This window comes from Dicentrarchus labrax, unplaced genomic scaffold, assembly GCF_905237075.1.
Source record: "Dicentrarchus labrax unplaced genomic scaffold, dlabrax2021, whole genome shotgun sequence".
NCBI lineage: Eukaryota > Metazoa > Chordata > Actinopteri > Moronidae > Dicentrarchus > Dicentrarchus labrax.
This window is the reverse complement of record NW_026136718.1, coordinates 28,531,659-28,603,747: the sequence shown is the minus strand read 5'-3', so window position 1 is coordinate 28,603,747 and position 72,089 is coordinate 28,531,659. Positions and strand designations below refer to the sequence as shown.

The following is a 72,089-nucleotide window of genomic DNA, read 5'->3' as shown; positions in this document are numbered from 1 at the left end:
ACAACTTCCTTCAAAAGTCTGAACATGGACACTGCCAACAACCGCTGGCAACACAAGTCCCAGTGTGTGGCCGAGGGCAGGATGCAGCAGAGCAGCTTTAGAAAATCCAGGGGGATCTGCAAAGAGGCGTACTCAAAACAGGAACAGCTGTTACTGTATAAAGACATGGATGGCATCGCCCTCTCTGATGTGTTTCTGCATGAGTTCTACTCACAGGTGAGACCAGGTCTAGGTCTTTTTCATTTTTTAATATTAAAAATTTTAAAGTGATGAGTTAGAACTAAGCCTTTTTTTAGTGAATGCAGTTACTGTATTCGGTTCCAACGTGTGTGTTAACGGTTTCTAAGACAGCTGGTCCTTGGTCTGAGGCAGTTTTAAATTTGTTATCAGAGTACTGTGTGTTGGCACTGTTTGTGAATGAGGGTTTGTATCAAGCTATGTCACAGGCAGCTCTCAAACATTAATTCAAACTGTGTAAATGTTGCTTTGGGCACATTGGTGCTGGTAATTAGAGTTTCATTATGCAGATTGTTAACAGTGTGTTGGATGTAATCATTCGTGAATTTTTATACAAGGACTTGGCAGAGACAATGGCAGTAACATGCCTTTAATTTTTTCTTTGTATTAATGTTGATGTCTGTACAGAAGGCGAGCTGTGCAGCAGCAAGGCAGGCAACAAGGGACAATCTGTTGGAGTATGACTATGAGGGTCAGGGCTCCCCTGCTGGCTCAGTGGGCTGCTGCAGCATCCTGGAGTCTGACAACGACCTGCAGTTCCTTGATGACCTCGGGCTGAAGTTCAAGACCCTGGCTGAGATCTGTTCGCCGCCGAGACCTCCAACACCTCCAACACCTCTGAGTGTTTGTCAAAGTATTGTCACTCCAGAGGTGGATGACCACATTGCAAGGCTCTCATTGGACACTAAACCACCAGGCATCCATGGCATGAGCCCAGAGCCAAACCAGAATGTCAGCATCAGCCAGTCATCCACCAGAGTCATTAATGGATTTAATGGAGCAGCTTGCAGCAGCATGCATGTGCAGTCTGCAGACAGCACCAGTAACAAGGCTCTTTCATCTCATGTTAGTCCTGTTACCACAGCCATGCAGCCCTCTCCTGGACAAATGCTTGTACTACAGCAACAGCAGCCTGTCTACTACACCACCACCCCTGTGCTCCAGCCGATGCACTATGTAGTCCAGCCACAGCTTCAGAGCAATGTGCTGCTGGCTGAAGCTCCTGTTACCAACCTGCAGGGCATGATTCTGCTCAACGGGACGCCTCAACACACTAAGCACATCCTGCATGGGGGAAACACCGCCAGGACTTTAACTCTCGGTAGGCAAAGAGGCCAGAGAGTGGTCAAGGAGACCCAGGGAGCAGGGATATGGGTTAGGTCTGACGGTGCAGGAGAGGTGATGGGTGTCAGGAGGAGTGGTCGCAGGATTAAGTCAGAGGGCGGAGATATGGCGGAGCATCGTAGCATAGGGACGCTGGTAGGTGGACACATGAGTGTGGAAGCAGCAGGGTCTGAAGAGGGGCAGTTAGTGAAAGCCAGAGGAAACAAGACCAGAAGAAGGTCAACAACGTCAGCAGAGACAGGTTTCATTTAATAGAATTCATTCAGAAAACACAGAACCAGCAGACCAAATACCTTCTCATATAAAAATCAAAAGATTCCTTTATCTAACTTGTGTACTGACAACGGAAAGCTGTGCATTTAATTACCGTCAATTATTACCTGCTACTTAAAAACATGTGAACCTCCTGAGCACTGTTTTCCCATTATTTTCTTATTTCATCAGTATTTTTTTATATGAAATAACAAGTGCATGTTTATCAATCCCATATTCTTTTTTTTGTTGTTGAGAAAATCAATTGCGTAGTCAAAAGACTAAATTATTTTGTAAAAATCGTTTGTGAACCCTGATTTTTTGTTTAAAACAAGCAGGTAAATACAAACAGGAGGCACAACATTGTTGGCTAAATGAACTAATGAAATGAGCGACCTTTAGAGCGGTAGTTTAGTAATCCACGGTAGTACTGTTGTGTAGGAAGCGTGACGTTTTGGCACCGCGAGTACCATGCAATGTTTCAATCACAGCCCTACGTTGTATACGCCTCCCTGTAATTCACTCACTCATTAGGCTACTCTGCTCAGGCCGTGACGAGCAGAGACAACCATGTTGCTGCTGATCAGTGTGCTAGCAGCAGCAGGGCATTATAATTCATTACTTGTGTTGTTGTTGTTGTTATTGTGAATGTACGGCAGGCTGTAGCCAACGATATATAGCGCAATTCATTACTTATGGGAAACGTTTCAAGAGCAACAGGCTACCTCCAAGCAGCACAGCACAGGGAGAAGTGGGTGTAATGCGGAAGACGTAGCCAGTCAAACCAACCAATAGAAACTCTTCTCTCGTCCACCAGCGTAGGCCCCGCCCATCAAGTGCAGTTGAATTCGCAAGCAAAACTTTTGAATTTGCAAGCAAAGAGGACTGATTTATAAGCAAAATGGTCGTATGTTTTTACTTACAAACATTAGTTTTGATTGAAGTTGAAGAAATATGTTCTCTCATATTTTTTTTTCAATTGCAACCTGTTCTGTTTTGATCTCAAAAAAATGTTTTTGATTGCCACTTACTCTTTTTTGCTCTCAAATCTCGTTTTTGGTTTCAAATCTATTCTATTTGATTGAATAATAAAGGAACAAAATTCTCTCCATATCTGTCCTCCTGTCTGTCCTCCCGCCTGTCCTACCGACTCTTCCGTTACATTTTTGCCCGAAAAACAGCGTCTGTCACCGGCGAAAAACTTGCGGAGTGTTAAAACATTCTCCGCCTTGCAAGTGAGGGAGTCAGTTTACTGCTGGTGATTATTATGTAATAATTGTGTAATTTAGAGTGAAAAACGTAACTATGTCACTTTCCAGGATGTTTGGTGGGTCAGGATCTCAATCACTACACATTATAACAGCATCCATATGATTATAAAGTGTCAGCGGGTTTAGATTGACGGGGGAGACAACTGGGAAACACCTTCAACACGAGCTCTGCAGTGATTGGCTCTGCTGCGCACGTGGCTACGGTGGCTGTAGTTGACAATACTAGCGGAATTCGTAAATAATTTATGAAATAATAATTTATTAACGGTCTCTTTATAGTCCAAACAAAGCCGATGTTACACACCCTCAAACCACACAGCAGCCATGTTGAAACTCTCAGGTCAGTCTGATCCTGATCTGCAGAGATATTTGAGCCACACACACACACACACACACAGACAGAGATTCCTTGCTTTATAGATAGATAGATGAGCGGCAGGTGTACGGAGGCGGTACATAAAGAGACTGGAGATGGAAGGCATGGCAGAGACGGACAGAACGGGTGAACAGAACGGGTCGACACCTCCTGGGACAGCAGCAGCAGCTACAAGTACAGAGCAGCCCCCGGACGACGAGCGGCAGTGAACCAGCGCTCCTCAGAGAGAAAACGCCAGAGAATGCCAGGGAGGCGCAGCCGGAAGGGACGCCGTAGCACGCCAAGAGGACCGACGGAGGAGGCCCAGACACTGGTGCAAAGCAGGCGGATCAAAGGTTGCTGGCGACTGTGGACTGTGCACGAGGGGATGCAGTATAGTATGGACAATTATGGACATTAATTTTTAGTATTGTTTTAGGTGGCACCATCTTTTTATTATAATAAACCCTTTTAAATGACTTTTATTCTCCTGATGGTTTTTTAACTCTGCTCAAACCTGATTTTAAAAGAACTTGGCTTTTTAGGAGTCCTAGGCTCCATATTAATCCTAGGTGGCGTTGTCGGCTTTACATACATTTTATTGACTCGGAGCAGGTCTAGAAATAGAGTTTTGGCGGCTAACACTAGCATGACACCTGATCCGGGTCTGACAAAAGCCCTGGAAGCGATGACAGCGAATATTGCCACTATAAAAAATGGCTGTGAAATCTACAGTTATTTACTGCAGTAAACACAGTAACATCACTGTGTATGATTTTTACAGTAGAATACTGTAAATCTTACAATAAAACCTTGTTCACGTGACAAAATCACAGTAGTTTAAGGGTTACTGTAAAGAAAATCACAATAGCCAGTATAGTACTGTAAATAGTAAAGTAAACTACTGTATTTTTTCTTTATTGTGTGTATTAGATTTTTAAAAAAGTATATCATAACAAAAACAATGATTAACTCATAGTTTTGATCTAAGGTTTTTTTTTTTATCATAAGTTTGACCCTTTATATCTTATATATGTCTTCTTATCTCATCTCATCATATCTCTCTAACAGTTCTTCCAGACATTTGTTGTAATTTCCTTTGGAATATCTCTTATTGATATCACTGAAAACTTTATATTTCCAAAGAATGTCTAATAAGGATCCGTAGAGGCGCTCTGATATTTCTTATGGTAGGAGAAAGTTTGACAGACATAGCAACAGTAACTAAGGGGGCGGGGCTTATCGAAGGGTCAAATTGACTTATTATGGGACTTTTATTTTCTATCAAAGTTTTTTCCCGCCTCACTTTCAATTTATCCAATGAGGATCAAGAGAGGTCAACGGTCGTGCTTCTAATGGGCCAGTCACGTCATTTCAAAACCGGACTAACCGCGAACACCGCAGGAAGTTTGCGGTTCTGACTCCGCAACAAAGCTCCGTGTCTGCTCGCTCCTGGAGACTTTTATTGCTTCGCTGCGCGGGAGAAGTTTTTTCCACCCTTGGCCTCCGCGGGTCCGCCACCAAACGTCCAGAAAATCGGTAAGTACCATCACTAGCAGCGAAAGAAATAGTTCCACACTCTGCCTCCTGCTCAGGCTGTGATGAACCACTGTACCCAGCTAGGTTAGCAGTTAGCTTGCTATCACAATGAATTACTCATGCAAGCTCTGTCATTTCACAACACTGGACACATAGCTACAATCTGTTAGCCCCTTTTTTTTTACTTTTAGTGGCTTCACATATGTTAGTTTATTTGTGTGCACAGCACCAAGCTCCTGGGTGTTTCTGCTGGCGAATATTATAAGATAATGAATCCAACATTGTGGATTATCTTGAGCAGGCTGGCTGTAGAATGAAGAGACATATGGAGAGTAGTAAGTACTGCTGATCCTACTACATGCATTGCGTGTGCCTGATAAATATATATACTGAACTTTATTCCCACTGGCATTGTTTAATTAATGTGACATTATGCCCCATACATGTATTACTTGTTACATAACTGCGCTTGTGTCAACACTTGGAGTAACAAGTGTTTTTCAGACAGTATTATCACCTCTAAAAGGGGGGGAAAGAATTCTGAGAAATAAGTTAATGCATGTCCAAGATACTGTATTTTCTTTATTTTTATCTATTTAATAAAAGTTTGTTTTGTTTTTCTCTGCAAACAGTTATTTGTAACCGGTTACTCGTTAACATGTACATATTGTCCCACCCTTAACTCCTATACTCATTTTCATAGGTTTTTAGTCAGGATTAATCCGGACTCCACCAAGTGCAGTGCCAAGGAGCAGATGAGCCGGAAGACTGGGAGAGTGGTGAAGCGGAAGACTTCATACATGAACCCCCAATCTCCTTCATCAGGGACTTCACTGAGTTCGATTGGCAAACTGACTAGATGCAGGTGAGGTTCTGATGATAGCTTTTGCATTGAAAGTTCAAGATGGTTTATTCAAAGATGTTCTCTCAGATATCTTATTAAATAATGTGTGTTAAGCTACTGCTGTGTCAGTGACTGAATGCTGATGGAGACTATGGTCCACTGATGAAGGCTCTTGAGTCGACTTCAGCAGGAAAAATCAAACATGCTGTAATTCATGATCAATCAAAAACATGTTAATCACAGTTAATTCAACATCTCTTTAAGCATTTTAACACATTGCTAAACTCAATTGCATCTTGAATCAAAATGTCGGCTACCTTAAACTGAATGCAGCACTGTCATCTTTGGATATTTGATACACTTTCTATCAGGAATAAGTACCTTGACACGACATCGCCATCTTAGACCTTCATACGTGGTGCATTACAAAGTGACTGTAATAAATGTAATTGTTTGTGTTTTCTTCTTTAATTTCAGGGCTCCAACTGGGATCTGGGTCTCCAAGTTCAGGGCAAGCAAGAGGCCATAGACTTTTATTTCAAGTGTGAGGGGAATGAGAGGACTTTACAGTGTCCTGATGCATTGTTCATGCAAATGTTCAGTATTTTAAAGTAAATGTATAATTGTGAAGCTCGGCTGACTGCTTTTTTTTTTTTTTTTTTTTTTGATTTCTTGTTTCTAATGTTTCAGGCGTGCCTGGGTAGTTGCAGTAGTCAGACAAAGTAGAGGTGTCTCTTTCATTGTTGTGTTGGTTCTGAAGTGGTACTTGATCTGAAAAGTTTGGTAACCTGTGCTTTATCATGTTCCTGTTCACCAAATGTCTTCAATGAATAATTGTGTCAACAATTTTCTTGTTTTCTGTAGTAAATTGAAATATTTTAGAATATGGGTCATTCTATTAATGTTGGATAATAAGTCAAAGTGATGCAGTATTTAAATTGTACAGTGAGTAACTGAATTTACAATGATCAACAGTTACCCACTGTTAACAGTACAGTATTGCCATTTACAATACCATTTTAAAAAATCACAGTATTTAATTGGTATTTATTTTACAGTAAATACACCAATACTGTAAATGGAAGTACAGTATGGCTACTGTAAAACATTTACAGTAACTTGCTGGTTAATTGTTGCCAGTAAGTTACTGTAAATTTTAAGGTAATTTTGTTACAGGGTGGATGAAAAATTAGAAAAGATGCTGCACGACATCACCACAAATATCTCTCAGAGTTTGAAAGAAGTCACGACCGTGTCAGTGAGGTGGAACAGAGAATTTTAGTGGTGGAAAATGTGTCTACTGAACAGCATTTGCTAGTCTTACAGGTAAAACAGGGAAGTAGCTGACAGAACGGATCCAAGATTATGAGAATAGAGGTCGACGCAAAAACCTGAGGATTATTGGCCTGCAAGAGAAGCTGGAGGGAACAAACCCAACAGAGTTTATGGAGTCCTGGATTCCCCAGCTCCTACAACTAGACACCAAAGCGGGCCATATCAAGTTGTGATGGACCACAACAGTTTGTGAAGGACCAAGTGTTAGTCTTTGTAATGGCCACTGTTTTGTTACATGTTATCAGCACGCTCAGTCCCGTTAGTATGCTATTCATGCCTCCCAAAGACAGGCTGGATGTGGGCTGTGGATAATGATAAACGTGTGACAGTGATGAGTGGCAACAACTTAAGATATGCTAAGTACTTAATTTAACTGAACATAGCTAGTATTAAACTCTGTACTTGGAATGTACGGGGCATTCATCACCCAGTGAAGAGAAAAAAGATTCTCACCTCTCAAAAAGGAAGGAGTGGACATCGCCCTCCTACAGGAAACCCGTCTGAAGGATCAAGGACATCTTAAACTGAAGCGGGACAGGGTTGGTCAGACTTTTTTCTCATCCCACACAAACAGCAGAGGGGTATGTATCCTGATAAATAAGAAATTGCCCTTTAAACTTCTTGTGTTAAGGACAGTAGTGGGTGATATATTATAATTAAGGGTCTGCTGTATGGGAAATACATCTCAATTCTTAATGTTTATGCGCCACCAAATCACCCTACTGACTTTGTCACAAAGGCATTCTTGGAGTTTGCAGAACTTGAAACTGAATGTTGTATTGTAGGTGGGGACTTAAAAATGCCACCTGAACCCGCTTATGGACAGAATGCCTGCAGATCCTAGGGTCCTATCAAAAACTGCCAGGGCACTAATAGACACATGTGAGGAGTTTGGGTTTATTGATGTTTGGAGAACTGTGCATCCTACTTCTAAAGAGTTCACTTTTTTTCCAATGCTTATAAGAGCAGTTCTAGAATAGATTATTTTTTCATCCCTAAGTTAATGCTTTCCTCTGTGTCTTGCGATCATTGTTGGGCAAGTTACTTTTAAAAAGTAATTAGTTACAGTTACTAGTTACTTCTTCCAAAAAGTAACTAAATTAGTTACTCAGTTACAAATTATAAAAGTAACTAGTTACTTCAGAAAGTAACTATTGCGTTACTTTAGAGTACATTTTTAAATGCTCAAATGTGACCCCACCTCCACCCCTCTTTAACAGAACTTAAAATACATGTGCATGTTCAATTATTTATGATAAATCTGAATATTATAATGAGATTGACACTTAATACAATCCATTATTAACAGAAACAATGTACGCAAATCTAAACTATTTTAATGTTGCTGTGGGACAAAGTGAAACTAGCCTCCAATCAAATGCCATGTATGTAGATATTATGTTCATATAGTGGATCCATACAAATAACACAATAGATGTTTTGGAACTTTTGATATTTATTGCCCCTCAACAGGCCACAACTGGGCAAAATTAAATTATGCTTGTTAAGCACTATACCAAAAATAAATAACAAATATATACACTCTTTGTAGTGCAAATAAAACAAAAAAAACTTCAGACAATTGGTAGATATACTGTACTTCAAGTATTTTCTTCCTTGAAAAAGTAGAACAGTGTAACAATATGAGGTGCTTTCAATCTAACTGAAAAGTACAATGTATAGCAAAACTAAGGAATCCAAATATAAACAGGTAATACATAAGAAATAAAAAATACATCTCCATAAAAATAAATCTCTTTCTCTGGCCATTGCCAATCTCACTTCTAGAGGCTGCAGCCAGCCAACAAATAAATCTAAATTAAATGATGCTCTTTAAGCAATGTACCAAAAATGTATTCAAACAATATATACACTCTTTTTAGTGCACATGTAATAAGATGCAACACAATTCGCCATACCTGTCTCTCGTTGACTGACTCGCTTGTGTTGTTCGTTGTGTGTCCGACTATGCGTGCTTTCGAACACCTGCCCAACTCTACCTCTGATTGGCTTACCATGAAATTTTACTCAACCTCAGCCAATCGTCAGCATTTATGTGCTTGTCTCGTGCACTGCCCACTAACCAAGGAAGAACAGTAAAAAGTCTTTGCCTCTCGGCTCAGAGATCTAGTTGGTCTGATGACAAAAACAGCTTCAATTATAGTAACGCACCGCATTTTTTGGCAGTAATGGTAACAGTGTTATTAAGATGGGAAGAGTAATCAATTAGATTACTCGTTACTGAAAAAAGTAACGCCATTAGTAACGCCGTTATTTATAACCCCGTTATTCCCATCACTACTTGCATATAGGAACTATTTCTATTTCTGATCACAGCCCAATATTCTTATAGTTTGCTCTTTACCGAGAAACAGTGCTCTTCTAATTCCTGGAGGTTCAATCCACACTTACTTAGTGATCCCAATTTCATTTCTTACTTTATATCAGAATTTAACATATTTTATACAATAAATAAAACCCCAGATATAACCCCATCAATATTATGGGAAACCTGTAAGGTTTATGCCAGAGGCCTTATTATCTCCTATGTTAGACGTAAGCAACGTAAATCTTTAGAAGCCCAAAGGAAATTAGAAGGCAAACTTGCGGATTTGGAGAAGACATATGCGAAATACACCTCTGATATTAATATGAAAGCAATGTTGGCTACAAGAGCATCTCTAAATTCTCTTCTTAATCAGAGCTGAGCAGAGTATTCCATTTGCTTAACAAAGACTATATGAGTATGGTAATAAACCAAGTAAGTATCTTGCAAGACTAGTGAACAAGAGGACTGACTCTCAGACAATTTCATCTATTAAAGACACAAATGGACACAGTAAATCTGATAAAGTTAATATTTGTAAGGTTTTTAGGGAATTTTATAGCCAGTTATATAGTAGTGAAGAGCAGGACTTGATTGATAGATTTATGTCGAAGCTTACTTTACCTAAACTGACGGAGGAACAAACACAGGGGCTAAATGGACCAATTGCAAAGCAGGAGGTTTTCGAGGCATTGCAGACTTTACAATCAGGGATCTCTCCAGGCCCAGACGGCCTTAGCAGTGAATTCTATAAAGATTTTAAATCAGAGCTTATGGGACCTTTTTTGGAGATGCTAAATGAATCATTTAATAAATGCTCTTTACCTATATCACTTACAGAGGCCAATATTAGTCTTATACTTTAAAAAGGGAAACGTCCCAAACATTAGGCTTTATCAGCTGGCTGCACAGCTTCGATACATAGCTGAATGGATTAATAATGACCCAGAATCGGTGTGGCTAGATCTGGAATCTGTGAATGCAGGTAATGCCCTCTCAAGTCTTTTATTTGCCTTAGACTCAAGGAAAACCAAGAATGTTGGGGACAATAACATTTTAATTACAACAAGTCTGCAAGCTTGGCTAGCAATAAGAAAGTTAGAGGGTTGTTCTAAAACATTGTCCTCGCTAGCTCCGATATATGGTAACATGGATTTTGCCCCAGCCCGCTCAGACATGGGATTTAAGATGTGGGAGGAGAGGGGGATTTTAACTCTGGGACATTTATTTGATAAAGGAGTGATGCTTACATTTGAACAAATCCGACAGAAATATGGTCTCCCGAGAAACCACTTCCTCAGATATCTGCAAATTCGCAGCTTCATTCAGAATCAAAGCAGGTATGACTTTGACTGTCAGACTTCACTGATGGAACGTTTACTTCTTGGTAGAGGCAAGAAAGCAGTTCTCGGTCGGGGGTATGCTGAGCTCAACTCTGCTAGCAATATGAACTATCTTCGATGCAAATGGAATGCTGACTTCAATCTTACAATAGATGAGTCAACGTGGCTGGAAATATGACGGTTAGCTAGAGAGATCTCCATATGTAATAGAACCAGAGTCTCAGTTTAGAATATTGCATCGCTTGCAGACCACACCACAGCTCAGACACAGGATGAACTCAAGTTTGTCTGAAAAGTGTTCCAAATGTCAAGTAGAAGTGAGAAGCTATAGGCACTGTATGTGGAAATGTTTCCATATTGAGGAATACTGGGGTAAAATTGTTAGTAAACTTGATTTGATTTTTAATGTCCAGCTGGATGCTGATCCTCAGGTACTGCTTCTTGGCTTGCCCAGTCCTCATATTAAAGGGTCTCATCAAAGAAGGCTGCTCAGTATTCTCACATTTGCTGCTCCGAAAAAAATATTTCTCAGATGGATTGATAATGCACCACCTACAATTGGGGGTTGGCACAAAGTGATATTTGACTAACATACAGATTCAAATGTAGGGTGGATGATTTTTTTAGGATCTGGACCCCTTTCTTTAAATATGCTGGTAAAAGACTTACAACTATTGTATTAAAAGGGATGATAGATGGCAATGAGGAAAACTGGCTAACTGATGTTTTTGGGTCGTAAGGTTGGACATTAATTTAATTATAATAATTTTTTCATTTATTCATTTATTTTATTTTTTATTTTTTAAAAACATAGCATTTTCTCTCAAATTGATATCATAGTTATTTTCTTTATTACTCTTCTTTCTTTCCAGATATGTATTTGCTGCATCGCTGTCAATTGTAATGGGTCTGAGCGTTTCCTTATGTCTGTGTGTAAATGTGTATATATGTGTATGTACATATACTTAGATCCCATGTCTTCCCAGTTATATTCTCACAGTTTATTAAGGTAGGGAGACGATTTTCTCTGAGTGTATTGTACTGTGTATATCACATAACAAGTAGTCGGAGATGGTTTTTTTGTGGCCATGTTGTTTTGTTGTTAGTTGTCTGTGTTTATATCAGAAAATGTAATACAAATATTTTTGCAATATGGCCAAGTGCAGTATGCAAACAGCAGAACCTACGCTTTTCTTTGATGATATGTGATAACAACATTATAATGAGGTACTGTAGTTCTGCAGAGATTCCCTGGCCTACAAATATTGTTCTCCACATTTAAGGTAACATTTACTTTTTTTTCCATTTATAATTTACACAATAAGCGTGAATCATATCACAATATCTGTCAAAATCACTGCAATATGATGTTTTTACCATATCATGCAGCCCTAGTCGAGCATCAGAAAAAACCTGAGTGGACATATAATATCTCAAAATATTAAAAGCAAGTGGCCCATCATGGATATTTACCAGGTTTAAGTTGAAATATCAAAAATCTGCTAAATGAGTTCTGCCATATTTCATTTATGTCTCCTCATTTACAAAAAAATCAGCTTTAAGGATCTCTTGAACATCAATGTTCCCGTCTGGGTGGTTCAGCCATAGCAGGTGGACGTGGCAAAATACAAGCCCATCTCTCTCAGGCTACTTCCCGCCTTTCTGGCTGGGGCAATATGTGGGTCAAATATGCGCAGCACAACCCACAAGAGCTGAAGTTTTGGAGATGCTCTGACCCAGTCATCTAGCCATCACAATGTGGCCCTTGTCAAAGTCGCTCAAATCCTCACGCTGCCCATTTTTCCTGCTTCTAAAGCATCAACTCTGAGGACAAAATGTTCACTTGCTGCCTGATATAATCCCACCCACTGACAGGAGCCATGATAACCAGATAATCAGTGTTATTCACTTCACCTGTCAGTGCTCATGATGTTAAGGCTGATGGGTGTATAACAAAACCATGTGCAGCTTTTGTGCAACATCTCACTGTGTGCAGTTCAGTACTACCCACTACTACACTACTAAGTAATCAAGCATTAGATGATGTGAGGTAAGAGTCTCAGCAGACTCACCTTTAGTCCTTCTATAATCAAGATCTGTAATATATTGCAAGGAATGGGACTTTTAATCTGAAAATCATGAAGTTTGGAGAATGTGTTTGCTTGTAGTGAGTGAGACAGAACAAGGAAGGGTTATCCTCAGATTTCAAACCATCTGGTGCCAGTTGATTTTTATAACACTAGATGGCAGTGCAAAGCAGGGAGACAGCAGAGTCATAAACTCAAGCACTAAATGACAGCAGAATGAAGCTTTTAAAGTAGCATGGACTAATAGCATTCCTAGGGAATACATATGGCCACATTGGAAACATTTAGCTTTTAAAGGCTCATTGTTTACGGTCTCTTTAGAGCCCACATGGTCTGGTGGAGGGTATGAAAAGGTAGTCGGTTGTAGGACAGCTCATGTATCCCAACATTGTAAGTTTTGCAGCAGGCTGTTGTTGTATAGCTGTGCACATTCTGTACATTTTGGTTGATTTAACTCATTTCTGTGGTGTCAAATTTACATAACTTTTATACAGCAGCAGTTTTGGCCTCTATTACCTCCTACCTGCCCAAGCTGCTTCATCTTGCCTTTGGAAACATTTTAAACAATTATGACAGCTACAACTTAAGATGCCTTGTGTTAAGATCTTTCTATAACCAAAATGCCAATAAAAAATAATTGGTATCAATGTGGAATTACTGACTTGTTAGAAATGCTCATTTGAATTTTGATGGTTATGTTTGACTGGTAAATGTAAATAAATACCAGAAATAACCAACTATATTTATGTCTATACAGGCCTTTCTGCCAGCAGACATTTTGACTTGTCAGAGCAGCCTGAAAGCTGTCTGAAAATCAAACAAACCCCTCACATAAGCTGCTGTCCATTATTCAGTGTAAATAAACCAATATTTAATGCATAGGGGTGTTATATTATAATACAATATATAGGCAGAGGCTAGCTCACACAGACACAGAGGGGAGCAGATATAAACAATTATCATTGAACTGGAAATTAACCTTAAAACAATCAGAATTTGAACAGAGAAAGTCTTTACTGCAAAACCATTATTCTTCCATGGTATGGTACACCTGGCGTTTTTACCCCAACGCTCTCTGCCAAGGTGTTTCTGAAGCGCTCACGCCTGTAGCGATATGTGATAGGCCCCTAAGTTCCAAAATGATTTGATACCCCCTCAGTTGGTCTTTTCCACTTCCTGCTTGTCCCATCTTAACCTACATACATGATCTTCACCACCACCGTCACCAGTTAATTCCAGTAAAGGACAAATATAGCAGAAGGTATATTAACAGACATGCCTTACATGCTGTATGGAAACAGCCGACTGTGTCATGTCCATACTTGGTATGTGTGTATCTTAACTGCTATAAAGAATGAAAAACAGCCCATGCAGTTCCATCACAGTGTTATTCATATTTTTTCAGGAGCATCCTAGTTTGAAACACAGGGCCACTGAAGGGCCACTGAAGTACCGGGGTCATTTTGATTCACATTCTCAGCGCTCCTCAAAGCCGGAATGGACAGATGGAGATCAGATCCTTCCTTTCAATGCATTTTAACCAGCTCATGAATCAATGAGTAATCTCCATGGTTTCAGCTGTCAGAGATACACACACATATGCACACACACACAGACCTCTCTAGAGTCATACACATCCCGAAAGGCAGAGTCTGAAAAGAATAATGTCTATGTACCAGCATAATTAGCAACAACAAGATGAATGTATGATTCATTTCCTTCACTAAATTAAATACCTGTGGTTAGCGTACAGCAGGTGCAATGATTGGTGAAGCCCATGGGGAATTACAATAAATGGACAATGTAGTAGTGTTTCATGTATCTTAATGAATGTCACTGGTTGTGGAGTTTGTAATCACTATGGTGTATTGGTTAGAATACACTAGAAGACGCTGGAAATGTGGCCACTGCTCATTAAGCCTAATATTTCCCGGTGCTCTCTGAATGGCATGTTGTTTGTAGCCAAAGTGATTGTCACTTAACTTGCTAGTATACTCTTCCCTGTGGATTTTGCTACGCATATTTTGATTATATTTGAACATAACATCGCCCGTTATTCCTTATTTAAACTTAATTGTAACATAGTTGTCGCTGTGTGTACTACAATGTCTCATATTATAAAATTATACTACCTACAAAGAAGAAGATGTTTTTCTTCCAGTGTCTCTGCTGCGGAGCAGAAGGTTAGCGGTTCGATCCCCAGCTGCGGAAAAGCTGTGAGAAGCGCTTCAACAGACACACATCTGTTAATGCGCAGCCATTCTTCTTAAGCAAACAAGGGACTATCAGTTTTGTTATTTCAATTAAATTAAATTTTATTTGTATTTGTATAGAAAGTATTTACTGCAAAACCATTATTTTCTCATCGTATGGTACGCCTGGCGTTTTTTCCGACACGTAGCTGTTGTTGTATAGCGCCAATTCATAACAGAAGTTATCTCAGGGTACTTTTCAAATAGAGCAGGTCAAGATCTCTTTCCCTACTTCCTGTCAGTACTTGTGCTGCAGCGTTCTGAAATAACTGGAGCGTTTTCAGGCTGGTTTGACCACATTACACTCCCAGAAGCATGATAGAGTGTTCCTTTAGCACTGTTTAAAGCATGTGTCTGGCATATTGAGATTAAAGTGATTTTGATAGTGTAATGTATGTTCTTAAAATCAATTCATATTGTAGAAGTTTGGGCCGCATTTAGAACGTTTGTGTTTGAACCCTCAGGCATACCTTGGACCACTCCTCTTCCGTGATATCTTTCTGTAAATCTAGCCTCCAGCTTTTAAGTTTTATATGTACAACGTTGCATTATTTATATGTTGTACATATAAAGAAACAGTAACAGAAAATAAATAAGTTTAATATGTATTATATACAGTGTAATACTTGTACATATACGTACATAGCCTAGAGTTTATTTTACTGTATAAACACTGTAAACAGTAAGATGACGGCGGTTAACTGGTAATGAAAGTGGGGACTGGGGCCCCCTTTGGGTGTCAGAAAAGTTGAGGGAAAATGCTAAAAATGTTAAGATTTAATCATTATCGTTTATTATGTGTATTATTTAAAAATACAATTTATAAGAATATATAACATAATAAAATCTTATCGTACACAGTACTGTAAATGGGGGACATCCTGCAAAAAGGGTTAGGGTTAGGGTGTGTGCATAACATAGATGTGACATTGCATTGTTATCCTATAAGCTCAGTCAGACCTCGACACAGTACATCCATCTGTGCATCACCCTTTAACAGCTTTAATTTCAACCAACATGTTAAACTGAAGACATGAAAATACCTATTTTCTTCTTAACTTGTTTGTTTTTGGAGTTTCTGTTAGACCTATAGCTTGTATTGTTGAGAAAGATCACAAATATCTTTATTATGACATTGCTTGAAAAGTGTTTTAATATCAGCTGCCAAATGTCTGAATTGCTATGTAAATCAACATGGACCACTCCCACAATCCACAAAGCCTCCTGTACATGATCACAGCAGGAAACTGTCGTCTCCTGTTGTTTGTCAGTCCGTCCGAGGATCTGAGATGTGGTGTTGACTCACTCTCCGAAGTATCACTTGAAGTCGGTTTCTAATGAAGCTGCCAGTCAGAGCAAATAATCACAGAGTAGAAGCATTATGCTCATATGTTGTTAGGATGGTTTTTTATCTGCACATGCATCAAAACATGTTTGTTTCCTTTCCTTGGAAATGTAAGTATTAGCATGGGATTTTAAAGAGATTTAAAGTAGGTAATGGTTGGTTGTTTTCGTTCAGGCCAGGTGGATTTTTGCAAATGCCTTTAGGGGCACTAGGAGGAGGAACCTGATTTTTTTTTTTACAGATTATCTGTCTCATGTTCCACTGCTTTAAGACAATAAGCAACTATTAATGCTGAACCCTCATAGGTATTAGCATTTAGCTTATTCCCAGTTCTACATTTGGATTTTTTTCATAATGGAATAACATCTTTTCTCTGAAAACTCTGTATGTTCGGTCAAAAATGTGCAGACACTGAGGAATGTTGCAGGCGCAAGAATATACAGATTCTTTGGCAAATGGTTTAAAAGAGTTTTCAGAAGAACCGGTCCTGTATTGGTCATAAAAAAACAGGTGTTCAGATGTTGCTGTCAGTAATAACTTACAGAGAGACAAAAAAATCTGAAGTGTTGTAAGTCATAACCTCTTTTTAAAAAAAAAACCTTTCATACAACAATGTTAAAACCAACAGTTTGTTGAGAAGTTACTTTTTTAACAGATGTAGCCTACTTCCTGTGTATTAGGCTACGTCCACACTGCAGGTAGAATTCCCCTGAATCGGATTTTTTGCTCATGTGTGACTTGCTCTATGTATATTGGTCACAGTTCTGCTCTGGAACATAAACATAGAAGACAGCTGTGATGGCGGTAGACAGTAAAGGGATGGTGAGATCTCACAAGCATTTGGAGTGACACTTCTGTACAAGGAAAACTTGGGGGCTCTAAATGTAATCGATAAATGTCGTCATAAAAAGTGCAGGGATTGGATTAAGCGCAGTGGACCTTGAGAAAAATGTTAGCATCTTCACCAGCTGGGCCACAACTGGATCTCCAAGCGAGCCAGAAAGAAATCAGCCTTTTATGGATATTTCATAGTATATTCATGTATAACAATAAAAGTAGAGAACAACTGATAAACTGTACAACGAACAGTGAACACAATAACTGCAGCTTGCTTGTGTAAAATGGATTTGAATGAGTTTTGAGCAGATTATTCCTTGTGAATATTGATCAGAGATGAGTTTTCCTGATATTTTTAGTCTGTACGGTGTTTTTATTTTTTGTAATCATTTTTAACAATCATACATACTGATTAGGTTTATTTTTGTTTTCTTCTCATTGTTCTATTTGCACAGTTTAGATCTTAAATCCAAACTTTAAAAATAACAATTTAATTTTGTTTGTTTTTCTCACAACCCCCTGTGAAGCTTTGGCCCTGGTGAGGGTCCCGAACCCGCAGTTTGGGAGACACTGACTGGAAGGACCAGTGAGTAGAATTTAGTGCCGTCTGGCAGCAAAGTCGCAGATTGCAACCAACTGAACACCACTCGCGTCTGTATTTGATGATTTGGGCATGAAAATGGGCTGTGAGTAGGAGAAACTACAGTGGCCACTTAACTCACAAAAGGCCCTATACAGAGCCAGTGTTTAGTTTGTCCATTCTGGGCTACTGTAGAAACATGGCAGTTCAACATGGCGGACTCCAGGGAAGGCGACCCACAAACAGCTCATTCTAAGGTAACAAAAACACAGTGATTCCTATATTCAGGTGATTATACACTAATGAAAACATACCTATGAATATTATATTCCATTTCTGACAATAGATCCTCCTCAATGTTACACACTGGACCTTTAATATGCTATAATATGGTAGAACCTATTCTTCCTGCAGTACAGTTTTCTCTATAGAAGCACAAAGATATTGTCAGAAAAACAGTAGTAAATCATGTCCTCAATGCTTTAAGAGTTTAAGAAAGTTTTTTTAGAGTGTGCTTTCTGATCTTATCAGCCTGATGAGGTGTGCTACCCTGAAGGCCTAGTGTAGCAGACACACCTTAGAGAAACATGCATACATATGACAGCTGAGGACAGCATACGTAAAGCAGGGAAGGGCGATGGGGAGTGGGGGCAGCATATCCAGGAGTGGTTGTATGTGTGATGGGAGGAGGGGGGAAGAGGCTGATATAGGTGTGTCTTTAACAGGACCTATTTAAGGCTGGACCACCTGAGTTGGGGACAGGACAGGCTGGTATATGCTGCAGCTCCCCCGTGATCATGGCGCGGCTCTCCCTTGCAGAAGTGGGGCTGCTGCTTCTGTTAGCGCTGGCCTTGGTGAGTAAACCACCCTGAAGCTACACTCATAACTTCACCTTGACACACAGGGACATGCTGCAGGCCAGGAGGGAACCTGCTGTTACAGGAGAGGGATCTGACCTTCAAGTGGCGTGGATTGTGCTTTATCAAATGTAATAACTGATCATGACAAATGTTTAAGTAGATACAAGCAGTCATCAAGCAGTAGTAAGTCATCAAGCAGTGCACTGATGAATAGAGTTCACCTTTTTGAGTTCTAGATACAGTGTGTGCACAGCCAGAGATCGGTAAAAAGCTGCTCAACAACTTGTGTCAGCTTGTTTCAGATTGCTGAAATACACTAATAACAGAGGTGCTATTTTGAGACCTGCCTGAATGTTGAGTTGGAAAGAGTTAGCTGCAGTAAAAGCTGAGTGCTGTGCTCAAAAACTAAACACATTTCCTGTGTATTATATTTGATCTTATATCAGTTTGTTTTTTAAGTACACAAAATCGTTTCACTTAGTTTTTGTGTTTTTCTAGTTTCTAGTTTTTATTTTTATTTTAAAATGGTTTTTCACACCAAGTTTTAGTTAACTGTAATTACCTTAAAGAAGCAGAACATTACATGGTTTTTATTCTGCCCTTCTGGCCAGGTCTTTGTTAAAAATCAATCTACATGAAACTTTTACCTGATTAAATAAATACAGGGTAAATCCACATAAAAACTAAATAAGATACATTGGATGAATAAACTTACATTTCCTAATGGATCTCTCAACAAGAAAAAAACATGATGGTATAATTGCCATAGCCTAAAATATTTCATTTGGCGCTTAAAAATAATCACATTCTTTTACTAACGCAGTTACACATACACTGCACTCCGTCTCTTCACACTCTTTTCACAATCTGTCTTTATGTGCATTCCTCTTTACCAATGTTTGGCAGCAGCAAGGTCATTGTTTAGTATAGGCGGCAGTGACAGGGAGGGGCTTGGGGGTGCTGTAGCTACCCCTAGGAGTGCCATAATACAGTTTAATTCAATTAAATTGAAGGAGCAGGTTTAGACCGTACTCCTTCTAAAATTATTTAAAGAGACTCAGTTTCCACCATCAGCAAGCACCTGGTGAGAGTGGCAAGGAAAAAAGGTGGTAAAGAGAGAAGGACAGAGACACAGACAAAGATGCACAACAACAACAATAGCAACAACTATACTAGTAGGAATGACTAATGATGATGATGATGATGATGAAGATGATGATGACGACAACAGCCATAATAATGGGGAATGATAAATAATAATGAATAATAATATCACCCACAAGAAATATCTGTGGCTTATTTATGTTTTTTTCACTTGTTAAAGTGTGAATGCACAAGATCTGACTCCTTATAGTTCTCTCCCCGTGATGCTCATTCATATGACATGAGGTCTATGGTGCTGAGTACTGTTGATTCATTAGTGATGTGTGTAACTGTGATCTCAGAATCTGAATGTGTACTTTCTGCTTGTGTGCAAGCGCTGTCTGTGGCATAACTGTGTGAACTTTTATTCAGAGGTGTGTTTGCATAGGCAGGCTCGTGAATATACATCTATTGTTTGAGCTGAATATCTTGCCTTGTATTTAACTCTAATGTCTAACTGTTACGGAGCTCCACGTACTGCATATGTGACTGCGGCGACCGTCTCTGGCGCCGCTGCTGGAGTTTAGCCTAGATGTATGTAGAGGCAGAAATACCATGGTTTTTTTGTCTTGGAAAAAAAAAATGGAAAAAAACAGGGATTTTAACACAGAGGTTTTTATAAGGACTGACAGCCTCAAGTGGCAGCAGTTTTTAGCCATTCTGCACTGGCTTCATTTGTCAGTCCAGGAGATTGCCGCTTGGCTGTACCACATCGCTACTGGCGAGAATTAGCTGGGTTATTGTCTGCTGGTACATTTTAGCCAGTGCCTTTCTCACTGACATGATTGTGCAATAATGATCATGCTGGTTCCTTGGTAAGATTCAAAAATATCAGAGAACACAAGGGTTGATAGTGATGTTGAAAAGGACCCTTCCCAGCGCCTGCAGGCTATAAGTGTTAACGCTAACCGTAACGCAAATTCCATTGGAGCACACAGAGTCTCATCAGTACATGATAATGCCGTTGCCACCAATGTAGTTACAGTTTGAAGTACATTTGTACATTTTTTCACTGTTTTGTATAGCGTATCCTCCTTGCTTTAGTTGCACTTTATTCAGTTTATTCTCCAGGTATACAGGGTTATTTGACAGTCCTCAGTCTTCCACACTACCAACTTCATCCACATCCAATCACCACACCCATGCAGTGGTTAAATGAAGCAACTAATAAAACATTTACTACCTGGTTGAACATATTGTATTTGGCCATTATCCACTGATTGCACCATTTTACTGCTGTCAATAGAGACTCCGACTGTTGAACATGACAGCATAAGCAGCTCCAACAACAACAACAGCTTAAAGATGTCAGGGTTCTAGTGATATGAGCGCGCGCACACACACACACACACACACACACACACATCAAACTGTCACCACACAGCCAAGGAATCGTGCCAAGGGGCCCAGCTCTCACCTGTTCCTTGTGCTGGCACAGGAACACAGTTTTATTATCACAGTGTGTACAGGTGCTGAATGCCAGTCATTTTTCACAGTCTGTGTCTGCTACTAATTCATGTCATCGTTCGGGAGTCGGACCACACCTCACACTGGCCCCTTTTTCTCTTTTCCTTAAAGAGCACACACACTCTTCAACAAGACCACACAAGATTACACTTTATTGTATGTACACTCATGATTAGTCTACTTAAAGGCTAAAGATATTTTCGATATAGTAATATTGTACTTAAAGCTGCAGTAAGTAACTTAAAAATAACCTTTTGTCATTAGCGCTGGAATTTGTGTTCTGACAGTAGTATATGAGACACTGTGTGAAAAAAATCAGGTTCCTCTGGTTGTTTTCGTTCAGGTGCCATTGTCAGTGGTAGAACAAGCCAATCAGAGCTGAGAAAGATAGAAAGACGCTTTGGGTTGGAGGCTTGAAGAAAGTCTCATTCTCAGAGTCCCATTTGACCCATTAGGAATGAGACTCAACAATCCCCCCTCTTTTTCACCTCTGATTGGTGGTTTCTGTTCAGGCCCGGTGGATTCTTGCAAATGCCATTAGGAACACTAGGAGGAGCCAGAGGAACCAGATTTTTTCACAGATTATCCATATGTTCTACTGTCAGGATATAGTGAAAGATTCAGCAGATATGAAAGTTATTCTTTAATACCTACTGCAGCTTTAATGTGTTCATGATATATATTTGAAACTTTGCGTGTACATGATATGCTATAAAAACCAAACAATGGCTCTAGATAGGACCGTTCATGTTTTCTAAGTACAGTACAATGCAGGATTACACTGGGTGTTAGGTGGGGCCAGATAAGATGCTCATTTTGGGCCCATACCCACTTGGTTCCCATGTAGCCCAGCATAACCCATGTGGGGCCCACATATATATGTTGGCTGAGAAATACCTATATTTTAAAGGGGTACTTCCTAGAATATGCTTCTATTCGACTCTCTCTATGGTTGATGAGTAACACCACAGCATGTATTCTAATCCATAGATTGACTTCCATCTAATCAGTGACACTAATTCAGTAATAGTATATTTACATACATTTCAGGAACCTACTAGTTTTTCCTTTATTTCAGTGTGGAACATGTTTTCCGGAGACTATGCTGGCATTTGGTCTCTAAAGTACATATAGAGTACACATACTCCACACTGTACTGCTTATTACAGGCTCCATTAAAGCTAACTCAAGTGTACGTCTGCTGTTTCAGATGCTCAGTGCTGAGGCAAAGCAGAAGAGGCTAAAGACCCTGAGGAGGAAGAAGAGAGAGTGGATCCTTCCACCTGCCAAGATTGAAGAAAATGTTGACTACACAAAGAGGGAATTCATTGCCAAGGTGATTTAAGTAAATGTTATTTCCCACTATAAGCATATGATGGCATCATAGTATGATAAGAAAACTGTACCTGGATGGATGAGCTTCCAAGTAAATGTCAAACAACAAACTTGTTTCTGCCTGATCATTGGCTGGTCTTCCACCAAGCCTGCATTGACAAACCCATTTCCACTTGTTGGAGAAAGACCGCTTCAGTTCCACACCTCAGTTGCGCAATTATAGGAAATTTGGCCCTGGGATAAAGGCTGACATACACTGCGAGAGAAGTGCTGTTTTAACTTTGTGAACGTTCCAAATAAAACTCATTTTAGCCTGGTAAGAAAATATGAAGATTGAGATAAGAAGTTGGGTGTACCATGAACACAGTGCACTGCACCCCTCCCCCAGCCCTTAAGTAGGAGCCTGTTAATAACATTTCTTAAGAACTCAGGATGTCACAATTAGGTTTTGATTATAAGGCTCAAATAAGCTCCAGACAGATGGGGTTTTTGGGTCAAAAATGGCTATTTTAAATATAAAGGCTGCTGACCCCTGAAGTCCTAAGTAGGTATGTTATTAGAAAGGCAGCCCCCTTCCACAATTCCAACGCAGTGGTCTTGGTTTTGTTTACCCAGGCCATAGACACATAACCACATCTTGAGAATATTTAACCATTTCCTAGTGTAGAGTTTGTGGGGTGGCAGCCGTTCTGCTGTAGTCAGGCCAGCGAGCCATAACCTTTGTTGTTTTAAAGAAGAAACTAATAATTTGATGTTTTTAAGAGTTAGATGAGAAGACTGAGACATTGTCTTTGGAGGGAAATCGGGTTGTCAATTAGCTGTCTTGTCACTACAAATGTCAGTGAGCTAAAACTTCCTGTACTGCTGAAAGTGGACTGAATTTCAAGGTTTCATAGGACACTTTGTATTTTAGTCAAGATTCAAGAAGCTTTATTTACCCCGAGGGAAATTGCTGTGCAACAATTGCGATACAAAAGTGGAGAAGTAATACAAGAGTAAGAATCAAGCTAGCATAAAAATAAAGCAAGTAACAATCAAGATCAGTTTTTGCTTTCCTGGGTTTCATCCTGAGTGGAATAATGAAGGATTTTTGCTGCAGTTGGCGTCTGCTCCATAGCAACGACTGAAGAGGTTTTTATGGTGCTAATTGAGCAGTAGCCATAACATATTAATACGTGTGTGGTATGTGGAAATACATTATGTGGTTGGGAATAAATGGCATATATAGCATTTCCATGAAAAGAAACATAACTCAATCATTAAAATAACAATAACAGTGTTCACAAATTTAATTCTCTGCCTGTGTTTTGTTCTCAGATTCGCTCTGATAAAGACCAATACGCAAAGGTTGAGTATTATCTCACTGGACCAGGAGCTGACAAGCCACCCTTCAATCTGTTTATGGTGGACCATAACACTGGGTTCGTACGCATCACTGATAAAGTGGACCGGGAGACATATCCATCATTCAATGTAAGTCTTTCAATATGTTACATTCTTTACACTGTACTGTATGGACTGAAACCTGCTCAAGACTATTGGAAAAATGGGTTCAGTTCAGTAACACAGCTATGTTTCCTTCAGTCACAAGGCTTTATTGAAAGTCACTAAGCTTCCGCTCACACATATTTTGCAGATCTTACAACCCGGTATCATGCCAAAGCGTGTAATACACATGTTGGTCCACAGTTGCAGTGTCATGTTATGCCTCACCTGGGCGTGGCAGTGTCACATTTATAACATGTTCTCATTCTGCAGGCAAGCAACATCCAGTTACACTTTCAAAGCAAAGCTTGCTTAGGGTGCAACTTTTGGTTACACATTCTGGCAATGAAAATGATCTAGGTTTAATCTCTGTTGAGACTCCAGATTCAGTGGTAACTGACCTAAACTTACAACTATACCTGCTCATATGCTAACCCCCTAGAAGAGTTTAGAGGAGTCTCATGTGGCTGAAAGTTTTGGCGAAAATCTAGTAAGGGGACACTCAATTGAGATGAGTCAAAATTCCATTAATGCATAACTGGGTTGCTGTATTACTTCTTTACATTGTAAAGGTCAATAGTAAACTGTCTAACCCTGTCCAATCTCGTCATGTAATTCATACAGATAACAGGGGTCGCCAAATACTTGAATGGGACCACAGCTGAGTACGACATCCCGCTCACTGTCACAATCCTGGACCAGAATGACAATGCTCCTTATTTTGAACTGCATACTGGCAACGTCACAGAGGCAAGCAAAGAAGGTACTGCCAGACTTGAAATATTTTCTCAATCAGACTGCTACAGTAGTGTGCTCTCTGAAGGCCAGGGACAAAAACAACAGGCAACCTTTCCACAGAAAGTTGTGACGCATTTATGATAAAACAGTTCCAAACCCTAAAGGGATCCAAGATGGTTGATTTACAAAGCATATGATCTAAGTTATGGGTGTGTTCCACTAGGGCTAACCCTTACCCTAACCCTAACTGTCTTACTTGATGGATTTTAATGAGACACTCTTGTCCTGTTGTGGTCCACTGCAGGAACCTTTGTCATGCAGATTGTGGGGAAAGATGATGACCAAGATGGCACAAAAAATTCAGAGATATCCTACAGCATCATCAGTCAAGAGCCAGCAGGCACAGGTCACATGTTCACTTTAGACCAAAAGACAGGCAAAATGTACGTCAAGGAGGCCACCCTGGACAGAGAGGTGCACACTTTTTACACAATTTGAACTATGACTTTGTTTTGGAGCAAAATGTTCTTTTAAACTCAAATTCAAAGTTGTTGAAATTGACTGACACCTCACCTAATGAGCCTTTGTCAACACATTTTGGTTTGTTGTGTTTTTCGTCCGACAGACTCATGACTTCTACAAACTGGTTATACGGGGGGTTGATCTGGGAGGGGCAGCACAGGGGCTATCAGGGACAGGAACTGTGGAGATCAAGGTCGTGGACATCAATGACAACATCCCCACTCTGGAACAGGCTGAGGTGGGGAATATAGCATATACACACACACACACACTGCAGTCACAGTTCAGGAACCTAAATCAGGAAATAAGACAGGGAAGAGTGGAAACATAAATCAACTTGTGCTTATTTCCTTTATCTCGCAGCAGGGTAATTGTTTCAGGATAGTGATTTTAGATAATGAGACTCCAATCTGACTTCTTTTCAAATATCTTCTCATGGTCCGTGCACCCACTGATAAAAAATCTGGTGGTTGCACACAGCCCTGGCTCAGTAAATGGGAAACAAACAAACTAGATTGTAGCAAACCACACAAGTTATTATACCAGCCAAGGAATGTGTGTCAGGTAATGTTAAATCACATGTCCACAGACATTCAAGACTACTCTCTAGTTTGCCAAGATGTGCTTAAATGGTCTAATCTTCTTTGCATGTTCACAGTTGCAACTTTAGTGACAGTATGTAAAGCCACAACATAGCTAACATTAGGGCGCCCGATTAGCTCAGTCAGTAGAGCTGTTGACCCATATACGCAGCGGCCCGGGTCCAACCTGCGGCCCTTTGCTGCATGTCATCCCCTCTCTCTCTGCCCCCCTTTCCTGTCTCTCTCCAGCTGTCTCTGTCAAATAAAGGCCAAAAAAATTATATTTAAAAAAAAACATTACTTACATTGTTTGCACTATATTATGGTTATTTGTCATGCTATCGGATTTCTCCAGAATCACTTACCCCATCTTCAATATACCTATTATCAATAATGGGACCTGTAAATAGATGACAAAGGTCCATTAACTAACTGTCTGAGCTTTCCACTGCTTCTCTAATGGCCATGTAAATGAAGCCAGCTCAGGTGTTATCATGTGACTTAGATCACATGATAATTAGTACAAATTCATTGTATGAGTACACACACCTGGGCAATAAAAAAGTGATTCTGGTAACAGGTGGTCGTATAGGGGGAGAAATCATAATCATCATCTGGCCTCCTTAAAACTCTCTCCAACCATCCACTAAGTCCTGCTCTATGACCTTTGACCTCTTCCACTGGATGTTATGTTGTTTATTTCCATCTTTGATAAGTTGTATTTACAGAAGAATGTAGAACCGATGCAGACAACTGGCAGTAGGACTTTTTAACTATGGGCATTCTTGTTCTGTTTACAGTACACTGGCTCAGTGGATGAAAATGTTGACAATGTAGTTGTGATGAGGATCAAAGCTCTGGACAAAGACCTCATACACACAGACAACTGGCTCACTGTCTTTACAATCGCCAAAGGAAATGAGGATAATGTCTTCTCGATTGAGACAGACAAAGACACCAATGAGGGCATCCTGAAGCTGATTAAGGTATTTAGACTTGTGATTTGGCTTTAAATATGATAGTATTGCAACCTGTATCAGGTAGGTCCCTAACATTTGTTTGCTGCTTGTCTCTTGCTGTCCCCTCTCTCAACTTCTTACCTTCGATCCCGTACCAAACAGCCTCTGGATTTTGAAGAGGTTCAGAATCTTCAGCTTGGCCTGCTCATTGAGAATGTAGCTCCTTTTGAGGAGGGTGGTCCTATACTCATGGATGTGGACCTTCTGGTTGGAGAGGGTAATCCTCTGGCTACTGGAGCTGCTGCAGGAGCTGCTGCGGGAGCCGGAGCCGGAGCCGGAGCCGGAGCTGGAGCTGGAGCTGGAGCAGGAGTGGATTTAGGTGTAGATGTAGGGTTGGATACAGGAGTGGATTTAGGTGTAGATGTGGGGTTGGATGCCGGACTTAAGCCTGAGGCAGGGCTCGGCCCTGGCCCTGGAGTTGGGGTTGGCCTTAAACCAAGTGTCAAACCAGGACCAGGGACAAAGCCAAAGCCAGGGGCACCGAAGAAAAGCTATCCCATTAAGATAGCAGTGAATAATATGCCTGAAGGTCCAGCATTTATTCCTGACATCAAGCATGTTCCAGTATCAGAGGATCCAAAGGAACAACCTGAGGATGGTGTGATCACAGTGTTTGCTGCCGTCGATCCAGACACAGGGAAACAAGCGGAAGATGTCAGGTTAGTCAAGCTGCATTTAACAGAACTTTAAACAATCATGACAGTTGATTTAATAGTTGCAGAGATATTAGTCTGGACCAAAGTGGTTGACTTACCAAATGATCTTGCTATACCTAGAGCAATGCCAACAGTGTGACAAATATGGCAACAATAAAATATTGAATAGTTCAACAATTTGTAAAATATATGTATATATGTCTGCGATTAAGCGATAAGCTTAGCATTAAGACTGGAAGGTGGGGAAATAAGATACATTGTGTTAATTACTGAGCATTAACTACTGACAGAATATAATAAGTGAACAGAGCTTCTGGGTCTGTGAAGCCCACACAAAAATATCTTAAACCTGCATTCTTTCTAAGGGTCAGCAAGGGGCAGCTTCATGGACTGCAAAAAAGAAGTCTGATAGTATTGAGTCTTATAGAGAAATTACTTATTTTTTGATACTTAAACAGTTTCCTAATGAGTTTATGGTCTCAATCTCTAGTTTCAATCTTCTTCCAAACAGCATGACGTTCATTTAGTAATTATGGTCCCATTTAGAGTAAAATAGACCATAAAGCAGGGTATGCTTCAGGGCGGGGCTACCTTGTGATTGACAAGTTATTCTCAGTGAGCCCCTCCAGCTCCACACACCAAACTCAGATCAAACTGTCAAACTAGACAGTGCTGATCAACTACATTGATAATTTCTCACCTAAAAACGTAAAAAACACAGAACGTGTGAGGCCAGGTCAGCCATTGTTTCCTGTTATATGGGGAGTCGAAACTAAGCGCAGTATATCACTACTGCTGGCACAAAAGAATGACAAACTTCAGCTATATACTTACACAGACATTAAAGTACTAACAATATTCTCACTGGGGAAGTGTTTCTCTCTCCAGACGTTGAACTATTACTTCAACCAAATCACTACTTTTGGTTAAACACCTTTCTCTCACTTATTACTTTTCTTAATGTTTTTGCGCCTTTTCTTACATATCTATTGTTGTCTAGTTATGCCAAAGCCTATGATCCAGATAACTGGTTTACCATCGATGAAGAGACAGCTGAGATTAAACTCAACAAGAAACCAGACAGAGAGTCAACGTTCTTGGTGAACGGCACCTACATTGCCAAGATTCTGGCCATAACCAAAGGTAATACCTTTTGTACTTTCTAATCTGTATAATTTGACTTAATAATTGTTACTTTATAATAGTGTACCATATAATCTGCATAGCAAGTCTCGCTACTACTGAGGACTACTACACTCAGCACACAATCCAACAACAGATATCAATGAACAGATAACTTTATTCCTTTGTCAGCTGCACACACTATTATTACAAAACGTAGCCTGCTTCAAAAGTCCACGACAGTCTGCTCCGGTTGTGTCTCCTGTTGTGTGTCTGGCCTCCCAGGTCCAGCACACTAGTGCATGAAGAGAGGTGAGTGTGAATGAGTAGCAGCTGAGATAATCAACTCACCTGGCGCTGCTCTCACAAGCCTTCCCCACACCTCTCTCTCCTGCAGCTGATTGTAAACCACACCCACCTCCACCATCTTGTAAACCCATTCTCAATAATAGGGCTTAATTTCTTCCCTCTTGATAAAGTTCTATTTGAACAGCCATCGCCTTTGCTGCTGAAAGATGCTCTAATTAATTAACATTTTTCTTCTCTGAAGCACACTGATCTCTGTGACTCAAGGTGTGTCAGCCAAATAACGAGAAGAAGCCCAGGCGTCAAATAATGTACATCCATGCTGGTTTTCACAGACCTCCAGATAAACTATGAGGAGAAAACACTTTCACATTTTTACCAAAAAAATATTTATAGAGGATTATTAGATGTGTACAGCAATGTTCTCAGAAAAGAAACGTCATATACATTTGCTTCAAACGCATAAAGAGCAGTTAGTTTAGGCAACGTTCAAGACTTATGTTCGAGTCAAATCATTTTGTGTAAAGTTTAATTTGTGGTGATGCCATACAGTCTGTGTGCTGTTTGACTATCTAAGCTGTTGTCATCCTCAGACGTGCCATCAAAGACAGCCACAGGAACAATAGCCATTCAAGTGGCTGACTCCAACGACCATTGTCCCACCTTGACCAGCACTCACAGCAGCCTGTGCTCTGATGGAAAAACTGTTTATGTTACTGGCTTTGATGAAGATGTTAACCCCAATGCTGCACCATTCACATTCAAAATCATACCTGATGGAACGCGAGGCAGCTGGGACGTAGAACCCATCAATGGTAGGAAAATGTGCTAAGTGGTTAGGTTTAAAAACAAACTATTTTCTTTCCTCTTGCATTAGTGACATGATAATTTCCTTTTCAGCAAGTGTAAATGTTGCAGTGTAAATGATCACTGCCTATACTGAGAAACATTAAGTGCTAGAAAAACTCAAGTAAGTAAGCTATGTTAAGGTATGAGCAACTAATAGTGTTACCAATTCCAAATTCAGATCTTCAAATTCAAGTTAAATAGAAGTAGTTACTTAACTCCCATAAAATTACCAGTGTGTCGAGAGCTAGTGTTTAGTTTGTCTGCTCTGGGCTATACTGTAGAAATTTAGGCAGACACTGTAGAAGAGTACCCACTAAAAACAGCTTATTCAAATGTAACAAAAACACAATGATTCTTATTTTCAGTTGATTGTTTACAAATGAAAACATACCTCTTAATATTATATTCAGTTTCTGCCAACAGGACCTTTAAATCAGAGTTTGAGTTTAAAGATTTTGGATTTGAATATACAAAGAAAATTGGAAAAGTGTGCCACTAAAATTTGACTCAATTAACTTTAAAACATGACATATACATTCAATATAAGGACTTCATGTTCTACTTGATGTGCCATGGTAGCATACATTAGTGGAATTAGTAGTAGTGTTGCAGTAATACTAACATTACTGCTAAAGTTACAACTAATAGCAATAATGATAATGCAGTGTGAGTTTGACAGCCATCTATCCTTTATTGTCCTCAGACACGAGTGCTGCTCTTCACTCACGTGAGACGCTGTGGCCTGGCTCGTACAAGCTGCAGGTGGAGGTGTTGGATGTCCAGGGTCTGTCCTGCCCAGTCAATGAGGTTTTTACTGTGGATGTTTGTACCTGTGTGGAAACAGAGGACTGTGGCTCGAGGGCAGCCAAACTAGTAACTACTTCAACGGAGCTCTCTGCCCCAGCCATTGGCCTGCTGCTAATGGCAATGTGCTTGCTGCTGTGTGAGTTGAGCTTTAACACATTGGTACACATTATTATCTCATGATATGGACATAAACTTTCTTTTAAATCAAATATATGTTTGTTTTTCAATTGATTAATTTCTAAGTTGAGTTGCTACCAGTGTTAATTTTGACAGCAAATTCTGATTTAGTCTTAGTCTTTTGAATAACACACCATTTAGTTTTAGTCATATTTTAGTCATCTGAAATCTTTTGTTTTGTTGTTTTAGTCGCTAAATATCATAAGAGTTTTTTTTCTTTCTTTAGTCTTAGTCTAGTTTTAGTTGACCAAATATTAGCAGATTTTAGTCGACTAAATCACGGTGGTTTATCTGATAAAATAACCTTAGTGTATATGCTAACCTTCGCATGTATTTCTGGATGAGTCGTCTATAAATGTCACCTAAAGTTGGTGGTGTTTTTCCCAGCGATTTTTGCTCCACACAGTTTACAGACGGTCTTGTTGTCCTTGTTGTCAGATGTGAAGTGTGACCAGATGTCAATTCTTCGTTTTCGTCCTAGACCTAGCTCTGACATTCCTGTTTATCATGAGACATTGCCCTCGGACCGGGTGCACTGCAGCGTGTTGTTAATGAGCGAAGTCAACTGAAATCAGCCAAAGCTGTGTAACTAAGACTGTGCAACTAAACACAACTAAATATAATGTAAACAACCTAACTGTTGTGAAAACGTCCTCGAAACTGTGCGAAGTTCTGCAAACTCGTTTAGCTGTTGCACCTGCATTTGCCGTGGCTTTTTAAAATCCCTCCCTAACATTTCCGTCTCATTTTTTTTCGTTGACTTAAGTGTCAGTTATATTTCGTCACAGTCTTTGTCATCAAATCTGACTTTTATTTAGTTTTTCGTCCGTGAAAAAGGTTTGTTGACGAATATTTTTCGTCATAGTCTTCGTCAACGGAATTAACACTGGTTGCTACTGGCCTACACAAAAGTTGCTAAAGGTATACTACATTTCCAACTATACTGTGTATGACAGAGACCTCTTTGCATTAGGCAAGAAAGCCTTTTCATTAATACATATTCATGGTGGTTTTAATTCAGTATAGCAATTATCAGTTGTATGCATTTAAGTATAATGGTAGATTTTAGCAGGCCAAGAAGTGAACTGAAAATGAAACCATTGCGTACTACATTACAGTGTTATTGTGAAAAATAACTGACACCCGATTAACAGTCATAAATGGGACAGGATATCAGTGGTGGTGTGTTGGGCTTAATCATATTAAGAAGTGCCTCTAATAAGAATAGCTTATTAGTCATTACCTCTCTGACTCAACACAAATGTAGCATTAGAGGATTCTTAAAGGTAGTATTCATTCTCGTCACTGTTAAAACACTAACAAAACTGTACATTGAGCTGATTGTTTTGCTTCTGTCTGCAGTCATCCCTCTTTTCCTGCTCTTCTGCCAGTGTGGAGGAGCAGACACCATCTTTCCTGACCAATTTAGCGATCTGCCATTTGATGTCAAAGAACACCTCATATCTTACCACACTGAAGGCAAAGGCGAGGATAAGGTTGGCTGACATTTTTGTGTCCTTTATTGTTAAAAGTGAATGTCTGTGTATAAACTGAGATATTAGAGAGGAAAGGTGGTCAAAGGCAGTATGGTGTGTCTCTGGGACATCATATGAGCTACTCCAGGAGCAGATATTGGATCCACCTAAGGACAAACATGGAGGGTTCAACCTGTCCACACCAATTTTAAAATCTGATTAGTCATCATATCTTTTAAGTACCTATTACCTTATTAGCTTGTTTATGAAGCCTGTGCTTTTTAAAATGTATGACATCCCTTGCTGTTGAAAGCTTGCTAGTTGTGGGTTAAAAAAGCACATGTGACAAAGCCGCATTGCCAAGTTAAAATCATACATAAAATGTGTTAATTGGTAACATCTGATTTCTTCTGTTCTGTTTTTAGGAAGTGCCACTTCTCAGCATCCCTATCATGTTGGGTACCCAAAAGAAAGTTGAGATGGCATCAGTACCAAACTTCAACACCCTTCCTTCAAAAATCTCAGAAACTCATCAGACGACTGCAGTCTACAATGAATCTGTGCAGAAGTTTCAGGAAACCAGCCAAAGTTTCATGGCGGTCGATAATGCCTACAGGCTTTCAAGGGAATCATTCAACCGTGGTAGAGGCACCGCAAGATTCGGCAAGCAAACACTTGGCGTGCAAACCAGGACAGCTTTGTATGAGGATATAGCCCTACCTGATGCTTTCCTCAATGAATACTACTCACAGGTACCATGCTAACTTTTCATGCAGCTGGTTTTTCAACAGCCCAGTGTTCATAGTTTATTGACCAGTATTTGTGCTATTTCTTTTCCTTTAACAGAAAGCAGAGTGTGCAGCACCAGTAAAGGACGGTCTATTGGAATATGATTTTGAGGGCCAGTGCTCTCCTGCTGGCTCAGTGGGCTGCTGCAGCCTTCTGGAGTCTGACAACAACCTGCAGTTCCTCAATGAACTCGGGCCAAAGTTCAAGACTCTGGCTGAGATCTGTTCCCCTCCTACACCAACACCCAAAGTAGCAGGTGCTGTCAAAACCACAGTTGATATTGTTAAACCGGTTGTTAAGCCCAAAATAGAGAAAAGTGAGACAAAACCTACTGATGTTAAGACAGAGAAAGTCATGTCATCTACTAACATCTCAAAATCATCCATCAGCACTGTAAGCACTGCCTTGCCTTCCATGACACTTCCTCTCTCCAAGGGTACTAACATCAGTCATTCCTCTGACATCATTCAGTCTGCTACTCTGCCCCGTCAAGCTCAGACATTGGTACTAAAGCAGCAGCCAGTTTACTATACTACCAGACCTGTACTACAGCCCATGCACTATGTAGTTCAACCACAGCTACAGAACACAGTTCTTCTGTCAGATGGGACCCATGGAGCCAATTTCCCAGGCTTCTATGTAGTCAGTGGGCCCCAGAATCCTTCTTCTGGACTTGTAATCAGTGGACCCCAGAGTCCTTCTTCTGGACTCGTAATAAGTGGACCAACAGGCTCTCCTTCTGGGCTAGTTATCCAGAACACAGAGAGCTCCAAAACCCCTGCCAGCCCCACCAGTCTAGTCAGCCCCAACCTGTTGCTACCTGTGAGCCCAGGTGTGTCTCAGGGCTCAGTCCCTGCGGATGGCTGGAAAATCATAGGGCCAAATCCTAATGGTAATTATATGTTAGTTAAGGATAAGAGTAGTCCAGGAGAGGCAGAGGGGGTGGATCCAGGCTCACTTCAGGGCACTTTGCCCAGAGGTGCTATCCTGGTAAAAGAGGCTGCTCCCCCTCAGGGGGTTTTCGGCCCAGCAGCCCAGGGGAGTGTGTATGCTGTTCTGCCAGGACACACTTTTGCTAAAAAGGGGGATGTTGTTGCAGTAAATAGAAATTTGGGGCAAACATGGGTTGGGCAACCTGGGCAGATGGGGTTAGGGCCGGTCACTGTTTTGGGAGGTGGTGTTGGGCAGCCACAAATGGGAATGGGACATGTGGTGGCAGTGAAGTCAGATGTAAGACAGGCTGGAATTTGGCCAGCTGGAATAAGTCCAGTTGGTATTAGGCAGGTCAGTGTAAACCAGTTCCAAGGAATTACTCCATTGGAACAAACTGTGAATGCCAGTGGTATTCAAAAAGCATGGAGAATTGATTCACCAAAGGAAGATAAGACCAATGTCAATGCCTTTGTTACTGCTGAAACCACTAAAACTCATCCGCCTCCAAAGGAGGAGGTTATGATGAAAAACTGGTTCATGGATGTCAGTGATTCAGCTCAGAACATACATGATGATACAGTTGAAGAAAAGCAATCAGAAGTTGTAATCACCTACACATCAGAGCAACATGTAATATTAAATGATGCGGATCCTAGTGAGGTGGTCCAAAGTGCATTTGAAGACAATGAGGGTATCCAAGAGTATCCAACACAAAAATCAGAAAAATATTCAACTGTAAATTTTGAAGAAGACATTGTGAAATCATTACCAGTGTCAGATGTACTGCAGACATCATTTGAGCAATCTGACACAGTGACAGAGAACCCAGGAGATAAAATGGACAAAATAGTGCTGGATCAGTTGACAGAATCCGATGAGCCACAAGAGAACGCAGAGGAAAAAGCTAAGGCTCCACAATCAGAGCAGCAGGAAAACCATGTTCCCTCTGAAGGTTTTTCCGAGGCAGTTACATCTTTGGTCATTAAAATGTCATCCACTGAAGATTTCCTACATGGATCAGATGTCACTGATTTAGTTAATACAGACAAAGAGAATGAAGAGACATTAGCATTTTCTCAAGGAGAGGAAGCCCCTTCTGGTTCAGACTACATCAGCAGTGTAGACGATCAAATACATGACAACACAGGAGAAATTGTGGGGATACAGGAAGCGGCACAATTGAAAGACAAAGAAGTGCAAGAAGAAGAGAAACCTGTCCAGCTCAGTGCAGTTGAAGGTCCAGAGGACAGAAGTTCTGAGGTTGGGTTAGAATCTCTATCAAATGAAGTCGCAGAGGATCAAAGTGGAAGGGAGTTCAATGAAGCTGTCAGTCTAGCAAAGAAAGTTGCTTCAGACTCAGAAACAAATCAGTTTGTTGCCACTTCTGATAGTATCCAGACAGCAGATAATTTAAAGGAAATGACTACTCTCACCAGTAATGCGCATGAAGAGGTTAAGGCTGAGCAGGAGCAACTGTTACATTCTGAAGTGGGACTCAATACTGTGGGTGATAAATTGTCAGCAACTTCTGCAAATGAGCTTTTAACAGATACTGTGAATGAGTTTAAAGAGAGGTCATTTCCTGATCAAGAAACAATGCCAGAATTACAGGTGAATCATAGTGAAGGGGATATGATAGACAGATCCCATGCAAAGACAGATATTGCTGATGCTGAAGCAAAAACAACATTGGAGACTGTGAGCACTGTTTTAACCAACCAAGATGAGAGAGATCTGGATGATCCAAATTTGAGACCAGCGTTAGAAGAAATTATACTAGCACAAGTAGAGACCTCTAATGTGCCAACCATTTCAACATTAGAGCAACGTCTACATACAGCAAAAGACTCTGTTCACAAAAAAGATGATGATAATCGACAAAATATAACAGCAGGCTCAGAAGTAGACAATGATAAAGTCGAATCAGATGGAGACAGTATAAGCAATAGAGAGACAGAGGAGATAATTGTGGAGGAAGGAGTGTCACAGAGATTCGGCACCTCTGATGACCAAGATGAAGACACTGAAAGACAAGATGCATTTAGCACAAGTTCTCAAATGGAGGATAAGTTCATCTCAGATGACAGCAATACTGATGAAGAGAAAGATGAGGCTCCTGTGGAGGAAATGTTGTCACTGGTACAGCAAGATATGCAAGAGAGTGCAAAGGAATATGCATTACATATGAGTTCTCAAGTGGATGGGACCTTAATCTCAGATAACGAGGAGGAGAATGTAGAGGTAATGGCATTATCCGTACAGCAAAATGTTCGCATCACAGATGACCAAGATGAAAAGATTGAAAGAGAAGCTGCATCAGGTAGAAGTTCTCCATTGGAGGATCAACTCATCTCAGAAGACAACATAAGAGATGGGGTGAAAAAAGAGGATACTGTGGAGGAAGAGGTATCACCTGTACAGCAAGATATAGACTTCTCAGATGACCAAGACAAAGAGAGTGGAAAAGAAGATACATCATGTGCCAGTCCTGAAATTGATGGGACCTTAATCTCAGATAACGAGGAGGATATTGCAGAGGTAGTGGAATTATCCACACATCAAAATATTAGCATCGCAGACGACCAAGATGAAGAGATTGAAAGAGAAGCTGCATCAGGAAGAAGTCTTCCACTGGATGATCAGCTCATTTCAGAAGACAACATAAGAGATGGAGCGAAAGAGGAGTATATTGTCGAGGAAGAGGTGTCACCTGTACAGCAAGATATAGGCTTCTCAGATGGCCAAGATGAAGACAGTGCAAAAGAAGATTTATCAGACACAAGCCCTCAAATTGATGGGACCTTAATCTCAGTTAACGAGGAGGAGAATGTGGAGGTAGTAGAATTATCCTTACAGCTAAATGTTTCCATCACAGATGACCAAGATGCAGAGATTGAAAGAGAAGCTGCATCAGGAAGAGGTCCTCCATTGGAGGATCAGCTTATCTTACAGGACAACATAAGAGATGGAGTGAAAGAAGAGCATATTGTGGAGGAAGAGATATTAACTGTTCAGCAAACGACTAGCATCTCTAGTGAAGATGATCACATGGAGGATAAGCTCATCTCAGATGACAGTGTAAGTGATGGAGAGAAAGATGAGTTGTCTAAGCAGCAAAAAAGTAGCATTTCAGATGACCAAGATGAAGAAAACAAAAGAGAAGATGCACTAGGAACAAGTCCTCAGTCACGGGATTATCTCATGTGCTCAGATAACATACATGATGGAGAAAAGGAAGATATAGTAACGTCACCTTCACAGCTAAATATAAGAGTCCCAGATGACCAAGATGTTAAAAGAGCAAAAGGAGACACATCAGGCAGAAGTTCTCACATAGAAGAAGAAGGCATTAAGTCTTACTGGATGTTACAAGAGGACTCTCAGTCTTTAGAGACTGAATGTTTGGAGATGAATCAGGTGGCAGCAATGTCAAAGGTGACTGAAATTCAAGAAATGCCATATGACGTTACTACACATCAAGTAAGGCAAGGGATAGAATCTTCTCAGATAGGTGACATAACTCTGGATATTAATGAGGGACAAGATACTGTTGGTCAAGAGTTAGTGAGGGGTGCTAACATGATGGGTTTGGACGATGTGGTCACATCTTCAGAGGAACTGATATCATCCAGGGTGGCCATAGGACAGGTTTCTGTGTCAAGTCAAGACAAAGGGGCCAGTGGTAACATATTGGCATCTGGACAAGTAGCTGAGGGTGAAACCACTCAGTCTGATTACCAGAGCACAGAAGTACTTAATTTGGAAAAAGGCAAAGCAGAAGCCACTTCTGACCTAGAGATTATGGATCGAATAGATTATGCATCTGGTCAAAAGACCACTGTTTTGGAAACAGACCCAGCCTTAGCAGAGACAGGAGCTGCAAATTTTCTTGCAAGAAGTGAGGTAGCTGAGGAGGCTGGTTACCTTATTCAGAATGAGAGCGTGCATATGACTGGAGAAGCAGCAGAGATAGGCCCAGACACTGTGGGGGAAGCTGGTTTTATAGAGGTTGAGGCAAGTGGTAGTCAAGTGAGTCCTGCAGAGCTTCAGACAGTTATCAGCCAAACTGCTCGGAACAAAGCCAGAAAGGGTAAAAAGGACAAGAGTCTAAAAAGCCCCTCTGGAAAGTGTAAGCAACAGTGATTGTTCTCCGTTTGAAGCTGGGTTATATAGATACACAGTTTCCCTATACAATGTGGAAGTGGTAAGCACCTGGCTGGGAGCGTTTCCACCTAGAGATCAGTTTGCTTGAGCATATGTGAACACAGCAATCACACTTGGATGCGAGACATAACAAGCAGGCGAGATCATCCAAATCTGTTCAGGAAACAATCTTAACAACAACAATCCTGTATGAGCCATGTACATATTTATACTAATAATTTGGTTACCATGGCAACACGTACGCATGTAATAATGCTGAATCAGTCATTTCTTCATGAGGTCTTTGTGTCATAATGTACACTTTAAAAGCATCAAAGTGTCACTCACCAGAATTTCCCCACGTGGGTTCTGATGATGCAGGATGACTTTCCAATCAACAAGTTAACTGTCAGTCTGTATAACTTTATATATACTCCTCTTGGTTCATTTGTAAAAAGTCCGTGTGAACACAAACCGGAACAGAATTTAAATGCAACATTGTGTAATATTTTCCCCTTGGTCTGGACCAAATTAACCCAACCACAGGTGTGAAAGCACTGAACTGTCTTCACACGTCAAAAACCTGCAGCCACACCCACGCTTTAATCAAGGGTGGGTGTGGCTGCAAGTTTTTGTTCCAATCAAGCAAGAGGACACCTGAAATGACTGTGTGAAGACAGTTCAATTGATTGAATGAACCAAGTCAGGTGTGCTGCTGCATGGTTGGAATAAAAACCTGCAGCCACACCGGCCCTTTCATGGATCAGTTTGACACCCCTGATCTAGACGGACTGAACTGCATCAGCAAGCATAAGTCCGTGCATCAGGATACTTTACTGTTGTAACTTCCTACTTGTTTTGTAGGGTGGGGGGGACAATTACCAACTCTGCCACCCTAGTTGACAGCAGCCATCACTTTAATGTCAAACCTGCCCCAGCAGGTCTGTTATTACTTTATTCCACAGAATGCCAAATATACAAGAGTGGCAGAAGACCAAGCACTGCTGCTTAGAAACCGTTTCTCTCTCTTTTAGAATGGAGACACCAACAGCAGAATGTCATTTGACTGGTCAGAGTCTTTGTTAGTGAGGATGGGCATATTTTTACATTAAAGCAAACCTTATAACTTTTTTACCATACTTTTAACCATAACTTTGGACAACATAAATTTGAGATCAATTTTCAGTTACAGAGAAAAGTCAGTTTTTGGTCAAGTCAAAATGATTGTATAATGCCTATTTTATAGCTCTGATTGCAAACATCACTGATGTGAAGCTGGTTCTAGTCCTGTGCTTTGAATTTTGGTGGTGGGTCAACCCAATGTCTTATCTTTTATTTGATCATCTAATAACATGTGATAGAGGCATCTGTTCTTATTTGCTTTTAGCTGAAACGAAAATCATTACTAGACAGAACACGTTTAACAAGTTGAAAGAGAAGCCGCAGGAACTATGTTGGATTTATTAACATACTTGTCTTCACCTGTATGAGGGCGCAGTAGTTTGGTGATTTTATCTTTTCATCTTCTTCTTTTTTTACGATTGCAATAAAAATGTCATTACTTTTAGTAAAAGAACATTTGGAAATGCTGAATACTGTCATCATTTGTTTACCAAGTCAGTCAATTTGACATACAGTGTACAGTCAGTAGTGGGCTTTTTTGTTTACATGCCAATGATGCAAAAAACAAAAATGTTTTCTTTAGTTTTCCTTTCAAAGCTATTGTATCATACATACAAGCCTGACATTAAAGATCTCCCTGAACCCCATCATAGGATAAACATGAAAATATAATTACTACACTATTTACACTGCAGTGTTTTTAGAATATAAGTTAAGATTTATATATATTATAGTAAGATTTGTACTTACATATTGTACATTTTTGTACATACATTTGTACATAGTCGTTTGCACTATATCATGGTGTTGGATTTCTCCAGAATCGCTTTCTCCACCTTTAAGCTTGCAAATTATAGACTGCAGCAGACAGACGGTGATGAGATAACTCACTGATAGTGGTGACTGTATGTGGTCCAAGTCTGGGAGCAAAAATTAATGTTGAAAACCCAACAGCAGACAGACAGACAGACAGACAGACAGTAAATTGATTACTGGTTAAGAAATTAAAAACATTGCTGAATTGTTGTGTTCAATGGTGTCTCTCATGCCCTAACAGAAATATAGTCCCAAACCAAAAGAGAGTTCTTGTTATTAGAAGGTTCTAATATAAACATCACTGCTCACTGGCCAGCAGATCCTAGTGGTTGTACCGGGCAGCTGAATGTGTTACTGGGATTCTTATTTATTCTGAACCAGTATCTCTTATATGAAATAATAGGTGTATGTTTATCAATCCCATATACGTTTGAGAATATCAATTATGTAGTAAAAAGGCGTTGTAAACTTTTATGAGGGCAAAAGTTAGTGAACCAATTGCAATATGATGTTTTTACCATATGGTGCCTCAGGAAGAGGGTAGTAACAGCACATTTGTTTGGAGAAAGCTTTTGAGCAGCACTGTATAAGCAGTTTGAGCCCACTGAACTTTGTGAACAGGGCCAGGTGTGCCTCTTTGCCTCTTTGTGTTTGTTTAGGTTGGCTGTTGAGAAAGTTTGAGGCGTCTTGTTCTCACGTCACTTTGAATTTGATCTGTTTTGCCCTAAAGGCAGTGAGATGTGATTGCTTACACTGCAGTGTCACGCTAACACATGCATGTGCATTCACATAGATGCAGTAAAAACACACTGGCATCAACCCCCACTTGTTAAAGCTTTTATGTGACTTTTGTTGTTCCAATGATCTTGTTATCCCTGCTAGTGTTAATGATAATTATTTGATGAAACTTTCACTATAGCCCGACAGTAGCGGGTAGTAGGGACATTTTCAGCAAATATGACAAAAAGCTGTTCTTATAAAAATTACCTACTGTAGCTTTAAGGTCATATCTGGATAAATGGCCTAAGAGTACACCTAAACCTGTTGTACAGCGTGACTTTAAGCACACACAGTCAACCAGCTCACCAATAAATCAATCACGCTGGATATGACTAGTCACAGGAATGACAATTTCACACAAGGAAAGCCAACTTTCACCTGCACAAATAATCACTGTATCAGTGATTTTTCCAGACTCCAATAACTAAAATCTGGCCACACAGATAAATATAAGGTTCTCACACTCACCCACATCATTATCACATGGTTATTATTTTCTTTTGGTGTCAGCAGTTTGTTTGGTTTAGAATGAGTTAATAATAGCACATTGAATTACTTGGCATGATGTATTTGACAGCAGAGGCTCCAATGTAATATTGTGTTTTCCATCATCTAATGCTGAAAGTAAACTGTAGGAAATGTATCTCATGTCTCTGCTGGTTAGCTCTGGTGAGGTTGAAACTGAGTCTAGTTCAGTTCTGAAGTATAGTCAAAACCAGGTCCATCACCCCTGACCACAGCCAGCATCATTGTGTGAAGTCAGAAGTGTGCCCTGTAAACCACAGCCAATAGTGATGTCACAGGGTCCTGGAGTCCACCTGTACATCACTGCAGCAAGGCGAGGAGTTAAACCAGCAAAATCCAATGAGAGGGGAAGTGGCTAATGCAAAAGGATCCAGGGTGAGTTTAAGTAAAAAAAAAAAAAAAAGGTCAGCATGATAGCATCAGCAAACTCTTGTTTATTTTCCCTGCATAAATCACATTCCTTCAACTTTGTTTCACTCAATATTTTTTTTTGCCTTTATTTTGATAGGACAGGTGAAGCTAGACAGGAAAGTGGGGTGGGGTGGGTGCAAAGGGGTTGGAATGGAGCTCAGGCCGCTGTAGTAAGAACTCATCCTACATGGGGATGCACTCTGCCAGGTGGGCAACCCTGCGCCCCAGATTACACTGCTCAGTGAATGAAAGCCAGAGTTAGCACAGTGCTGCATGGCATTCTACCTGGCCTACTGTAATGTTCACAGGTGACTTCTGAGTGCATCATGGGACATGTAGAACCAGAACAAACTTTTTTTAACAAATAAAAACTAAATCAACAAATTGATTCTTCCTATCTTATACAAATGCTCCCCAAGGTCAAAGTTCATGCGATGTAGGGAATACGGGAGCCACAGTTTACAGTTGCTGAGGTTGTTACACCACCTAGTGGACTGATTAAAGTACTCCACACATCATTTCCAACTACATAACAGTACACAGCTGTGGTGGAAAGTAACTTAAGCATTATACTTAAATACAGTTTTGAATTTATTCAAGTATCTCCAGTTCATGTTATATTTATGTTATATGTCTACTCCATTACATTGTAGAGGGACATTGTTGGTTTTTGTTGGTTTTTTACGCCACTACATTTATTTGACAGCTACAGTTAATGGTCACTTACTTTTCAGATTAAAATTTCACTTACAAATACATATATACAGTAAGTTTACAAAATATATTTTTGTAAAGATTAAAGCAGATGTTCCTAATCTTTTTACTTGTGACCTCTTACCAATCAGCCATAATGAGCACTGACAGGTGAAGTGAATAACACTGATTATCTGGTTATCATGGCTCCTGTTAGTGGGTGGGTTATATTAGGCAGCAAGTTAACTTTTTGTCTTCAATGTTGATGTGTTAGAAGCAGGAAAAATGGGCAGCGTGAGGATTAGAGCGACTTTGACAAGGGCCAAATTGTGATGGCTAGACGACCGGAAGAACCGGAGACAGAGTCAGTGGGGGGGCCAAGGCTCATTGATGCACGTGGGGAGTGAAGGCTGGCCCGTGTGGTCCGATCCAACAGAAGAGCTACTGTAGCTCAAACTACCCCCTCTACGACCCCTCTGATTTATCTGGTGACCCTGTGGAGGGGCCAGCCCTTTCATGTCAGGAACTACCTGACTGCGTCAGTATTAAAAATGTAATAACGTCACATACAATCATATCAGTCATAGAGATGAAACCAGAATTTTTACTGCTAATACTAAAAGAGTGAGGACTTTTGACTTAAAGGACCAGTGTGCAGGATTTACTGGCATAAGGAAAAACTGATCGTTATCCTGCTATATAATCCTCAGCTTTTAGTCCAAAGCTGATGTAGTTATTCATTGTCCAGGTACTGACGTGGTCCACAGGGCTGGCAGGGAGCGAGTGATGGGGGAGAAGGGGGAGAGGGGCAGCTGCTGTCATAAGAGGCCTGAGACTGTGGTGAACACTAGTGACTTCTGTCTGCCTGCCTACCCATCAGCCCGCCATGCTTCAACCACTGCGCTGTCTGCTTCTGACCTCCGCTGTGCTGCTCTGCAATGCCACCCCCACCCCCACGGTCAGTGTCTGTGTGGCTCTATGTACAATAATGTTTTAGTTTGAGTGTATGTTCCAAAATGATTGTAAATTTGTATTTGTAGATTTCGTATTTAGTTTGTATTTAGTTATTGTGTTCCAACAATATGTAATTAATGTAAACAATCTGAAGTTTTCACCAGATATTCTCAGACACATTTCTCTAGAAAGTGATTCTCCTGCTGGTAATCCTCTACTGCATACTACCGTTAAGTATGATTAGCTGATAATTATCAGCCAGTGGCAGTAATCAATACACACATTATTAAACCCTTAATCAAACCAATAATTAACAGCAGTCAATGTCAGATAACTGCATCATACTTTAGTGTTTCTAAAACTCGACTAACTATACAGAGCAGTTTGAAAAGCTCACTGCGCTCTCCGGGGTAAATATTACACCAAACTCTAAAAATATGACATTTTAATAATTTGGTCACATGTCTATAAAACTCTAGGAACACAAGATAAAGTCTGCATATGTCAACAGTATTCTTGTTAATTCAGCATCAATATAAACCATGAAGATAAACTGTAGTTCCATACAAACTTCAACTCTCCAGCCTCTGTTGGTTAGCTGCACTTTATGGAAGAAGACCATGGGATAAGTTAAGATAAGTGCACATATACGCCAAATTGAACACAGACTCACACTGTTAATTCACTGTCTATCGCATTTGTATCTTGGTCCATGGCTGTTCCTGACTAAAAGCTCATTTGTGCTGACATTGAATGAGGGGAAATCACTGAGGCAGGTGCCATCACTTTTAAGTTAATTTAAGCTTTATAGATCAGTGGTGTAAAAGGTATCAGTATGTTTATGAATCAAACCATCAATGACTAGGAAATTATCTTAATGTAAGGAATACAATGCTGGACCATAATAACATGATAATGTTCAACTAAGGGAGCTCCATTAAAGGTTTGGGTATTTTTCAGTGTTTCCCACTGGTACATTGCTTAGCTCTACCTCCCAGTTTTAAAGATGAGATTGGACCCAGAGTCTTCCCTTAGATTACTGTGCAGGAGCTGAATGTTCGGGTAAATGTGATGTCCCTGAACACATCCCAGTTAACAGATGACTGCCCTGCTATGAGGATTGTCTCCTACTTACTTTTTTAAATACAACTTTAACAACACTAAAACACCATTACTGACTGTTAGAAGCTAACCTTCTACAAACAAGCAGCACATGGTAGTGTCAGAATCGATTTTTTTGGAGGTGGAATCAGTTCAGTGACCTGCCTGTGACGGTTCATAATGTACATACAGCTCTGCTCATATTCTGCTGTGCTGTGAACACAAGAGATAACAGCTCTGTAGGATGAGCGGCAGCACAGATTGTGTTCACTGAATGTTCTGACCTGAATAAGCAATGTGATACTTGAAAATATGAATTGTTGTGTTTTTGTTAACTTAGAATGAGCATTTTTTATCTATCAATGCCATGGGTCCCCTTCCGTGGCAGCTGCTATGGTGAACCACCATGTTGTCTAGAGTAGCCCAGAACTATAGACGTATAAAAGATGGATGCCATGTCTCCACTTCCTCCCACTGTACAAAAAAAAGCCAAAATATCCCGGAATCAGCCGCTGCCATCTTGCTGTGGTGATGTCATTCAGAACCAGATTGTGTGCATTAGGGATCGGGGTTGGCGCCGTGGTGTCGAAGTCCCACACATACGCCTGGTCGACTCAGTTGCTCAGCTGTCAATCATGTTGTGAAACCCCCTTTTTAAAGCTTCAAATAACTAATTAAAACCAAGAAAAAACAACACTTGAACATACATCAGCATGATAAGAACCACATAAAATGACAGAAATCATCTTTGGGAAAAGTTTTGATGTGTATTTTGACATTTTAGTTTGGCCCATGTCCCATTTGTTAACATGAAGGCACCACCAGGGGGTGATCCAGATGTTCACTTTTGGAGAGCCGTCATCCACCTTTATATACAGTATGTTGATGCCCAGAACGGACAGACATATTTTCTGAGACTGACATTTTCCGTGTGTTTGTGGCAACGGTAGTCTCTCCCTCACGCTTGGAAAGGAAGGGTTGCAGTCTGCAACTACACCACTAGATGCCACTAAATCCTACACACAGGACCTTTAAATGCACAATCTGAAATTATTTTGAAGAACAACGCTTTCCAATACCGCTACTATGAGGATGGATATTGTGACAATGAGCAACAGAGGATGAGGGATAGTCCATCTTGTGTCTGTACTGCAGGAGAAACATGGGGGCACTGACACAAGGTGTCCCCTGACGGTGAAAATCCTGGATGCGGTGAAGGGGACTCCAGCCGGATCAGTCGCACTCAAGGTGTCTCAGAAGGCTGCTGATGGGGGATGGACACATATCGCTAATGGGTACATACAGTATGAAATATAACCTTAAATATGCTATATGCATCTGTTTAATGCTGACAGATGTCACTGTTTCTCACTGCAGAGTGACGGACGCCACCGGAGAGATCCACGATCTGATCACAGAGCAGCAGTTCCCAGCAGGAGTGTATCGTGTTGAGTTTGACACCAAAGCTTACTGGAAGAATGAGGGGAGCACGCCGTTCCATGAAGCAGCTGATGTGAGTATAGAATGTGAAGAATCCCTTATTAAGTTTTAGATCATTTTTCAGTATGCTTACTTTAATCTGAGATTCATCTCCAGTTCCAGGCTGTTGCAGAAATTCCAGTAATGAGCGCAGTGCAGGAATTGGAAGTTCTGTACTGGCAACAAAGGCTGAATACCCTAACAGAGACAGAACGACCAACACAGACAGGCCAGCAAAGATAAACCAACAGAGAAAGACAAACTGACAAAAGCCAACAGAGCTAGGCTGTTGAGGGTGTCAGGCCCTGAACAATTTTGCCATTTTTGGCATATAGTGTTGTATTCCTGTTGTTTAAGCACTACTCTGCTGGTACTTCACAGGTGATTGGATGATCCATCTGTCCGTCACCATCTATCACAGGTGAACTTGAACCAATCAGATCAATAAACCATATAACGTAGTCACACTGACTGAAGTGGAGAAAAGCCTTCAGTGGTGTTCTTTGCTCTTTCAATAAAGAAACACTCTCCAGTTCTGATAGAACTGATGCTAACAGCAGCTACGCTAACCTCTTTAGCAGCTGCCATTGTTGTTTTTGAGCAAACCGTCATTTCGCACACACACATCAATAAACCATGCCTGTAGCTCATTCTGTAGCTGCCAGTAGTTCCTCAGAGGGCACTGATTGGTCCAAACCACTGTGGTTGGACACAAGCACATAAGCTTGAATCGTGGTAAAATGAATTCTCAAATGATCTTGTGATTTTGTTACATGAACCCCCTTAAAGATAGGGAATTCAAGAAATGAGGGACTGTGAGTGAATGTCAGATTGTTACAGAATGATCGACCAAACTGGGAAGAGGGTTCCTGAAGCTATTTGACCATCAGACGAGCAGTTCTGACAGAGTAGACTGGCACTATAACACACACTATAACCTGTGTAAAGGCTTATCTGCTGTTATCTGGTCTTATCTTGAAGCCAGACAGCAGTACATCAGGACAGTGCTGGAGTCACTATTTACATTAGCATGTTCAAGCAGCTGTTTGCTATTCTGCTGTGTGTCCCCAGTGTGAGGACACACTTCCCAGAACAACGTGGCTAAAAGTCATGTTATCATCATCTAAAGGCCTCTTTCTCTTCTATATTCACTTTGATTTATACATCAATTGTCTTGACAGAGTTTGACTCTAGAACGATGTTTTCACATTCATCTGCTGAAAGTACAAAGTTTCTCTGAGCTCATTGAAAATCAGATTTTAAGGGGCGGGGCCTACCAGCATGATTTGTGACATCACAAATAGTTTGGATTTCATGCAGTTTTATGGATTTCAATTTGGAAATGATCCTGAACATATCTGACACACATTATTGTTCCGAGCAAGCTATTTGTATACGTGTATATTGTATTTTAAAATTCATTCAAACCTTTCTCCTCGGCCATCTATAAACCTTCATTTTTATCAGCCATGTTGTTTCTTACTTCTGTTTCTAGACCTAATTTACAGTGCATTTTTGAGGTGGGTGGTTTCAAACATGGAGACATCGTCTGTTTTCTTATTTCTCTCTCTCCTGTTCTCAGCAGTAACTTTACGCTCCACTGTGAGGCTCACACTGAGTGTAAATGTTCCTGTCATTGACCCTGTGTGGTGTGTGTGTGTGTGTGCGCGCACGCAGGTGGTGTTTGAGGCCCACACTGAAGGTCACCGTCACTATACCTTGGCCCTGCTGCTCAGTCCGTACTCCTACACCACCACAGCCGTGGTCACAGACGCACACCAGTGACAGACCGTGGATATTTACAGTCCGGCGGAGGTGTCGGGACAGCAAGCTGCACAAGGCCGGAGAACTCTCACATGATGATCCAAACCAACAATGAATGTATCAACTAATAAGTAGTGTGTGTGTCTTTCAAAGCCTTAAATATATAGCTTCCTCTGTGCCACAGACCTACATTGTTGTCCAAAAACTAAATTAAAGACACATCAATGAGCCACACTGTTGCACTACCAGACATGTTCCTTCATCATCATGAACACACACTGTAATTTACTAGTCTCAATCCCACATACATCATCCTGCTGCCCCAAATACTTACCAAATGTGGATTAATCTGCTGCTGAAATGAGTCCCCAACAAATGCTTTTTTTTTTAAAATTAGTTTTTAATTTTTTTTTTTTTTTTTTAATATTTGTGAGCTTAAGTGACAATTTAAATCTTCCATTTGACCAACTGAAGTTAGGGGAGGGGTTCCAACACTTCATAAAGACACATGGAGATACACTCTATTTCCTAAAAGGGGTGGCGAGAAACTCTGCTCTCTGCCATCTACCATACACCCAGCATCCCAGCTCCTACCAGCGCCCTGGGGGCGCGGAAACCAGGGGGTTTAGGTCAGTGAACAATCTCAATGTCTTTAGGATTATATAATCAAAAGGTAAATAAACAGAATGATCACATTTCTTCTTTTTTTATAAATCAAATTATCATAAATTAACTCACAACATCCCTCTTCCAGGTCTTCTTATCAGAAACTCTCAACATGGCTCCAACAGAGCTGTTTTTAAAGATCAGTAGGAACCAATGGGATTGGAGCTGACAGCCACAGAGAAGTCAAAGAGTATTGGGACACAGACCAACACATTGTTGGTTTTGGGGTTTAATTATGCAGAACTTCAAGCCCTTATATAACAGGTGAGTTATATAAAAATTCATCCCCCTGTACAGTTGTCATGAGCGGGGAAATTAGCTATAGAGACATACACTGTTGTAAACTAAACATGTTTATTTCTGCTGTGAAGTTGGGCATTTTAATATGGGGCCTTAAGGAGATTGACTCACTGCTGGAGCCAGCCTCAAGTGGCCGTTAGAGGAACTGCAGCTTTTGTAACTTCCATATTGGCTTCATTTTACAGCCACGGAGGTTGCTGCCTGGATACTACACGAGGAGCTGCTATGAACTTTATGCAGGTCATGGTTTAAAAAAAATAATGCAAATGCAAATGTGATCTTTAAGAAAAAACAAAAGCCAAACTGTTTTATAAATATAAAGAGGGACTATTAACGGAACATTTAGTGTATGAAACAAAAGACCTGGTGTTCTCAGCTTGCAGCTGCTACACATCTAACTTATTTGCAAGTGCTCACAATTTCAAACCTATCTGACATGATAATGCTGCATCCAGGGGCAGACCTAGGGACATATTCATGTAGTGGCATAGGGGCTTTAAGGGGTGGCAGATATTTGAACTGCTGTACATTATTGTGGTACATTAATAAACCACAGAAGCTGGCATTAGAAATTAAGATTGTTTTATTTCCAAAAAGCATTTTTGCTGCAGCGGCCACTCCATGCATCTCTAGATCCACCCCTGGCCTCATCACACAGGCCTTCTTCATACAATACGAGCGGTTAGTGACACGAGACTGCTGTAATTCAACCATCAACACATGTAATGTCATAGCAAAGATAAGCAAGAGAAAATAAACGAGATAAACGTCAAGGCTGTTTTCCAGAATATGGCAATGAAGTGTTTATTTTGTCTTCTGTTGACAAAGAAAAAAAAAACTTTACAAAGTAACGGTTCAACACCAGACTCAAGCTGATTTATACTGTCTGTTACCAAAGACTGCAGAGGTCTGACAATGGAGCTAACTTCACCATGTAAAAAAGTTCAGTGACGTCTGAGGGGGTGGGGGGGGGGGGGGGGGGGGGGAGTGGGCTCTAGCACATGCTTCAGAGCCAGTGAGAGGCAGGAACGAGACAGAACTGAAGGAACTGAGCATGTGCGGAGTGGGTGCTACATTAACATTAATGTTCACAGGGTTGGCTCAGTGCGCAACTCCGCTTCCTTCTTCCACATGAACTCGTGGTGATCAGCTGATCGTGACATACAGAGGGTCAAAACGCTACAAAGAAAAGCTGTGCCACGCCATCCTGTAAAGGAAGTGATGCTGTCCAACACCCAGACGGAGTTCTGCAGGACAGGACCAGGATCACTTTTCAGATGTGAATGTGGATTACCTATGTTTTGCAAACATACAGCTAACTTTAGATGTGACTATATGTTTTTATCTTTTAACCGTCTTTCAACATACATTAGCCTAGCACATAGCATATCTAAGTACAGGAAAGGAGGAAGTTGACTGAGGTTCTGAACGAGGCTTACTCAACTGTTATTGGAGCACAGCGTAAAAAGGGGCGGGACTTGGGAAGGGACAATTTATTTCCATTTCAGTCCTAATTTTAATTTTAATAAAGCTCTCAGGACATTGTTCAATAAAGGCCTCAGATTTTGTTCAACCATCAAACAAATACCAGTGTGGCCATAATTCCACAATGTTTAGACCCCTTTCATTCAGTACCAGTAAAGCCTGATGGGTACTGGGTCTAAGAGGGCGATAATGAGATTTATAAAAAACATTTCAACCGTATATTGAAGGGTCAATATTGGCCATGGAAATAGCAGTTTGACAGATCACATCTCATGGTCTTCATCAGCAGATAGTTCAGTTCTTGTCTAAAGCTGGACCGATACCTGGTTGGAGACTGAGAATACTGATAATATCAATATTGGATGGTTATAAAAACTTATCGGTTCATTTATTTTACCAGCACTTTTTCTACATAAATTCAAACATTTTGGGATTGCCAATTCATTCTATGATTCTCACCAAAAGATCCGTTGTGTAGCTGCACTGGAGCTTTCAACTGTATGCCATGATCTTCACATGAAGATCTCTTACAGATTTTTTTCAAGGTATTTCAGACTTTTTGTGTTGGCTTAACAGTTGGGATAAAAAGGAAAGCTCCAGAACAGGACCACCTTGTGGTGGTGTTCCTTCAAACATATCTTAAGCATTTCTGAAGTTCTGCCATATACAGTGATACCAATATATCTGCAATAGACTAATAGCAGCTGATTAATCGGCTGCACTCTTATGTAATGATCAATGTGGCTGAAAGCTCTGGAAAGTTTGCCATCGGTCCACCTTGTGATAGATTGCTTTTGTTAAAAAACTGAAATGTTATTGATAGACATAAGTTCTTAATTACTAAGATTGGCTCTTTTAGAACTGTGACCCAGACATGTATCGAGCAGGGCACCTTGCAGTCGATTAATTAACTTGTTAGCACACTCTGGTGGACAAAAGATGTAACAGCAACACTATTTCTTAATGACTTCAAACATCTTTGGCATCTGGATGCACATTGGTCACTATGAGCACATATGCCAATATACTATGATATTGATTCATCGGTCAGGTTCTCATGAACATTTTTGAGAGTTTAAGAAAAGTACATTTTGATACAATGCAAGATGGGCTTGGTGAAGATGGGAAAATAAAGACAGGTGTTACAAACATCCACATGACCAGTGTGAGGCAGAATGATGATAACCATCAGAGCCTGGGTTACTTAGCACAGGGATGAATGTGTGAATTGAACGTAACGCTGTTCGTTCAGTAACTGCCCATTGGTGGGAAGCTGCCTGCAGAGCCTCTGTGTGGACCCGCTTCAGTCATGCACAAGGAAATTGGATGTAAATGACATTATTTGTCCACATATGTATTTGTAGGCATGCAGATTTGAAGCCTATAAAAACAGGTTTTTGAGGTGCAGCTCTTGGTGGATGAGCCTCTTAGCTTCAGCAAATTTGTGCTTGATGGTGTTGACGACACGTTATGTGCTTGTTTGTATCAATTTCTAGGCAAATGAGCTGAAAGCGATGTGCATTAAACACGAAGGCTGCCCTCACATCTCAGTCTTGGTGCATGAGGGCGAAGCTTTTGTCGAACGTGCACCCACAGGCGGTCACAGTGGATTGTTACACGCAACTTCAAGGCAGCCATAAACAACGGACAGACTGATCTTTTGGATTCTTATCGTGAACATATTCCTGTCTGACTTGATATGGTTAAAGGGGACAAAACATTGACAATTCAGGAAAACAAAACACTTTTAATCGCTTCAATCTGAATGTAGAGTGAAAAAGAAAAAAGAACTCAAGGCACAAATAAATACTGCAAAATGGAATACAGTTGTCTAATGGTGAACACATCATATGAACGATACTTTAAGCTTTCAGATAAAACGGTTCTGGGTGGAGTCTGCTGATAACCTGCTGACCCGACACCCTAAAGACTAATACAAACGTTTTGGAAAAAATGATCCAAGATAAGACTAACCCGGTTTAGCACTTGGCATCTGGACCAGAGTTTAGGCTTGGCCCATGTGAACTAGATACAAAGATCCATGAGAATGATGGAATATAGTCTGATCCTAAACCCTATATGCTGACTTGCCCTGTCACTCTTCTTCCGTTTATCCACTTGGTACTGCCCTCGAGAAGAGCATTAAAGCACAACGCTGTGTAAAAGAGACAGTCCGTGATATTCAATACTGTGACCTGCCTCGCCTTCTACTGCTTCAGTTGTTAAAGGAAAACTCAAAATTTACATAGAATGGTTGAGTTCTAATGAAACCACATAACCCTGATGATGCAATAGTGATGTCATCAGGGTTATCTCATGAATGACTTTGAGATATTTAGTCAAAATAATATAAGACCGTTTCTCATAATGACTTCAAGAAACATTGGCAGAAATGGGCTTCCATACATCTTGGGCAACAAATGTATAACAGAAATTCCACATTTCTGGAAATGCGCATTTACCAGACACAGGCTTTGAGTTGCAATTTGGGAAGCTGAAACTTACTCAGTGTTTTTGGAGCTTGGTGCCAATTTTCTTAAATTCAAAAAGGGTTTGCTCGTCACTCAAACAGGTGTGACATTCATTAAGGACTACAAGTCTGGATATATCAGCCTCTGGTGATCTAATTATTGTTTTTTTTTTCCCCGTCTTCGTCTGACACAATGCTAAACTGCTGGAGTGCCCCTTTAACAAGCTGCATCTCCCACGTAAGGGGTGTACATTTCTGTTGTTCAGTTCTTCCCCTCTCTGACCTTGACTGTCTGTGGAGAATGTTTGACTCTAAACCAGATGGTTTGCTGATTATACACTACACTATAAATACTGTAAAAGCCAAGTCTATGTTTAGGCTGTTGTGGGAGAGTGAGAAAAGATGCTCCGCTTGCTTTTGATCGTGATTAAGGTTTGTTTTACTGTAAAATGACAGACGCGGGAGAGAACAGGTGGGTGGAGAACTGCAGAGGCCAGGTAACCCTTGCACTGAGGGGCGGGGGAGGGTAGGCAGAATCCTGACAGGCGATGCTGATGAAACAAGCACTTAAAAAAAACGAAGAAAATGGGGCGTCTTGGTCTTGGCCAATATGGTGGAAGCGTTTTTGTGGCTAAAAACTGTCTGTCTGGAATCTGAATGAAATCATGTTCAAAGTGGCGCGTTTCGTCCCTAATTTTCCCTAACATTAAGAAAAAAATATTTTCTTAGAAGGAACTCTTTCTGCTTTCAAGGGAGCTGAGAAACCACATGAGTCAGTCTAGTCATGGAAGTGGCTTCTTATTTTTGAATACGGCTTCTCAGATATTTGATATTTCACTACGAACAGTAACTAATAAATTAAGGCATTACTGCTGCATTAAATACTGTAGCAACAGACCAATGGGGGCAGGGTGTATAAGTAATGGTGATGGGGGGGGAGGGGTTATGCCCTGACCAGTTGATCACCAAGAGTCATGAATACAATGCTGTGATGAAGTGAGCAGCTGGGCCACGTGAACCACTTCAACAATATTGCTGCTACACGGTCAGACCACGGCCAATGCAACCTACAAACACGGCCCACTTCTTCTCTTATGCAAAAAATGTGGTACTAAGCTAAGAAAGGCATAGCACAAGAGAATCATCTGCTAACCCGACGCTGTTCGTAGCTCGGAAAAAGGAAAGAGCACAGCTAAAATGGCGACCGGTGACTGCTCTTCTCTCTAATCTCGCTCTGAAGTGTTAAAGCTTTGTGGCGGAACACGAGCCGGATTGTGTCGTAGCATTGAGGTTCAGCCACAAAAAAACAAAACAAAATAACAACTGTAAACATATACAGGCTGCTCCGACAGTCACCGCTGCAATGGCTTTTGGGAGGGTAGGTGGCTTAAAGACAGCCTTTCCCAGAAGTCCTTGCAGCATTTGTGGAAGAACCCTGACGGACACGTAATGCTTTAAAAACTATAGAAAATAAACATCACTCTGACCATTTCATGCCTGGAGCCCATTTTCCCTCTATTGTCAGCTAAACCTCATCAACTGCTTCACTACATGTGGACCCGTCAGCTTTCTCTCCAAATATTAACAGCGCACCGACACTGTCTTTTCAACACATGTCATGAAAGCCAAAAATACCACTGAAGCACCTCTGAAAAGTGGTGCCATTTAACACTTTTGGTTATAAACTCATTTCCACGTCTTATCACACAATGTCTCCACTCTGAAAAAAGACATGCTTTTATTAGCCTGCTGTCAGGAGTACTGACAGGAGAGACGCATCAGAAAAGAATGACTGCGCCGCGGACCATGCACACTGTAAGATAACAGCCATCTTCTAAGTCCAGTGATGGGTCTAATACAGTCTAGGTCGCTGTATCATGTCAATGTTGAGGCACGTCAGAATGCTCACAGCGCTACAACGTAAACAGAAAACTAAATTAGGCCCACAACTAAAAATTCAACTAACCTGCTGATTACTTTATCTTCAAATTGCTCGCTGTCTTACTAAAACAATTCATCAATTATCCAAACAGCTGCAGACTAACTTTCTGTCAATCAACTAAATGACCCATCCCAAGTCCCGGCCCTTTTTGCTCTGAGCTCCAATGTACAGGAAAAGAGGAAGATGACTGAGGGGGGCGGGACTTAGGAAGGGTCAGTTGATTAAATGACTAATCGTTTCATTTCTAAAAATCAAAATATAAATGAGAGCAGAAACGCCATCGACACACATGGGCCATCTGCTGCCACTCGTGTTTTAAAAACGTTCCTCCATCTTTACCAAATCACACGAAGAGGACCTTTAAGTAGCTACTCTCGAGCTTTCAGTCATTTCACATGATCTTCATCAGCAGACATCCATAACAGGGCAAACTCCCCTCTGCTGATGAAGATCATGTGATATGACCAATTCAATGGACTTCTTCATGAGTTTCTCAACATTTTTTCTACATTAAAAAATGACAGTTATGCCACCATGATATATACAGTACACAGCTAGTGTGTATGTACATATCTGTCGGGTTAGACAGCGTGTTACGCGTACTGTTCTGATCAGTTGATTTGTGGCTTTCAGCAGCAGTCACATAGAAACCATTTGGTTCTGAAGGTCTTACACGTCTTTGGTTACCAAAGCTCTAATTGGGCCGTCGGTGGACGTGTCTCACAGTGAGATAGGACCACAGTTTGGACCAAAATGGCACAGTGTGTCAGGGCCTCTAAGAGACTCTAACTGAGCAGTTAACAAGATGAACAGGAAATAAGGGCCCAGGGCAACAAAATGGCCAGAGTTCTAATTTAACATCTCTGGACATACAATCAAAGAAAATGTCCAAACATACAATTCATGGTCAAATTCAAAACCTAGAGATATAGAGGAGAATCTTAACAGTGAACATCTGGTCAAAAATAATCTGCCTACATGTTTCTCTCCATCTTTATAGTGCTCAAAGCTTTAAGAAATTAAACTTTTCACAGCGCGTGCCATTCAAGAACAGCAGTGGCTCCAGCTGCGAGGGGCTGATGCCAAGGTTCTCTCATTCTGGCCCTTCTGACTGCCTCACAAACTTAGAAAATATTAACAACACCATAGTCCAGACACACACACACAGCATCCAGCCCCAATCCCCATGCTTTCAGCGCACGGTACAGTACAAAGAAGAGATTTATCACATGGTCCAGCACTAAATCATTGGAATAAAAATCATAAAAAATAAAAACACATCTGAGACAAAAAATATACACTCACATGAGACCATGAACCTGTACTAAAGCATGTTGTGTGGACACACTCCTGCTGTAATGGCCGACCCTGCTCCCTGTACAAAAGTCACGGGGGAGGGACGCGGCTCCCTCCGTCTGAGAGCAGCTCTACTCTTTTTCACACAGTGCACCTCAAAGAGAAAAAAAAGCACACCAAAAAAAGGCAAAATTAAAAAATATACACATCTCTAACTGATGAAATAATTTATGTCTGAAAAAGAACAAAATCTGGTAAACAAAATAAATTAAGGCATGCAAAAGATAATGTTAAATCTTGAGATTTGGATACTTTTTTTTTTTAAGCCAAACATCCTATATTGTTAGAAGATCTTCCTGTTAGGAAGAAACCACTCACTCTTTATTAAATCCTCAGAACGAAGGTAGCTGCCAAAATAAAATTCAAACCCACTGGAATATTCACTGTAATATGCCCGAGCGTTTAAAGGCCCATATTTACATGTTTGTGTTCTGTGTTCGAGCTTTTAAGAGGCCGATATTTACATACATGTTCATGCGGATTCAGCAGCAGTGCAGCGAAACAAAACGGCAAAAAACACTTGAGTGACACGACAGGAGCGCTTCGTCCTGACTCAGAGCAAAAATAAATACTACATTATCAAAATAAAAATAAAAAATGTACATCACAAACATTAATGTCGACCTCGATCAGATCCCTCCTTTTAAAAAGGAATTACTGCGGCCTGACGAAATGATATGTATAAAACAAAACAATAGTAGAAAGTGAGACAAAGATCTTGTCTGTTGGCTTGTAAGGTGACGGTGATACATCAGAAGTGAAGCAGTGCGGAGCCGAGCGGGAGGGAGCTGTGGTTCTGCCACGTTAAGGCTTTGCAGTAAACATCGGAGCTGAGATGCTGCTGCTCCCTCCAGCCTAAACCAAGACTCATGTCAACTTGTAGAAGTTAAGCCGGCACGGACAAAAAGACATGCAAGACACACACACGCAACACACACACGCAACACACACACACACACGCAACCACACACACACACACACACACACACACGCAACACACACACACACACAGTTCACTTTGAGAGACTTTGCCACTGCCTCTTCATTTTTTCCTCTCTTTTCTCGGTTCACCCCTGCCGGCCTGCGCCCCCCCTCCTCTCCTCTGCCGCTACGCCTCTGAATTTGGCTTGACGGGGGCGCTGGGAAGCCAGGCCACAGGGGAGTTGGTGAGCTGGGGGTGTGTGGACCAGGGGTTGGGTAGAGGGAGGGGAGTGGGGGGCTTGATGGGGCGCAGGGGGCGGGGCAGTTCAGTAGTCTGTGATAGGAGCGAGCTCAGGGTACAGGTCCACTGTGATGTTCTTGTAGAGGCTGCTGAGGGAGATGTGGGGGCTGTAGTGGAGGTTGTTGAGGCCGTCCAAGTGTTGCCGCTCTTTGGAATACCTCAGCAGTTTATACCTGCAAACACACAGTCACAGTTCTCAGATCAGCCTTTATACACTCCGTCTGCCCCCAGTTCAAGCTCTAGAAGGAGCTCTATGGCATAGAGGAAGAGGATACATAAGGCTCTATCTATCTAAATCACTTTTGTGAAAAACAAAGCAGACACTGGAGTCAGTATCTAGTGGGTGTCAGATGAAGTTCAAATGAAAGAAGAGACTTCATTTTTTGCTGTGATTCAAGAAGCTGCCTCACCTCCCGAGGAACTGCACCTCTCCTCTGTGGTGGTGAGGGATTGACTTGTACTTGCCGATCTCTCCCTCTGGTCGTGTCACATTCAGACCGGCGTAGTGAACCCTGAGGAGAGACCAGGCTGTGTTACTATTGACGGCACTGAACCGATACGAGCATACAGCAAACATCAACCCATTGTTTCATGTGCTTCAGTCTAACGGAACACTGTGAGCAGTTTACCAACAATCTGTTGATAGGAACATGAGGAACATCTACTTACAGGCATGATTGTTAAACATTTGTTGGCAGTGAGCTGAAAGTACAAAGCAGTCAGTTGAAACTGAACAATCAGGCTGAGAACATGGTGATTATCTCTGTTTGCACACAAATGGAATCACAGTAATATGATGGTACTGGCTGATATTTTCACTTGTTCTATAGCAGTGGTTCCCAACATTTTTCCTCAAGGGACCCCTTTTCTATCATTAATAAAGTGAGCCCTGCCTAGGTGACATATTTGATGGATTATATTCAACACTGTAAAGAAGTTTGTGTAAAACCAGAGATTTGGATGAATTTTGAGAAGATAAAATCCTGTTATTTTTCTTTTCTAAAAAAAATGTTGTGTCTTCCTGTCCCCGACACTTGGCCATTGTTCTATTAGACAATTTACTTTACATTTCTTCACAGCAGTGACCCAAATGCTGCACTGTAAAACCAGACAAGTTCTTTTAACCCCCCCAAAAAATGTTGAAACTGATTTTTTAGATTAAAGAAGATTAAGTCGCTTTTAGAAGTAATTTTAAGTATCACTACCTTAGTTTTGTAAGTTACAGAAACATTCCTGATTAATAACTTTTAACAAGGTATTTTGTTTTCACAGTACATTCTCACTTACTAAAGCTACTGGATCAAGAATGTCATTTTAATTTAAAAACCTGAGTTGGTTTGAAAAAAAAGGTCTGTTTTGAAATTCTATGTAACCTGGCAGCCCTTCAGGACATTGGTGGATCAAATGGCAGCAGAAAATGTAACCCTGTAATACATGTGAACCTCTTACTTGTATTGTCACATATGTTCTTTCTGTCCCTGCTATATTTATTTACGTGACGCACCTTGTGTGCAAAATGACTGTCTTTGATTTGGCGGTACAGGTTGGTTCTACCGTGAAAATCTTAAATAAAAAGACCTTGTTCTTGTAGTTGGTTTTACTACCTTTACTTGATGTAATCAGTTTCAACATTGAGTTAAATGAATTTATCTGGTGTTACAGTGAGATATATAAGCCTACTGTGTATATTTTAAAGTTTTTTAGCACACCTTAAAATCAAGGTGGCCTCGTGACCCTCTGCAAAGCTTTGGGGAGTCCTAGTAGGGTGCTATATGGTTCCATTCATTACCACTATGGCAACGGAGGTTTCTCACATCAAAACAACAGCAAAAGGCGTAGTTTGCTGACGTTGTGAAGTAGTGTGGAATCATGGGAGTTGTCTTCATTGTTAAATATCCACCATTGCTGATAGAAATCTATGTGATGTGACTCATGGACGAGGTCATGTTTAAAGGTTTGTCACATTGGACAGCATATCCTAAAAGTTATAGCAACTAGAGGCAACTGGTGAAAGGCAGCGAGTTGTGGAGCAAAACATAATCTCTCCTCAGAAACCAACGCCCTCACAGCTTTACACTTCAAAATCAAACTTAAAATCGCGTTTATTTGCCTCATAAAGACGATGTGCATACTCTCAGAGTCAGGGTCCTCTGGTTGGATGTCAGCTGAATAATGAAGAATATTGCAACTTAATTACTAAACAGTTAGAATTTAATATTTCATTTGATACAGCTGAGTCACATTGCCTACATTTCTTTATACGGGACAATTTTCCTAAAATTAGATTGAAAACAAAACGCAATATATCGCCTCTTTACAATATCATTTAAAAATGAATTAAAAACACAACTTTATACAAGTAACGTTAACTTAGTTAATTCAATCAATTCTTAAGACCTGTCAAAATCCTATTGGAGACATGTTTTGGCTTAAAGAGTCAAAAATCCAATAATCTGAATTTTAAGACCCAGGGGACACCCTGAACAGAGACATTGTCTTTATTCCATGCATTATTCTTCCTTGTCAAAACCTGGCATCTACATTACCCACAATGCAACTCCACTGCTGACAGTTGGGTAGCAGGTAGCAGATTGCTGTGTTATGTTGGAGCAGCTAATGCAGCCTGGAGTCACAAGCAGAGATGAAGAGCAAGCTACAGAGGTCTTGTGAGCTCATACATGTCTTCCCCCACAGTTTTATCCCCAACCAACACTGACTGAAGTGACATCACTTGAGGACATTAACCAGACTACACCTCTGGAGACACTAAAGTCTGTTGCTTTGTCAGTTAGATAGATAGAGCATGCCTCAAGCCTAGTTGCACCCACTTGTTAGCCATCAAGTGTGGAAACAAAGCCGGTTTATGTGGTCAAATCCCTCCCTGCCTTGATGGCTTCCTATGAAGGGGTCTGAACACTGTGCATCCACTGCGTCCTCGCTTTAGTAGACTAACCTGTTCCACAAGTCATCATCCTCTCCTCCCCAGCCCCAGAATGCATTAGGAAAGCCATTAATCTTGCGGAACTGCTCCACGGTGAGTCCGCTCACACCACCAAAGAACTCGCTGTATGGTAGGCTGCAAAACAGCAACAAACGCGAGTTAAACATACACCTGCAGGATCTGGATGGGTTCACTGCCTTTGGGTCAACGGATGCACTCACATGTACATGTATTTGTCCAGCTTGGCAGCAAAGTGGCGGGGCATCTGACCACAGCCGTAGTAGTTTCGGTCGTTCTCGGGGATGTGGTCCACGTCATGGAAGATCAAGCAGTCCCAGTCCAAGTCCTTCATGGCCTCCAGGAATCCCACATTAAAGAGCATGGCTCTGTTGAAGGGCTGGCTCCCACTCTGGACAGACACACACAGACACACACAGACACACACGAGTCAATGAGTCTATAAAATAAATAGTCATATGAAGTTTTGTTTAACGTCAGGGACTGCCTTCACTACCCAGAATGCCTCACTATAGACTGCATTGCAGACACATACAACAACAGACGGTACCTGTTCGATGACGTAGAAGGCAAACTGCAGCCGCTGTCTCTGCAGGATGGGGATGAGGTGTTGGAAGAGGATGGGGAGATGTTCATGGCGGTTTCTGAATGGAATCAGGATGGCCACCTAAAGCACAAACATTAGAATAAGAATCAGCTCATGCCTACTGAATCCATCTGGTGTCTTTCAGGGTTACAGCTCTTTTTAACAAATCATTTCCCCAAGACCTTTCCAGGAGTTTACCTTGTTAAATATAGGACAGCAGTTGCTCACAAATGGCCATATAATTTATCAGTAGGCCCACAGGTTTATGTAGCCAATCTGAGTGAGGGTGTAAAGCGGCTGTGGCTCAGAGGTAGAGCAGGTCGTCCACTTGGGCAAGATACTGATCCCCAAATTGCTCCTGATGCTGCATCATCGGTGTGAATGTGTTCGATGGGCTTTGCTATCACTGAGTGAATGTGTGAGATACCTGTAAAATGCATAAACCCACCTTCCAGCGAGGTCTGCAGTCCTTTGGTTTCCAATGGCCTCCAAACTCCATGTCAAAAAACTTAGAGAACTTCAGTTCTATCTCCTCCATGGGGATCTCTGTCATGTTTACTTCCATAAGGCCCTCTGTGGACAGATGGGGTGGGGGTGTTATTCCACTGACGCAACAAAACAACAACAAAATGACTGCACAGGAAAAAAACAAGGCTGTCATAAGAAAGACACAACCCTTTTCTTGTTTGTTCCTGCTTAATGGTTTTCATGAAATCATTCCATCAGACCAAACACTGCTTCATTAGCTCCACACTGAGAGAATACTGTGGGAGGGGATGCTGTGGGTACTGTGCAAAAGGCCCAGCAGGAGTATCTGGTGCACAGAGAGGCTTTACCTGCCTCTATCAACTCATCAGCAGGAAGCTACAAATCATACAGATAGTAACACTGTTCATTCGCAGTGACCAGCTCCACCTGCTGGAGGAAACCTGCATATTTCAGGAGGGTTTTTGACACTTCCATTTATTTTTAGCAGCTTAAGTTTTTTTGTTTTTTTTTCTGCAGAAATAACGTTAATGCTTTTCTTTTAACATTAAACACAAGCTGCAGGGACAAGCTGATTTAACTAAGAGATGAGTGAAGAATTTCATTTCTGTAGAACGCAAATGAGACCCTCAAAGGACAGGGACCCACGAGTTTCATTAATGCATCCCTTCAAACAGCGGAGAGGCCGCTACTTTCTGCTAGCTGTTACAATTAGCAGTTGGGATTTGATAGTATTTTACCACATCTTCTTAGTGAATCTGATTTCATTATTAAATCTGCTTATTAAATCTGAATCCATTCCAATCCCAGTATTGAATCTTTAAATTTAGATTAGACAAAGAAGCTGAATTCTGAGAGGACAGAGATTGGTTGGAATGTTCATAACTTGCAGTTACAACCTGAAAATTAGATGAGACAGACCTCAACTTGTCACTTTTGGTGAGCAACGATTCTCCAGATACAAAGTTAAATAAAGGGAATATGAAATCATTAAATATGTATGTGACTTTGACTCACTTTATTTTTCACAATAAACTTTTGCCAAATACTGGAGGTCCTGATTCAGAACTATTACATTATTGATATGGTATAAAAGAATTGAACTGGGGGCTGATGTGATCAGCTGTTTTATAATTGCACACACTCCTTTTTACCCCCATGTGTTAGTGAAATGCTGCACTGTAAAGCTCTGTACGAGCCATCTTTCTTGAAATACAGCAACTGGAAAAAGTCTTTGGACTGGCAACTTAACAATGAAGCAGCAACGGTTGAAGTGCAGTAAGAGGCTCTTAAATAAAAAAGACGGACTGAATGATTCACTGATGCCCTGAAAGCCCCCCCTCCTGCTGTCGGGTACCAGTACTCACTCATAGAAGGTAGTCGCTCTGGGCAGGGGAGGTTCTGGGCGTAGGTGAAGTTCTCAGGGAGGTACGTGGTTGGCTGGACCAGGTACTCACTGGAGTTACTGCCATCAGGATAGTCTGCTTAACAAAAAAAAAACTACATCAGGCAAAACAGCAGACTACTCCAAACCACATCACCTGAAGCAAATGAGACTCAAACAGGATGTCTATTGTGAAACTCCAGAAACAGTTATGCCTTCAAATTAGGGCCTTTTACGTTTTACGTGTTTAAAATGTGGTTATTTTAGATAAATGTCTCTTGCTAGTCTTAAATTAATAAAAAAATTTAAGCTTATTTACCATTTGATGCACTTGATGCTACTACTGTACTGTTCAGGGGGAAATATTGTACTTGTACTAGTTTGCGTGCAGAATAACAGCTCAACAACACCAAGGTGGTCAAAAGAGCAACAATATAGTTCATCTTCACCGGTTCCTGCTCTCCTCTGCTGCTGTGATCCAAGACTTTTTGAGTTAGTAATTTACTTTATTGTAGGATCTACTGATTTTTATAGTGTTTATAACAACAGAAGCTATTTTAGAAGTTAGATTTTTAGAAAATCCAGTATTTCTGTTCTCTAGAGCCCAAAAAGATCTATGAAAAACATCACACCACCCTAGCCTAGTCATAAAAAGACAGCAGTTGCAGCGTGGCCAGTGTGTCTGAAAGGTTGTGAACATACAACTGAAAGTGGCAGATGTAGAAGTACTACAGTAGCAGAAATACGACTTCTTGTAAGCTAGTAGTTTACAGTTTTAATCAGCATTTGCGACAGATTCATCCACACCCCTTGCTCTATTATTCTCCACTGCCTCTGCAACTAACCACGATTTTCATTATCGATTACTCTGTTGTTGTCATTTTCTCGATTAATCAAGTAGTTGTTTGGTCGATAAAATGGTGAAAAATGTTAATTAGCGTTTCCCAAACCCCAAGGTGACCTCACGTCTTGTTTTGTCCACAACCCAAAGATATAATTATACATTAAAATAGTTGGCAGTTAATTATAAGGACCAGTGTATAGGATTTAGTGCCATCTGCAGATAGCAAAGGTTCTTTCTAAAGGCAGAAAAAGAAAAAACGATTCCCATATTCAGGTGATTATTCACTAATGAAAACATACCTATACATAATATATTTCATTTTTGACAATAGATCCTCCTAAATGTTTCACACTGGACCTTTAATAGCTAACAAGTAATCTATTAATTGATGAATTGTTGCAGCTCTATTGCTCTCTAAGCTAACAGTTCAAACACCGTTGTTTCAGGGGTTGAATGTGCGTTTGCTCAAACTGGGTGTTTAGTTGCTTCAGTAACTTCAGTACTCTGTTGCCCATCTCCAGCAGCAAAATCACAAGACTTCCTAAAATCTTTGCTGAACTAACTTGAGTATCTAGAAAGTGCTCTATAACTGAAATGGATCACTGGAAATGTGGCTGGCTTTGTTGCAAACAAGCATTTGGAAGGAAAGCAGAAACTGCAGCTTTTCCCAACTGAATGTGATAAAGAGTTGAAAGCCACATGCCAGCCAGGGTTTGAGTGACAGCTGTTATCTCTAAAATGCATCTTGGTGCATGTATGCAGTGTGGCTACACACCACCATCTGGACATCCACGTACTGGAACTGGCAATCTCATTTATCACAAAATAAATGCTAATTGTACATGCTGCATGTAGAATGTTTGAATTTGGACAAGAAAAACTGCCAATCATCCATAAAGTAGGGCTGTATCCAACATTCAAAGCTTCCGCTGAGGTTTTCAAATGACGCTTTGAATGACGTATTTTATCTAAGGATGTCATTACCTTAAAAAAATAAAAAATAAAAACAACAAAACAAACAAAATCCTGTGAATAGAGTGACTCATTGGATTCAATTTGTATTTTTTATTAAATTAAACTTTAGTAATTTACTTTAACGTAAATTCATGCAGGCGAGCTAATCCAACAAGGGCAGAAAATAATGATGAAATAATAATTGCGCCCTCGAGCTTATAACATAAGCGTAATGGATTTTTTTGTTATTGTGATTATATCTATTCATTGTCACTGACGCATTGTTACATTGCTGCTAAAAAATCCCATTCATGCAGGTGTCTGTAGTCTGAAACTGTACAGGAATGCCAGGTTTAAACACAATAAATAGAAATATTAATAAAATATTGATGTAGTATTTGAATGACAATGTACAGACCCACCGTATGGTAAAAGGGCGTGTGTGTGTGTGTGTCACTTACCCGTCCCGTTGAGTGTACTGTTCTTGTTCGTGTACAATCGGATCATCTGGCCGAAGGTCCTCACGTTGTTCCTCAACATGATGCCCTGAGCCTGCACCATGAAGAAGTATGTGTTGGCTGACAGGAAGACAGAAGAGAGACATTTTACTCACTTGTTCTAAAACACTTCTTATCGTGTAGCTGTTTGATTCTCAAGCTAGAAACAGTCAGTGCACGACGTGTTTAACTACATGAATCAACAGCAAACACAACAACAACGTAAATATTGTAAACACTGTTACAATGTGACTTCTTAGTTTGAAACGTTGGCATGATGGTAAAGCTGTAGGATCTCAGTTGACTAGAAAATATCCACTGGAGCTGTAAGAGTGCAAGATTTGGTTGTAATGTACCTTATTATAATGACTCCTGATTAAAAAAAATCCTTAATGACTCGGAGGAGGGAACCAGTCTTGTGAGAAACATAAAACATAATTCTGCAGGAACAAAATCTGTTTTCTAGTTTGTTTCATCCTACTAATCCATTGAAAGTAATAACGGCACAGAGTAACAGCCACAAACAATACGTACAATTCATCATTGATGTGTCAGTGAAACAACCACAATGTTCTGTCTGCAAGATTTATTTTACACACATTCAGAAGGGAACAATGCAGTGGAATCTGTTCAAGTGACGGCTTTCTGTCATTCAGACAGAGGTTTGTTCTGGCTTTGCTCACATGCTGGACATTAAGCATTCTGCTGGATAGCGATCATTCAGTCCATGCAGCTGGCCTAAATGAAAAGGTGGGTGATACTGCTTTTACCCTGTACTGCGTGGAGAAAAAATATTTCAAAATCATTTTTATAGACTGATCTGAGAGGAATCTCCGCTCACAACTCAACACTGGCTCATTTACAAGGTCTTGGGTTAAATTCAGCTGAGGGGGTGATGACTGAGTGATAATTTGCTCTTAGTGTTGTCATAAAACAGAAGACATGTGTTTCTCTATGCATGTTTCACCTTGGGTCATATGACTGATGGCATTTAGTTCAGACGTGTCGTGTTCAAAGACATACACAGTAACCCAGTAAGCTTGCTCTTGTGACTTTCAACTAAAAGTTCTAAATGCTAAAAAAGGTTACAAAACACAGGACGTGATGGTTGTGAAATGACTATTTAGCATGGATTTATGTCTTCAAGGCAACTGAAAGACACACAACTTCCACCTTAACTTGTTTATGCATAAAGTATACAACCCAAACAAAATCTATCTTGAAGTCAAAAACTAGCTTCTCTTCCCATTAAGGTAAACTAAATCACACACTGTGTAATTATGAATATAAATGTGTGAAAATGCACAAACAAAAATGAACTCATCAGTGATGCTTCAGAAGACACACAGTTTCTGACAGAGGCTGACATCTGGCTGGATCCTAGAAGGCCGACTCACTTCTAGGGATGGCAGTCTGTTTATTTGTACATGGTTAACCCAAACAGAACCTTATGTTCATGCTCTAATTCACTGGGCTGCCTAAAAGAGCATTCTGTATTCTTCTCCTAAGTCTCCCAGACTTCTATCTGTGAGGTGTGTTCCTACCAGTGTTAGTCTGCCATGCCAACCTCTCTTAAACTCCTCCTGAGTAGCTGCACGTTCCTGAGATAACACACCGACTTCTATAGAAGGCTGGCTACTCCACTCCTTTTGGTGCACAAGTTTCACTCAAAAAAAAATGTTACTCAAGAAAGAGAAAATCAGCCCACAGAACCAAGTCTGGCTGTTAGAAATCAGCAGACAGGAATAGAATATGCACAGCAGGGTCATATTAGAGAGCCTGAAACAATTAGAAAATATCAATAGAGCTGCGCCATCTCCTCAGAGAGCTGTACGGAGGCAGAAATAAAGACGTAATGGTCTGACATGAAGTTAGATGCCAAATAAAAGCAGTGCATTATTAAAATGGAATGCAGCCAACAAAAATCATTCCATTATAGGTGATGTTACACTGCCAGGCGTTTATAACAGAGGAAGACAACTTGCCAATAAAACGCTCTCAGTAAAGTAGTAAACTGAATATTAATTTTACATTATGTGATTCATTTTATTTTGGTCACATACTGAAACTCTAAACTCATTCAGATGAAGACATTCCACTTCTGAAGTGAAGGAGTTATCTTAATCTCCAAATCTATCGTATGTGCCAAAAACTGAAGAGTGTGTTTTTGCCCTGTGCTCCTATAACAGTTGAGCAAGCCCCGGTCAGAACCTTGTCCTCTTCAGACTCTCCTCTGAGTGAGGGGCTGAAATGCAATTCAAATTTTTCAGGACAATGGCGATTATTTCCAGGATATTCTGGCATTTTGATCCATTTCCAGGTGTTTCTATGACCGTAAAACTAGTCCAGGTTTTCCAGTTTTTCCAGGACAGGTGGGAACCCTGTAAATGCATATTGTTCCACGGTATATATTGTCATATTACACAACCGTAGTGTCACTCTTCCTGATGACCAATACACCAGTTTCAATGTGTGTGTTAGAATGAGTAAACAGGACAGTGTGGATGATAAGAGTGTTATCACAGAGCAGCCAGGCAGCCTTCGGTGTGGTGACAGGACTGCAGGCAGCTAGCTGGTGAAATGACAGTACAAATGTTTGCTAGAGTCCCTGAAACCCAGAGAATAATCATCCTCAGTTCAGGATCGGAGAAAAAAAAAGTGTACATGCTTTTTAAAATCCCTCCATATCTGCTGCAACACAATATGAACTACACTTGCCAACTGCACACGTGCTTGAAAATTCTAATTTGTCACAGGCAAGGCAGAACAAGCAGAGCAAGAAATGACGGTCCCCAATCCTCAAATTAAAAATCTCAACTGGATGTTGAACGGAACATGAAACAGAGCACTCCCAGATGGGATGAGAATCCACACAAGCCTGTCAGTCAGTGCGGCAGCATGCTGTACAGACAGCCCAGGATGAATGCAGACATACAGCTGGCTGCAACACAGCTGACTCCACCGGGCCTGGATGAAAACAACCAATCACCCATCTTTCTTGCCTCTGATTGGTTGTTTTCATTCAGGCAGTGGCAGATTTATTCAGAGATGATCAGTCTCATGCACTACTGTCAGGATACAGTGAAAGTCTCAGTAAACATCACAAAGCTTTTCTTATACCAACTGCAGCTTTAAATGAACCAGACTGAAACTAAAGGTTCTTAAACAAATGATGTGTAATACTGACTGCTAGATCAGGAGAGTCAGGCACCCTGAACATTGTTCTAGGTGTGTAAACATTAAGAGAAGAGACCTGTGTCCACAGACACACTCACACTACCTGCTGTTTCACACACAGCGCAGGGAAAAGAATTTGAAAAACGCCCTCCTCTCAACTGTCTGATCTGCACATACCTTAACCATAACCAGCCACAGACTGCCTGCAATTTCAAACCACGTGCAGTGTACAGATGGGTGCCAAAGACCAACCGTCTCAAAAGGGTCTCAGCGCAGTACGAGCTCCTGGAACAGCTTCTGCAACACATTTTGTGGACACAAGTCCAAACACATTGTGTATGCCTGACTGGTAGACATTGGCTTTTTCTAACTTAAGAAATATGGCATGGCAGAAACCATAGCTAAAATCAGTCCATTAAAACCCTACTGTGAGTGTAGATGTGTAAAACCGTTATCTGAGATCATTATTTCAGTAGAATGTTTATTGTTATTCAAAATCGCCAACTATTTTGATCAACTGGTGAATTGTTTCGAGTCTTTTTAAAATGCACAAGTTCTGATTTCAGCTTCTTAAATGTGAAGATTTTCTGGGTTCTTTAGTCCTCTATGACACCTGGGGTCCCTGAAGGGGCTCCCCAGACAACTGAAATCTTTTAATTTCACTATTATATCATTTACAATCGAGCTGCCAGACCACGCGCTATCGTACATCTTGAGTGAATTTTCCCAGAACTGCATCTCCTCCCAAGCATGACCAACACTGATTGCCAGTAAAAGGCTGCACTATGAGCACATCACTCCTGTCAGCACAAAACCACTTCCCTCCTGCATGTGAACGTCACAGAAACTACCCAGGACAAACCCAATCAAGTATTATTCTGATGGATTATTGGTCCATAATAATGTTTTTTCACTCTTTGGGCAAAACATTTGAAAGGCTTTATGTTCTATAAACCCCAAAGAATCAGTCATTTTTTTATACTTAGTCAGAACTATTAATTAGATCTGGTTCAGTCAGAGCTGTGGAATATTAAATCATTTACAAACTTCTTTTTAAAATATAAAAATGTGAACTGATCCAGTATCTTATTGGCCATGAGAAGTGGGAATTATTCGTTAACTCTAACAGGTCATTTTCCAGGCTTTTTCTTGACAATACAAGACAGAACTTGGCAAATAGACTACATTAATTTGTAACGGTACCAGTTCATATCACATAGAATATATTTTACTTTACAGAATATTCATCTTCATGAAAGTTAAAGTGTTCATTGCACATACAATTAATATCACTGTGCAGCTCTGGAAGAGATTACTGAAAGTCTGTTCCACTGCATCTGGTAAGGACACTTGGAAGGGTCATACAGTTTATCCAACCAACAGTCGAGTTTCAAACAAAATACGCTTATCTGAGCGAAACTTTTCCAGGACAACAGAGATTATTTCCAGGATATCTGGTGATTTAACAGATGTTTCCATGGCTGGAAAACTGGTCTCTAAATTCCCAGGGTTTTCAGGATGGGTGGGTACCCTGTTATTGTATCGGCTGATGAAAAAAATCCATACTGTGCATCTCTACAGCAGTAAACAATCTGAAGCCTTCCCAGCAGCACCCATCAAGTATTGTTCCACATGTTCTTCCTCAATATTGAATAGAATTTTTAGGTAATGTACAAGAGGAATGGGATTAGGGCTGCACAAGATGGTAAAAACATCACATTGCAATTATTTTGACTGATGATGCACTTCACGGTTAGTGAAGGGATGATCATTTGTGTCACAAATTTAATTTTCACTAAAAAAACTTAAAATAATTATGTAGCATTTTTTTGAAGGTCCATACCAAACAAACATGTTTTCCTGTCCAGAGGACACACTTTTATCAAAACATTACACCTTCTCTGATTTGCATATTGAGATTTCAATATCAGTTTAATTGTACAGCCCTAAAAAAAAAAAAAAGATCTGATTACAGGGTTGACTTTGTTGCATACTGTAGAAATTACAATACACTGACAGTTTGACCCTAGTTCAGTTCCATACCTGCCATAATATTGTTTCAGAGACTTTTTCACCAACAAGACAAAACTCAGGGCACACAGCTACCCATTTTAACTGGATCCACAGAAAGCTGACACATTGGATGGATACTGGTGCATTTCGGCCCAGCAGCACAGGTGAATGTAGAATCCCAGGCTCGGACTGGCTCACCCTGCCTGTGCTGCTCAAACGAACATCAGCAGTGATTCCCACAGTTCATTCATTCATTCATTCACTCACTCACTCACAAGTCAGCCTTGCGCCAGCTTAAGCGCGTATCAACCATAAATCAACATTAAGCTAATATCTCACTCGTCTGGCCCACTGCGACACACATGTTCCCCTTTAAACATCGCAGAAGAGCGGGAGGGCTGCTGGACTTTACGCCCGGGGCGGACCTTTGAGCTAACGGGCTAGTCCGTTAGCCCCGTTAGTTAGCTAGTTAACGGTTTCAGCGTTAGCATGAGCAGTGACAGACAGCGGCTGAAGCTCGTTAGGGCTGCACAAGATAATCCACATATAATCACATTAACTGCTACCTTGTGAGGGGTTTAGTGTAAGCCGCTGTTAACTAACCTATTCCAGGAGCCACGTAAATGAAGTAGAGACAAGTGGTGGACATGGAGAAGAAGAATATGAAGGCCAGAAATGATCGGTTGGACATTCGCAGCAGCCGCCTCCAGTTCACCATTTTGGCTTAGGCCCGCTTCTCTTTCGCCGATATGAATCCCATAAAATACTTTTTTTGGAGTTTAAAAAGTCCTCGAATTGACGGACGAAAGTGTCAATGGCGTGGTCATGGGAGAAAACCTGCACCGTTAGAGCCCGGGATGCAGCGCGGAAAAGGGGGGCTAGCGCTAGCGGTGCTAGCTGGCCTGCTTTCCCCTGCCAAGAAATTTCCAGATGGAAAAAGCAGGCCCGTAACGGCGTTATCAGGCAACGGAGAGCCGCATGGAGCACCACCGGTCGGGCATAGTGAAACACTCCGGGCCAAGAGCTCAGCAGCAATACTATTTAAGGAGACTCATGGTAGCCGTCCATGGTTGCCAGCGAGGCTTTTATCGCTAGCGCTGGTGGTCGGTCATTGAAGGGGGCAGGACCGCTCTCTGCCTCTCTCCCACACACGGTCTACTCTGGGCCGGTGCGATGTTTCCAAAACAGTCGGTGCACTACTTCGTCGAACCTCGCGCACGGGAGTCCAGCAGTCATGCCACCGGGAGTCTCCGCACCGTCTCCGCGCGACCGTGGCATTCAACACGCATAAGTGCGGGGCGGTGTGCGAGAGATAAACTCCAATAGAAGCGATATGAGGTCTGCCTCCTTTTCCCTTTTCTGCTGGCACTGCAGAGACCGTTTCCGGTGGGTGTAACATCCCCCCTCCCCCGCGTCACCATGGAAACCCGTGTGCGCGGTGCAGCGGCGTGTCTTCCCGTAAGAGCCTTTTTAAATTTAATTTTGTGCCTGCAAATGTGCTCCTCAAACATATATAACATATATATATATATATATATATAATGTCCCTACAGTATACAAATGTTATTGTTTTTGTTTGTTTATACATGTATAACTGTACATAGTAGCATGTGTCTTTTTTGTTGAGCTTGCTTTCCTGTTTATTTATGTTTATTCTGTGTATGTACATTGAGAGCAAAGTAAAAATGGAGTCAGATTCCTTCTATGTGTGCACATACCTGGCCAATAAAGTGATTCTGATATTATAAATACAGCAGGCATACATTGCTACTGGTTAGTCAGGATACCCTCTGTTACATTCTGGCTCATTAAAGTCAGCAATAAAGAACCATAATCCATTTTTAAAAAAGCTGTTCACAGTAGAATTAAACGCAGAAACAACATATCTCTGTTGATGCAGCAATAAACATTTAAATATGTAGTGGGCTGAAATTGTGGTTGTTCTTTTTAGTTTTTATTTTACCTTTA

The 72,089-nt window shown here is 40.8% G+C and overlaps 4 protein-coding genes and 2 long non-coding RNA genes across 6 annotated transcripts in view; 5 read left to right on the top strand and 1 right to left on the bottom strand.

Annotated features, from left to right (window-relative positions):
* Positions 1-3,720, top strand: part of LOC127350786 (desmoglein-2) — an 18,684-nt gene extending 14,964 nt beyond the window's left edge. The window contains exons 13-14 of the mRNA XM_051377761.1: positions 1-216; positions 646-3,720. The exon at positions 1-216 is cut by the window's left edge and continues 96 nt beyond it. Of these exons, the coding sequence (XP_051233721.1) occupies positions 1-216; positions 646-1,614 (1,185 nt within the window). The 3' untranslated portion in view covers positions 1,615-3,720. The remainder of the gene's footprint in view (positions 217-645) is intronic.
* An 831-nt stretch (positions 3,721-4,551) lies between these two features.
* LOC127350834 (uncharacterized) lies at positions 4,552-6,507 on the top strand. The gene is made up of 3 exons (XR_007880645.1): positions 4,552-4,779; positions 5,483-5,644; positions 6,101-6,507. It is a non-coding gene; the product is annotated as an uncharacterized LOC127350834 (long non-coding RNA).
* An 11,918-nt stretch (positions 6,508-18,425) lies between these two features.
* On the top strand, positions 18,426-39,721 carry LOC127350780 (uncharacterized). Its single transcript, XM_051377732.1, has 14 exons — positions 18,426-18,582; positions 22,409-22,534; positions 23,851-24,006; positions 24,643-24,781; positions 25,061-25,230; positions 25,382-25,516; positions 26,660-26,845; positions 26,981-27,537; positions 28,535-28,677; positions 29,556-29,777; positions 30,515-30,754; positions 32,158-32,291; positions 32,696-33,022; positions 33,117-39,721. Exons 1-14 carry the CDS (start codon positions 18,526-18,528, stop codon positions 38,133-38,135), a joined length of 7,611 nt encoding a protein of 2,536 aa, XP_051233692.1. The 5' UTR covers positions 18,426-18,525; the 3' UTR covers positions 38,136-39,721.
* A 3,552-nt stretch (positions 39,722-43,273) lies between these two features.
* ttr (transthyretin (prealbumin, amyloidosis type I)) lies at positions 43,274-48,012 on the top strand. Its single transcript, XM_051377870.1, has 4 exons — positions 43,274-43,440; positions 45,693-45,832; positions 45,915-46,050; positions 47,694-48,012. The coding sequence occupies exons 1-4, from the start codon at positions 43,369-43,371 to the stop codon at positions 47,799-47,801; spliced, it is 456 nt and encodes a 151-aa protein (XP_051233830.1). The 5' UTR covers positions 43,274-43,368; the 3' UTR covers positions 47,802-48,012.
* Positions 48,013-48,413: 401 nt separating this feature from the next.
* LOC127350842 (uncharacterized) lies at positions 48,414-49,519 on the top strand. Its single transcript, XR_007880654.1, has 2 exons — positions 48,414-48,710; positions 48,932-49,519. It is a non-coding gene; the product is annotated as an uncharacterized LOC127350842 (long non-coding RNA).
* Positions 49,520-51,958: 2,439 nt separating this feature from the next.
* b4galt6 (UDP-Gal:betaGlcNAc beta 1,4- galactosyltransferase, polypeptide 6) lies at positions 51,959-71,494 on the bottom strand. Its single transcript, XM_051377838.1, has 9 exons — positions 70,725-71,494; positions 64,896-65,012; positions 62,620-62,733; positions 61,215-61,339; positions 60,731-60,847; positions 60,384-60,571; positions 60,175-60,297; positions 57,632-57,733; positions 51,959-57,394 (listed from the first exon to the last, which is right to left on the bottom strand). The coding sequence occupies exons 1-9, from the start codon at positions 70,837-70,839 to the stop codon at positions 57,247-57,249; spliced, it is 1,149 nt and encodes a 382-aa protein (XP_051233798.1). The 5' UTR covers positions 70,840-71,494; the 3' UTR covers positions 51,959-57,246.
* Positions 71,495-72,089: the final 595 nt, after the last annotated feature.

Coding starts and splice junctions, on each gene's coding strand:
- LOC127350780 (XM_051377732.1), top strand. CDS start 18,526: ATGGCGCGGCTCTCCCTTGCAGAAGTGGGGCTGCTGCTTCTGTTAGCG. Junction 25,517..26,659: donor CCACTCTGGAACAGGCTGAG/GTGGGGAATATA, acceptor TTCTGTTTACAG/TACACTGGCTCAGTGGATGA. Junction 32,292..32,695: donor AAGGCAAAGGCGAGGATAAG/GTTGGCTGACAT, acceptor TTCTGTTTTTAG/GAAGTGCCACTTCTCAGCAT.
- b4galt6 (XM_051377838.1), bottom strand. CDS start 70,839: ATGGTGAACTGGAGGCGGCTGCTGCGAATGTCCAACCGATCATTTCTG. Junction 60,848..61,214: donor ACTGCAGACCTCGCTGGAAG/GTGGGTTTATGC, acceptor TTTGTGCTTTAG/GTGGCCATCCTGATTCCATT. Junction 57,734..60,174: donor GATGATGACTTGTGGAACAG/GTTAGTCTACTA, acceptor GTCTCTCCTCAG/GGTTCACTACGCCGGTCTGA.
- ttr (XM_051377870.1), top strand. CDS start 43,369: ATGCTTCAACCACTGCGCTGTCTGCTTCTGACCTCCGCTGTGCTGCTC. Junction 43,441..45,692: donor ATGCCACCCCCACCCCCACG/GTCAGTGTCTGT, acceptor TCTGTACTGCAG/GAGAAACATGGGGGCACTGA. Junction 45,833..45,914: donor TGGACACATATCGCTAATGG/GTACATACAGTA, acceptor TTCTCACTGCAG/AGTGACGGACGCCACCGGAG.